Source organism: Acomys russatus, chromosome 6 (assembly GCF_903995435.1).
Source record: "Acomys russatus chromosome 6, mAcoRus1.1, whole genome shotgun sequence".
NCBI lineage: Eukaryota > Metazoa > Chordata > Mammalia > Rodentia > Muridae > Acomys > Acomys russatus.
In genome coordinates, this window is record NC_067142.1 from 38,051,128 (window position 1) to 38,123,044 (window position 71,917).

Sequence of the window (71,917 nt, forward strand, 5' to 3'; positions counted from 1 at the left end):
TAGGGAGAAATAATTTGATTGGTGGGTAGCTGCTCCTCCTGAGAACCTCTTGCAGGCTCCCAGCCACACTGGCAGGAACACTGCCTTAGAATCTTCATGAGCAACTTGAATGACTCTAATGTGGATGGATAAATCTAACTAAAAAAAATAAGGTACATGGTATCACCTCTAAATCTTAAATATGTATTTTCAATGGCTGGAAACTATGATAAAAACCGTGAAATATCAGAGCTGAAAGAAGCATTGATGTGGTTAAGTTTTTATCTTTCAGAGGAAGAAATGAATACTAAATAAGGCCAGAAAAACAACAGAAGCCATCTCGCTAATTAAAGCGTCAGACTTGAAGTCGTCTCATTGGTGGGTTATAAAGTACTAGGATCTTTACGCATATGGGGTATTTTTAGTGCTTCCGTTATTTTCTTAATATTTACTTTTACTTACATGTTGTGCATCTGTGTGAGTGAAGGGTATGAGTGGACAGGTCTCTTCAGAGGCGAGAAAGGGGCATTGAGTCCTCTGGAGCTGCAGTTACAGGTAACTGTGGATCGCCTGATCGGGTGCTGGGAACCAAACTGAGCCCTCTGTGGGAGTAGTACCCTCCCTTACCTGCTGAGCCATCTTTCATTCTTCTCACCCGCACAGTTATTCTTCTCACCATCCAGACCAACAAGAAAATGAAACCATGCCAAATGTTAAACGATTTCTCTACAGCCTCCGAGAACTCATAACTTTTTTTTTTCTCCTCAATCCATGCCATTTCCCCCACTGGGCCACTGGCATATATCTGACCTTAAAAGAGAACATCTTAGAAGTCCAAATGGCAGGGAACCTTAAATGCTGAGAGAATAAAGCAAGAGAAATAGCTTCTTAAAGACATAGTCTCTGAGAATACTGCTCGTGGCTTTGAGCAGGCAGCCATGTGCAGCACTCCAGGCCAAGCTTCCAACAGTAGGAGAATGACCTCTTGCCTTGTGACTGTCTTAGTTCCCCACCCCCCACCCAAGACTGCTACAATATTTTAATAAAGCATTTATATTTTGCAGCTGATTAATAATTTATTCAGTACATGTGACACAACAAGCAAAAGGAAAAGAACAGAGATACTTTCCTAATAAAATACTTAAAAATACTTGGTTAATTAATGGCATACACCTGTCTCACCATCTCCAGTTACACAACTGGTTACACAACGTTTTAAAAAATGAAAACCTCATGCAAAAAGAGTTGTTGTCTTTATACTAGTGGCTTTCAAATTAAATACCTGGATGTCCTGCTTATCAATGTATATCGCATAAAATGGTTACATTAAATATTTAGATAAAACATTAAGAGCCAGTTTTTGAATGGCTGCTCTACCTCAAACTTAGTAAGTCGACTTTCATTTATACCTTAAAAATTATATATTATGTAGGTATAAAAAGTTTTTAAGACTTTCCAAATTAATTTCTTAAAGCCTTCTAAATTTTATTTTCAAACACCACTGTAATTTCTGTAACAACTATCCCCTATGTACATCTAGTTAGTTACCTTTTAAAATTGCTGTGAAGAGATGCCATGTCCAAAGCAATTTATAGGACAAAAAGTTTATAGAGACTTATAGTTCCAAAGGGTTACAGCCCACGACCATCATGGCAGGGAGAATGGCAGCAAGCAGGCAGGCATCATGGGACCAGTAGCTGAGAGCTTTTGTCTATCTCATCCACAAGCACAAAGCAGAGAAGGAAGTAACAGGGAATGGCATGGGACTTTGAAACCACCACTGCCAGTGACACACTTCCTCCAGCAAGGCCACACCTCCTAACCCGCCCCAAACAGTTCCACCAATGAGGAACCAAGTACTCAAACTTATAACCCTATGAGGCCATTTTCATTCAAACCATCACAGTGGTATACTGTATTATGCTATAGTTTACAGTCATTATAAACAATAATTACACAGTGGGTGGATATTTATGATACAATCATAAAATATATGAATAAACATAAAATTATAAGTTTCAGATAATCATGATGTGGCAACAATACTGTATCTCTGTGTAGCTGTTCTGGAGAGATATCTTCCCCAGTCTCACTATCCTATGGATTTGACCCAAAAAAAAAATAAAGAATTCAAGACAGCAGCTACCTCACAGCATTGCTTCATACCGAGTCTGCCCTCACCTCAAATATCTCAGTGGATTTTTTTCCCAAGATGCTCTTGCTCCTATGTGATAACCCCTCCTTTTTTTCTCTTTATTTTCCCTCCTTCCACCAACTCAGAGCCTAAGAGGCTCCAGGCTGCTTCACAGAACATCCACAGAGGTCATAGAGAGAGCTGAGGAAGAGGAGGGTCAGGGTTCCCCACTGTTTCTCTCCCACATCAGTCGGGGAAGGTTTTTCTTATGTATGAGAATATGGCAATGTTTCATATGCTGGGCACATTCCATGGTAAAGCATTTCAGTATCACCGCCATAGCTCATATCTGAGAGGGGGGTTCTTTGAGTCTACATGAAGTTGTACATTTTCTTCCTCCAATATTTTATTTCATAGGTTCAAATCAGCATTCACATAGCTAGTGCCATTTCTATTCTGATTTTTGCCATCATTGCATTTTTTTGTCCCTCCCAGCTTTCTGCCATCTGCAGGAGTGGGTGACTCTCTTGACAGCTCTGTCCTCAAACTAATTCAGTAATAAAAGCATTGAAAAATATTCAGTCCTTGAGCAAGCCCCTAGACACCTCCTACAGGTGTATTAATTAATTAATTAGCACTTTGGGATTGACTGCCCAACTCAGTTATCAGCCGACAGAACTACTCACATTGACCCTCTTACCTTGAGCCTAAAACTGAGATGTGAACATGTCTGGCAAAACGGACGAGCCTGATGAGAGCAAGCTTTCAGGAGTCAGTTGTCTGAAAATTTCAGCCTGAGGGTCTGAACTAGTGTTCTTCTTGCTGTCACCAGAAACAAGTCAAAGGAGGAAGACCTTAGCTTGGCTCACAGTTGGAGAGGAGACAGCGCTCATGGAGGGGAAGCACACAGCAGGCAAGTCTGTGGAGAAGAAGTGGGCAGGAATTCTCACCTCCTTTCTCGTCATAACAGGAAGCAGAGAGTGGTCAGCATGTGGGACCCACCTATAAAGCACAGTAACCTACTTCCCCAGAGAAGACCCTTCTCCTGAAGGTTCCAGAATCTTACAAACAGCACAGACCACCAGGACCCAAGTGTTGAAATGCACAAAGCTGTGTAGGACATTTCGCATTCAAACCCCAACAGGAATGACAAAAGGCATGGTACACAGATGGCTGGCAGAAAAACGCTGGACACAGATGTGAGAACAACAGCTTTCCTTTTCCACAGCCTCTTATTGCTACCAAAAAAAGCCATATTCTTAGGTTTCATATATTCTCTTCTGTGAAAAAGTTCACCAAGCAAGGTTTCTTGCCTTAAAAAAAAAAAAAAAAAAAAAAAAAACAGAATTTGAGAGTGAGAATTTTAAAATATTCCCATCTGCAAGCATGGTTATATTTTAAAAGTTCACCTGTCTAAAAAAAAATGCTTCTGAGCCTCTTATTTTAAAGTTCATTCCCTGTTCATTAATCCCCACAGCTGGCAACATCCTCACATATTTATCTAAAGGTCATATTTATTCAATTAATGTAGAAATGACCAATTATATTGGTCACCATGTATCTCAAAGAGGTCATGCTTAATAAGGACTATTAGCATCCATTTGGTGGAGGAAATTAATGCCTGTTTCCTAATGTGAATAATGCAAAATCAACAGCAATCCCTGGAAAACAATGGGTTTTATAAGCGAGGAGCTGCAGCAGGGGTGGGGAGGGGCCCAGCAGGCACCTGGCCAAGCACAGTGGTTCTCAGCTAAGATGGCACAGCCTGCAGAAGCAGTACAAAAGACTTCACAGCTATGCTTGCATGCATTAAAATTTGATGCCCAAAATTGGTCAGTGTGTAAAATTTATTTTTTTTCTGTGTTAAATACTGATATGCCCATACTGTTGGTTTGAGGTTGCATGGTCTCAGCTAACATTTGCTCCAAGTTGGGGGCGGGTCAAATGTAGTTATCATTAATCAATCTTGATACCAAGAAACATTTATACTTACTGAAATGTGAAACTCTGCCTTATGAATATACAGGAAAGTCAACTTGAGGAAACCCAAAAATCTTACTCAAGCCAATGCTCATGAATGAAAGACAGAGATGCCAACAGATAGCTATTAAACTCCTATGCCATTGATGGAAAGCACGGTGACTCAGTAGTACTAAACGTCTTGTCACCATTTGTGTTTGGGTGGAAAGGGTTGCTTTTTTTTTTTTTAAGACAAGATTTCTGTTTATCCCTGGCTATCCAGGAATTCACTCTATAGACCAGGTTTGCCTTGAACTCATAGCGATCCACCCGCCTCTACCACCTGAGTGCTGGGATTAAAGCATGTGCCACCACTTCCTGGCAAAATGGTTGGCCTTGAACTTGTGATTCTCCTGCCTTCACCTCCTTCGGCAAATCCTACTGGCGTGCACCACCACAACTGGCTCTTGTCACCATTTACGACTTAAAATGTTTGTCTGAGTCTTTTTTAATTTTTTCCAATGTTCCTTCAAAAGCTCTATCTATGGAGGTAAGAATCAAGAAGTAACAGGTAATATATCTTTTAAGATTTAAGACAGTGAGATCCTGCCTCTTCTGTAAGGACACCAGGACTAGCCATTGAAGAGTGATAATGCCATTGTATATTTTACATAGGACAAAATGGCAAGCACCCTTACTTTCCATCCATGAACAATGAAGCACATGCCAGTATTAGAGACATCATGCAGGAGAAAAAGAACACATCTTCTGTCACAAAAAAGCTCTTGAGCTAGGGATGTAGCCCAGTTAGCACAGTGCTTGTCTAGCATGCCTGAGGCCCCGAGTTCGAGTCCCAGGACCACATAAAACTAGGTGTCCTGGTGCACAGCTGCAATCCAAGGCAGAAGGATCAGAAGTTCAAGTTACCCTTAACCACCTAGCAAGTTCAGGGTCAGCCTGAGGCAGGAGGATCATGAGTTCTGTTGGGCTACATAGTGAGTTCCGGCCATCTGGGCTAGACCAGAGGAACCGGACAAAGAAAGAGGGGGAGGGGGAGAAGAGAATTTGTAAGATATATTTAGTTCTGTGGAAAAGTAAAGTGTTTCATACCTGGAGAAGATCGTGTGTGTAAGGACAGGACTAAGAATCAACATGATATGATGTGAAGAAAGAGCTAGTGCTGGGAAGAGACGAGACGTACAATGAGCAGGAAAGGCAAGATGGTAAGAAAGCAAGAACCGTGAGGGCCTCAGGAAGGGCCTTCTGCTTAATGATACCTACAAAGGCAAGGAGTCACCAGGGAAAGACCAAGCAGTTAAATCGATCTACCTAACGTCAGAGCACCCCATTTTATGAAAACAAACGTTATTAAAGCCAAGTGAGGAGAGAGGCTTTTAGAGTGGGGATTTGAAACCCCTATTCTCGTCAACAGACAGATCACTCAAACAAAAAATAATAACAAAATATCAGGACTGAGCTCTACTGTGGATGTAATGGAATTAACAGGCGTTCACAGGGTGTTCTGGTCAGCATCTATGGAGTACCCAAGCCTTTATCACAGCAGAGTCCCCAGAATAAACAATTAGGCTACAAACTACCCTTAACAAGCTCTGACGTCATATTCTGTCTTTTCTGATCACAATGGAAGGACAATAAAAGAAACTATAGAAAGCACACAAATAAATAAGACCACAGCATGCTTTTTAATGAAAAGGTGAATCATTGAAGAAGTCAGAAAAATATTTTTTTTTTCTCAAAGCAGATGAAAAGGGAGAAACAACATAACAAAGACTTAGGGACAAAAAAAAAAATCAGTAGTGGGATGAAGATTAAAATAATGCCTCATTTAGCGTCTCATAGCAGAAAAATAAAAAGAATGGGCCGAAGAGATGGCTCTGTGGTTGAGGGCAGATACTGCTGCCCTTCCAGAGGACCTGAAATTTGTTCTGTTTCCAACATAAAAGTCAAGCAGCTTACAACCAACTGCCTCTAACTCCAGCTCCAGGGAGATCAGATGCCTTTAGCCTCCTGCAGTACCTACACTCATGTGTATATACACATAAATAAATAAATAAATAAATAAATAAATAAATAAATAAATAAATATGTTTAAAAGAAAAAGGGAAAAATATTTCAAATAAATAACCTAACAATGTATCTTGAGGAATTAGAAAAGGAAGAATAACCCAAACATTAAATTAGAAGGTGATAAATAATAACCATCGGAGCAGAAATAAACAAATGAGAGCCCCCCAAAAGATGAAACCATACAGAATATTAACAAATAAAAGAGCTGACTCTTTGAAAGCACAAAATGAACTAACTTAACTAAACCACACACACACAAAAAAAAGACAAAATGCCCAAATAAACAATCAGAAATTTTTTAAAAAGAAAAGACAAGACGTTAAAATAAATACCACAAAAATAAGAAAGAATCATTAGGGATTGTTTTGGACAAACATATGCTAACAAATAAACGAGTTGCAAGTAATTCAATCGAATCCATCATAAAAATTGTCTAAGGAAAAGCTCAACGCCAGCCAGCATCTTTGCTGAAATGTTACCAAACTTTTAAACGCTTGAGGTACTACTCAATGTTTTTACTACAGCACCAAGCCAAGGGAAGGAAGAGACTACAAGTGGGAACAGGGAAATAAACTGTTACGATTTGCTAGTGATACAGTTCTAATATAGAAAAAAAAAAAACTAAAGGCTGAACCAAAAGACCATTAAAACCAAAAAATTCAGGAACAATACAAAATAAATACACAAAAATCATAGCTTTTCTATACAATAATGAATTTACTAAGAAGTCTTAAGAGCAATCTCGTTCACAATAGCTAACAAAAAACTTACAACTAAATAACTAAGCACACATTTAACTGAGGAGGTAAAGAAACTCCAGAAAGAAAAATTGTACATGTTGACTAAATAAACTGAGGAAGATGCTCAGACACAGTAAACCAACATGAGCCTTACCAAGTGAGGGGTACCACACCACAAAACTGCTAGAAGGAAATGGCCCACAGTGAGCAGGCATCCTCCCGAACGAGGAAAGCATTGGCCAACTCTCCTGACAGTGTGTGTGTGTGTGTGTGTGTGTGTGTGTGTGTGTGTGTGTGTGTGTGTGTGTCTTTGTTTAGGTTCTTATTACAGTGGCAAACACTGTGACCAAAACCAAATTGGTGCCGGAGGACATCATTTGGCTTACCTGTCTACAGTGCAGACCATTTCGGTGGGAAGTCAGGCAGGAACTCAAGGCAGGAAACCACAGGCAGAGCTGAATCAGAGACCAGGGAGAAACGCTGCCCTCTGGCTTGATTGGTTTGTTCTCTGCGCACTTGTGTGCCTGCGTGAATGTGTAGTGTGGTGTGTGTTTGAGACAGAGTCTCACTACGTAGACCTAGCTGTCCTTATACGTAGGCCAGGCTGGCCTCAGAGTCACAGACATCCTCCAGCCTCTGCCTCCTCAGCTCTGGGGTTAGATGCATGTGTTACCACACCCAGCACAGCTTGCTTACATATATACACCAGGGCCAGCTGCTGCTCTAAATGGGTTAGGCCCTTCCACAGCAATCATTAATCAAGAAAACGCCCCACAGGGATGCACCATGTGCCAATCTTCTCGAGGCCTTTCTCAAATTAGGTTTCCCTCCTACAGATGAACGTGATTTATATAAAGTTGACCAAAGAAGGAGGTGGAGACAGTTCACATCCAGACTATGTATGGAACTGAACAACATAACAAAAACATGAGCTCAACATAAATTGGAAAATAATTTGAATAGACGTGTCTCGAAGTGTCTGGTAAACACGTGTAAATGACCAGCATCATTAGCTATTGAGGAAATGCAAATTAAGACTAAACGTGAGACTATCTCAACTCAGTTAGAATGACTATTAGCAAAAAAATAAATAAGTGACAGGTGTTGGTCAGGATTTAGGAAAGCAAAATTCTTATACATGGTTGGTAGGAGTGCAAATCAGTACAGCTTTTATGGAGAAATGCGGAACTTTAAAATAATAAGATTAGAACTACATACGGTCCAGCTTTTCCACTCCTGGGTAAAGAAGGACCACAAGAGAGCGTAATATTCGCGCTGTGCACAGTGAGAGAGGTAGGGACGAGAACCCAGGTCTGATTCTCCAACGCTCAGAGTCTTCTTCATAGAGTCTGCTGCAAGCAGAAGCAGAAATAACCCTGGCCCAACTCGGCAGTGCTCGGCAATAGGAGCCTTAAAACCTGGGGCACACTCCCAGGAGGCATGCCTCTAACCTGAAGCTTCCCCAAGCAGTAGGCTTTAACTTCCTAATTCAAGCAGCCCTTCTCTTTCATTGTATTGTGTACTTGCCTTTGTTGGAATACGAACTAATTGTTAATTGGCTATTGGCTTGTGCTATTTCGGTTATACGTAGATTTCAGAACGCTTTCCTGGTTTTCAGATAACCAAGTGAAGCTCCTTCTCAGTCCCTTGTCGAAGAGGCTCACCGCCTCGTGGATTACATGACGCTGCATCATTTCTTAAAGTATTCAACATCACTTACATATCACCTGTTGGGAACCTCTAGCCATTGGTTTTGCTCTCGTGAAGGATCAGAATGTGGGAATATGGCGCAGCGCAGTTATCGGAGCAAACCATCCAGCTTCAAAAGGACAAAGTCTTCCCAGCAGCTGGAGAAAGCTGAGCCCTGGCGAGTGAGGTGGTGAGAGGTGCTGCATCCTGCATGGCTACAGGAACTGGCCTAACTTGGGCCATGAGGGAATGAAGAAATGGCAAACACACGGACGCACGGATAAAGCTGGCATCGGGTAGCCTAGGCATCCCAGAATCTCAGTGTGTTTGCTATATACAGCTGAATAGGGAGAGAGACATGGTTATTCCATACAGCTGAATAAGGGGGTGGGGCTGTTACCTACGGAGGAACAGTGCTAGTATATACAGCCGGAGCCCGGAAAGCAGGTATAGCTCATCTAGGGTGAGGAACACCCTTGGAGGCCAGTAGTCTTCGGCTGCAAACACCTGGAGGGAGAAAGCTGTGATGATCTTTTTTTTTTTCCACACACAAAGTTAACATTCCCATTCAGACCAATGACAGCATTGCCATCCCTCTGAGCCTCACTGAGGGAAGGGTTTGCTGCTCTCATGGGGCTAAGGGCTACAACTGTGCTGATATCAAACAAGACGCACTCACTCAAGACTTCCCTTGCACCCTACGAAGAGGAATGGCCACACACAGGTGGAATACGACCTAGGTCAGGGATATTGGATAAAGAGCCAATAGGATCTGATAAGTGGGTGACAAGGAATGGTTTTAAACGGAAAAGGAGGAAGAGAATGTTATGGAGAAATCGCCTGTTCCTACTCTGGGTGGTTACTGGAAACTTCAGAAATGCTACTAACAGAAATGAAAACATCCAGATATTTTCTGAAGAAAAAGCATGGACTGAATTTCACCTGTGCTGCCCTTCAAGCAATAGCAGACATGCTAGATGGAAATGTCCCAAGAAATATATTTGGAGTCATTACCGAGAAGTTGAACCTTTAGGAAGGAACGTGTCTTCCAGGAACGCTCCTAGGCCTGACTGGTGGGCTGGCTCTGAGTCAGCAGAGCTGCAGGGGGGAGGCAGCAGGTGCAAGGCCTGCAGGGAAGTAGTTCTCAAGAGAAGCAAGGCATGGGGGTAGAAAATCTGGCACAGGAGATACTGTAAATAAATACAGGGAAAATGCTGTAAGGACAGATCTGAAGAAGGCAGTTTCTTTTATTTTAAGTATATTTTATTAATTTATTCATATTACATCTCAATTGTTATCCCATCCCTTATATCCTCCCATTTCTCCCTCCCTCCCATTTTCCCCTTACTCCCCTCCCCTATGACTGTGACTGAGGCAGTTTTCATAGCACAATAGGAAGAGAAGCTAAAAGTGAGATCAAAGACCTTAGGAGAAAATGATGGTGATGGATGTGCTGGATAAAGGCTGTAAAAAGCTCTATGAAGTAATAACCATCTCTGTTTTGCAATAATCATAATCTTTCCAAATGGAATGCAGTCTTCAGCAACACTTCAGAGCAATAAATAAGACGGACTTGTATTAGCCATAATACTGCAATGGCATTGCTTTATCAACAATGAAAGACTATATCTACAGAGACTAAACAGAAACGTTTTTATTAATTTATTTATTCACTTTACATCCCAGTCATAGCCCCCTCCCTCTTCTCCTCCCACTTCCACCCTCCCTTCTGCTTTCCCCTTCCCCTATTCCTCAGAAAAGGAGAGCCGAAGGAGCCCCCCTACCCACCCACCCAAGCTCATTACGGTGCATCAAGACTGAGCCCATCCTCTTTCCCTGTGGTCTGGCAAGGCAGTTGCATCAGGAGAAAGTATAGAAAAGCAGGCAACAGGGTCCATGTCAGAGACACCCCCACCACATGAAGCCTGCGCTGCCCATCGGCTACATCTGTGTAGAGCACCTGGGTCCAGTCCATGCATGGTTCGTGGTTGGTGCTTCAGACACCACAGGCCCCTCTGGTGCCTGGTTAGTTGGCTCTGTTGGTCTTCTTCTAGGTCCTTTTCTCCTTCCCCTTACTTTTCCATTAGACTCCCTATGCTTCACCCAGTGTTTGGCTGTGAGTCTCAACACCTGTTTTGAACAGCTGCTGGGTGGAGTCTGTCAGAGGACAACTCTGATAGGCCCCTATCTGCAACCTTAATAGTATCCTTAATAGTGGCAGGGGTTGGCTCTCTTCCATGCAGTGGGTCTTGGAATGACCAGGTATTAGTTGGGCATTTCCTCAATCTCTGCTCTATCTAAACAGAAAATTTTGACATCAATGCTTTTCCAAAGAAAACTAAGGTTGAGACTGTGGTTCAGTAGTAGAGCACTTGCCTAGTGTACCTGAGGCTAAGGGTTCACTCCCTGGCACACAACAAAACAGACTGTGACGGTGTCTAAACTAGAAACAATACACATCTATCTTTATGGTTTCTCTTTCAGTTTTTTCCCCTTCATTTATTTAATCATTTTAGAACCTGTTCCCAGCCCCCTCCTTTCTCTCCTCCCAGCCCCACCTTCATGTCCCCTCCTCCATTCCTCTCCTTCTTCTCAGAGAAAAGGAGGTCCCCAAGGAGTACCAACCCACCCTAGCCTCTTAAACCACAGCAAGACAAAACCTATCCTCTCCCATGGAGGTCTGACAAGGCCGCCCAGCTAGGGAAAAGGAATGAAAATACAGGCAACAGAGTCAGAGACAGCCCCTACTCCTATTATTAGGGGACCCACATGTTGACCAAGCTGCACATCGGCTACATCTGTGTAGGGGTCTAGGTCCAGCCCATGCATACTCTTTGCTTGGTGGTTCAGCCTCTTTGAGCCCCTATGATCCTTAGTTAGTTGACTCTGTTGGTCTTCTTGTAGAGTTCGTGTCCCCTCTGGGTCCCTCTATCCTTTCCCTAACTCTTCCACAAGACTCCCTGAGCTCCATCTAATGTTTGGCTGTGGGTCTCTGCATCTGTTTCAAACTGCTGCATGGAGCCTCTTAGAAGACAATTGTGCTAGGCTCCTGTCTGCCAGCATACATAGCAGAGTATCATTAATAGTGACAGGAGTTGGCTCTCTTCCAGGGGGTGGGTCTCAAGTCATTGGTTTGCCATTCCTTCAATCTCTGCTCTCTCTTTAGCTCTACATTTCTTGTAGCCAAGACAAATTTGGGGTGAAAGGTTTTGTGGGTGGGTTGGTGTCCCCCTCCCTCCACCAGAAGTCTCACCTGGCTACAGGAGGTGACTACTTCAGGATTCTTAACTCCAGCTGCTAGGAGTTTCAGTTATGGTCTACCCCAAACACTGCTGTAAGCCTTCCCTGTCTCAGAGATGCCCCACCCATCAATTTCCATTCTCTCTCGAAGTCTTCTCCCCCCACCTGATCCCATCCTTCTTAAACTCTCCACTCCCTCTCCTATCCAGTTTGATTTCTCTTTCAAGAAATGAGAGAAGGGAAAAACTTCAGCTCCACTGGTGTGTACTTACAGAGCAAGTGTGAGCTGTAGCTTCAGTCTTCAGGGCTACATACTTAAAACCTGCAACAGGAACGGACATAAGGCTGTACTTCCAGCACCCTGGCATCAAAAGTAGGAGGATCACATGACCAAGGCAATCCTCAGCTACATTCCAATTTTGAGGCCAGCTAGGAAAACATGAGATCCTGTCTCAGAAAGAGAGAGAGAGACAGAGGCAAAGGGGGAAATAAGGAGGGAAGACAGAAGGAAGGAAGGAAGGAAGGAAGGAAGGAAGGAAGGAAGGAAGGAAGGAAGGAAGGAATTTGAACCAGCCTAGTAAGATGTCTTTCAGCACACAGGATAATTCTTTGAGTTTATCCATATCCGAGCAAATAAATAAATATTAAATTCCAGCCCAGCCATACTGATTGGAGTGGCTTGAAGAAAGACACCCAAGCACATGCCGCAGGTGCTGCTACATTGGAGGTATGTGTGATGGAGAGATGGCAAAGATGGAGTACACAGTGGAGAGGTGAAAAAGAAAGCAAAGTGAAGCTGAAGGGTTTGTACACTGCAGAGAAAGTTGGAACTGGAGATTCAACAGTGGTGGGTCCTGCTGCAACTGAGGTCTGTGGCCTGAGTTACTTCCAAAGGCCACACAGATCTCCCTGGTCTGTACTGTCACTGAGCTGGCCCTGCCCCTCACATGGGCTATGAGGCAGCCCTGAGGGCACAAGCATGGTGGGAGGGCTCCTTAGTCGGCCTGCCATGGAGTGGCATGAGAGAGGGAAAGATGCCCACCCCTCACCCCCTTCTGGCCTCACGAGCTGGTCCTGGTGGAGAAGACCTGGATAAGCCATCCCTGGTGGCAGGAGAGCTGTCCCTGCCCCTTGCCAACTGTGGCTAGCAGGTGCAGTGCTGGAGAGCTCACCCTGGTGATGTGGGCACAGGAGAGCTGGCAGGCTGACCAACTCAGCTACCCCCTAGGTCCAGATCCAGTTCTTTGAGTTGGATCCATCCTAACATCTTCCCCATCTATGGGCTGCTGGAGTATGTGAAGGGGCCAGTTCTGCAGATCTCCATGACACAGGGCAACAACAGGACATCCAAAAGGAGTCCCCATGAAGACCCTGTATAGATAGTGTGGCAGAAGCCAGAGGCCTCAAACCAGGCCAATGGCTCATTGCAATAAACATTTACAAGTAAGGATGTGTGGACAAATGGGTACACTGTGTGACACACTGTGACACACTGCGGCTTTCAGGACAAGATGTGTGTGGTTTGTTTTTTTTTTTTTTTTTTATTCTATCTTTTTATTTTCTTTTGTGGGGAGAGGTTGCAAGTGCAAAGGGCAGATACGAAGGGACCTGGAGACGAGTGGGATTGCATACATGGGGAGAAATCCACAACAAATCAATAAAAAGGGTTCTTTTGTTTGTTTGTTTTTAAGGAAAGTCCACGTAAGAGTTAGATTGATGAAATATCCCAGTGTAAATGGGCAGCAGTGGCGCACGCCTATAATCCTAGCACTCTGGGATGCAGAGGCAGGTGGATCTCTGTGAGTTTGACTCCAGCCTGGTCTTCTACAAAGTGAGTCCAGGACAGCCAAGGCCACACAGAGAAATCCTGTCTTGAAAAACCAAAAAAAGGAAAAAGGAAAAAGAAAAAATATCCCAGTGTAAAATACTCAGAAGAGAAAGAAAAAATCTTACCAGTGTTCATATCAAGTGCCTAATAATCCATTGTGTGATCGATATTCATACTATTAAAAGTTGCATATACGTGAATTGCCTATTGGTTAGCCTCAAGGTCTAGCTCTCTTGTAAGACATGCACATTTAGCATGCCATAGTGAATATTTCTGGGTCTGAATGTGTGTGTGTGTGTGTGTGTGTGTGTGTGTGTGTGTGTGTGTGTACAAGTCAAATTTGTTTCACATTTAGTAATGAACGCAATGAAGTCTAAACACCTTAATATATCAATAATGCTAATTTTTAAATAAAAATATTCTCTTGGCATTGTAGTAGAACTTTTATCTCCGATGCCCTCCTTAATAGGTGAGGTCAATTAAACCATTCCTTCCAATAAATAATTCATTTTCTTGCTTATATTGAAATGCATATTTTGGCCAAATCCAGTTGAATATAATAGCCAGAGACATCAATTTCAGTAAAAATAAATGTTATAGCCAAGACGAAGGAAGGAAGGAACCTACACAGACCGAGAAAATTACTGTCACCAAATGTGTAAATGCAACACATCCACAATTTACTTAATGAAAAGTAGGCTTGTCACTGTACCTGAATCAAATAATTGTGATTATTTACCTGTTTCTTTTGCATTTAATTAACAACTGGTTTTAATAGGTGTTAGGAAGAAAATATTCAACAGATACACATACACACAACAGGCTAATACTGTTGAATTTAAGAGAAAAAAATCAAATTAATGATTAACCAGTACCACCGGAAATACAAACATATCTCCGTCATTGAAGTGTTCAAATGTGCATACAAAAAATAAGGCAACTTGATGATCATGTTTAGTAGAGTAAGCCATCCCAATTTTTGGTATAGACAAATGCCATCATTTAATTATTTACTTCACAACATTTTTGCAGCTCTTCAAAAATTGTCTACAGGCTCTAGTTCACTCAGGTAAAATGGTACGAGTATTACATTTAAAATAACTTCCCACTGTTTTACTCTTAAGAAACTATTGTTGCTTGCAGAATTCAAACAACTGAAATCCTGACATACCTCTGTGCTTTTCGAGAATCCAACTTCATAAAGGGCATTTACTCTATAGAATTAAAGTTTACTGAGTAACAAATCTAACATTGTCAAAAGCCTTGAATGTCAAAGCCAAAGCTGACAGCTCATCAGGGTTTTGCTACTTTGGAATAGGGAAAAAAAAAGAAATGAAAATGATAAAGTAAAGGCAATCTCACCTTTGAATTTCTACATTTTTTTCTATTTGTCATAAATAACAATTTAAATATCTTCAAATGTTAAGGTTTTCTGGCTCTATATAAAAGCATAAAAATAATTCTTTTATGCATGATATGAAACAACAGAGCCCAGAGTGTCTTAATTATTGCAAATTTTATTTCAAATTACCATAAAAGTTTACTCTTCAGAGTAACTTACGAGATCATGCATGGTGTAAACAGAAAAGTCCAAAAGAAAGAAACATTCCTGATGGCTATAACAAGTGAGCTGAAGGGACACGGAAACAGACACCAGAACTTTCTACCCAGGGCTAAAGCCTGCATCTTAGTCCTTGTGTGTTTCTTGACTTTTCAGTATAAGGAAAAATGTAATAAGGAGAAGCAAAGATGAACAATCCAGGAGAAACTTGCCAATGGGATACATGTTTGTCGTGGTTAACTTTTTTTTTATTACTGTTCACAGAGAAATGTAGCAAGCAGGAGATGGTGTCTGATTGAAACATCTATTTTGCAACATGATTAACAAGGAAATCAATCCTGGCAATCATAGTGCAGCTAACATCCTATTCAGAAAACTTCCTTAAGCATCATGCACAGTTCTGAACTTTTTCTTTTGCTACAAAATCCAGTAAAGTAAAGTGAAAATGTTCCCAGAAGGCATTAAAAAGAATACTTTAGCTTGGGACTTTATTTTGAAAATAAAGGAAACCATGTTCATTTGAAAAATACAAAGACAAAGTAGATATGACTAAAAAAATCACCTAAAGACCAAAAACAAAACCTAAAGAGATTAACCTCCAATTTTTTGACATGGCCTGTAAAGCAAAAAATTGTACATCCCAGATCTGTTGTTTTGTTGTTGTTTTTCATTTCAGTCTTCAGAATTGACTTCCCATTACTAGAAATAGAAAATATATTCACCCACAGGCCAATACAAACCTTCTCTACGTACACAGTTTTAAAGAAAACGCAACATTATTTCTTTAGTCCTGACTAAGTCCCAGTGCTTTTACTGTCCCCTGATGTCTGGTGACCACAAAGTATAAAAGGTGTTGAATCTCCTTGATGGTTCATACTCTTCCTACAAGTGGGACTACCGTGTCAGTAACACAGTTAAAAAGGAAATAACAAAACTCTCTCTGTTGGAAACATTTTGTTTTATAACAACAGCATTGTCTTGTGTTTCCTTAAATGCCTGAAATGATAGAATGCCATGTTTCCGTTCCAGGGCTTGCCACTCCTGATGCCTCACACCACAGTGTTCTTTGCAGATGTACTGCAATTAGAAACCTATCCTATCTTGTATGTAGCTTATAAAAGAGGCTTCAACTCTGGAAACTGTACAGCAAATTCCACTGGGATTCAGCTAAGTAAAGCTATTGACTTTTTAGGTAATGAAAATCACAAGAATTGTGTGCTTTGGTTTCTCTGTTATGAAGGTTTATCCTATTTGAAGTATCAAAAGCCTATGTACTATGTAAGTCAATATTACAGTGGTCTTCAACCAAAGTTCACAGATACTGTCGGCTGGAGTTTGTGTGCCTAGGAGCAGTTTGCCAGAAGTTAGCCTGGGCTAGGCACTGCAGAGGTAGACGCTCTGAAAGCTGGTGCCCTGCACCCATCTCAAATGTCCTCAGTCTTCTAGTCTACACCAGACAATAAATCTGCAGTTGCCCAGACTGAAGACTGCGGTACATCATAGGAAAGTGTGTTGGATCTTCCAACTCTGCTTCACGTGCCTTTTCCTCTTCCCGCTCACAAAATTAGTGTTCTTTCCCTCTCCTTTAAAAAAAAAAAATATGCCTGTTTCAAATTTGTATTATTTTTTTCAGATGTCTAATTTCAGCTACGCTCTTTCTCTCTTTGGTCTCTCCCACACTTCACATACCAGACAAATAGTTAAAAGTCTGCAAAACCAGGCAAACTTCCAAAGTATTTCAAAATGAAACTGCCCTCTAGGTGACAGAACAGAAAAAGAAGGCAAAGCTTTCAGTACCAAGATCTCAACGCTCTGGCTGCAAATGTGTTGGAAAATCCATTCAGATTGCTAACGCCATGGACAAGAGTTTGATGAGGCGTAAGCATCCATGGGATTGACAAAACCAGCATGATCCATGACCAAAGTAGTCCACTTGTCATGGTGCATTCTGGGTGCATTGTTAGGAAGCTGGTACCTATCCTTTAAACTCCTTTTTCCTTCTTTAGCATTCAGGAAGTGAGAGTGTTTGAGAAAACATTCAAAATTCTGAGAATAAATATAACTGAGATTTGTTTTAAATGTCTGTCATTCGTAAAACTTACATCCTTTATATGGGGTTTATTTGTATGTAATAAAAATTTCATAGGAATTTTTTCTGGAAAGTATTCTATATGCTAATTTGTTTAACATGTGCTTTGGCTATACAGCTGCATAAGAGTAGCTTTACAAAATTCTTTCTTCAAGTATTCCCTTTAATGGGGAAAGGAAACCTCATCCCTAAATATTTGCTCCTCTTTCTCATTGATCCTTTGTTTCTGATACCATGTGCAGCCTGAACTACACGAAGAACAGAATGTCAGCGTTCAGATTATATGCATAAACTTCAATAAATTCGCTCATTGCATAGTGAACATGTAAACTCACAGAGAATCTATAAACGTTACCCTAGAGTCTAAAAGAGGTTGCTGAAATTTTACATAATAACTTATTCTGATGTTCTATTTTTGTTATGATTTGGGCTCACTATTTGATTTTCATCCACGTGTCAACTAAATATAGTAAGTGAAAATAAGCCATAAAAAGTTAAAGTCAAAAAAAAAAAATAATCTCACCTCATTCTCTAGTCTGGATTTCTTTTTCCTGGGCACAACAAGCTGCAAGTGTACTGTAGTGCCTCTTTAAGATAGTGTTATAAATTAATTTCAACAATGTGTGCTTAACATAAAGTTAACTATGTTTGCATCAAATAAAATGTTTATTAATGAAAGCTATTTATCATACAGGAAACAGCAAAGTCATTGTTACAGAGGTGACAGATGCAAAAGTGCATGCAGAGCCTTCTGGTTAAAAAGGAAGTATAGACAATAATGCTAAAATTACTGAGTTTGATCCCTACTCTCTCATTAATGAGTAAAAGGTATTCTTTGAATTTACAATTGGAAAATGCCATTAACAGATAAGACTGATACACATTAGCAAGCAGATGAAATGGATGTTTTTGGATTTTATTTTACAGCTATTGTGCTTGACAAATGTGTGGAATTATTTCGATAATAATTTTCTCCAAATGTGGGGAGGGCATATTACTGCCAGGTTGCTCTGGTTTTAAACATGGTTTATCTCGCTCTCTTGTTAAACCACATGAGGCTAAGCCTTCATTTGTGTCAGACATCATAAAGAACAGAGGTTTTGCTACCATTCAATAAGTGACACTTAAGTCTCACTCTCTCTCTCTCTCTCTCTCTCTCTCTCTCTCTCTCTCTCTCTCTCTTTTGGTTCAATAAACTTTTAAATGTATGATTATCATAACCTAATAGTGTCTTTGTCTTCACTGCAGTGGATTTCCGATCAAACTTTTCCCCTTCTTTTAATACTTTAGGGAATTTTCAAACGTCGGGATGTTTGGCTGTAATGCCCCAAGATTTGTTCTCCCTGAAAAAAAATCATAGTGACAATTTATTAACTACAGAGCAACTTGGCTTTTAGGGGTCTGCAATTTCTATTTAGATTTACAAATATCCACTTGTGCTCAATAGACCTGCTATTAAATCTTAATCATCTTTAAGGTTTCTTTTCATGCAACTCTAGATATGCTCATTTATTTTTATTCTAAAAATTGAACTGAGTCAAATCAGTGGGGCATTACTTTTATTATAAACAAGAATATTTAAGGGTAACTCAAGACTGAATCACATTTTATATACAATGGTGTGTGCATTTAATATGAATCAGAATTTTGGAAACCTAAGAACTATTTGTTTGAATTCTTTTAATTGCACAGCTATTTCTTAGCTTTTACACATAGATATTGAAAACATACTAATACAAGTAAAACTTAAACAAAACTGATTGGAAATAAAACTCCTTAGATTCAAAATGGTTTATTCACACAAATTTAATAGGATATATCACAATTGTTTGGTCCATAAATATTTAGGGGAAATAGTTTCTATACAATGCATTTATCAATAAACAAAGAAACATGGACAATTTTGCTAGACCACTTACTGTACTATAAACACGAAGCTCAATATATAAGATTATTGAATTTATCAACTATATTTGAAAGAGTGCACAACTGCTTTCTATGACATGTTTGTCCCCTCTAACAGGATACACCATAAAAAGAGTCTCAGAAATAAGAGGTAAAACAGTACAAAACTAGTGAGGTGTCAAAAGGGCTTAAAACAGTTAATTTAACAAACAACACATATATCCTGATTTTTCACAAACTTACTTCCAAGTTATATCATAAGGCACATAGGAGAATTGAGTTATAATTAGTCTACTTAATAAAGTAGGTCTGTAGTACCATATATTGTTCTGTCAAAGAACAACCTTTATAAGTATCGATATTTTACCTGTAAAAGTGTGTTAATAAGATCTCAGCCTTACCAAGGTTGTTTGGTCTGGTTAGTGGTAAATGCCCAAAATGTAAGAGAAATATGAAAAGTCAAGATTTAAGCTCCATAGAAGATGACCACGCTTGCGAAATATATAATGGCGATCACACTTTTCTTCTGTTACAGTGTTAACTTCTCTTCCATCATCTTTTTTTTTTTAAAAATAAGCTACTTTCTGTGCTAATTTTCTAAAGACCCTGAGCAAAAGTTACAATAATGCACTTTAATGTGGGCAGTGAACTGTCGATATGTAACCACACATTTATACAGCCAGAAGGGCACCTTTAAATTCTATTAAATAGCCACTTCGACCACCAGAGGAGATTTAAGGGGTGCAAAAAAGTGGACAGCATGTGCAAAGTTATTCTTAACAGTTCAGTAAAGCAAGACATAGATCTTGACTTCTTTTTTTATTATTATTATTATTTTAGGAAATCCACAATCTAGTTGGTTTTCTTAACGACAACAGAAGCAGATAGATGAACATTCACCACTGCCCAGACCATTTAAGATTTCACCTTAAATTAAAAGAAAAAATGCTACTGTAAACTAGGAAATATATTCAGCTCTGCATCCACAAGGCTTCTGAGTTTATCTACTTTAAGAGTCATAACTTCACATCTGTAACGTTAAAAAGGTTTTATACATAAATCAACCCGTGACAAAATAAAATAAAGAAAACCCAAATAATTCCCATGGTTGGTATCCGTTAAGTAAGTTGGCTTTTTTTTAAAAATTAAGAAAAGAAACTATGTAGAATGCCAGATACAATATTATGGTACAGCTGAAGCCAATTAATTAAATTATGCCAATTATTTTTACTTCTTAAAAAATTATATTTTGCTTATTTCCATATCTCTAGGAAACACTCTTAAAGTAGAAAGAATAGCTTCAGAGGCTGGCTGAGTTTTCTTTTTTTCTTTCTTTTTAATGCTTTAGGAGGTCAAATAAATAGAATTTCATATTCTAAATGGAATTTTCACAGATACACAGGGAGTTTAAGTTTGTTTGTTCGTTTGTTTGTTTGGAAAACAGTAAAAAGCTGGGGGGCAGTTGTATAATCCTAACACCAGGAGAAGTTAGAATCCTGAGTTAGACTTCCCACCCAGTTAATCATTACTATTTAAAATTGATATTAACGTTTTTGTTTAATCATATCCCTCACTCAAATTAATAGTTCAAATTTAAAAAGCCAGGAATAATACATTTGTTTTTAAATTTTTAATATGAAATTTTCTAATTGCAATATTAAAAAAAAACTAATTGTCTGGTTCATTAATGACCTGATCACAGAAACAGGAATATAATTTGCCCATCATAACACCATTCTTTTTTTTTCCCCCCCTTCGAGATTCTGGAAATAAGTAACATACAATTTTAAGAGGCACTTATTAGAATGATTGAAAATCTCCCCTTACCAACTGAAAAAAAAAACTGATTAAAGAAAAAAGATCAAATACATCTTGTAGACAAAATACGTTCACTTAAAAGCGACAAGACTGTAAACTCTTAGCCAAGTGGTGTAGATGCTACACACCAAGCTGCTATTTTATTCCCCAAATATCTTGTGGGTTAGAAGAAGAAGGGAAAAAAAAGTCTTGTAAATAATAAAATAATATTAGAATAATAATAAAAGAGGAAGAATCCTTAAAAAAAAAAACCAATGTTAGAAAAGATTCGTTAAGGTAGTTTGTGAGGGGCTTCCGGATTCGTGGCTGTCCATGTTAGAGGTCACAGTTGTCACTACAGTGACAGTGGGATTGGTCAGGTCTGTTAAAGTGGTCGCAGTGCCGGGTGGAGTGAGAGCGCCGCTGTCTGCTGAGGGCGGGGCCGGAAGCGACGTGCCGTCAGCTTTATCAACACCCCCATTCTCCTGCCGCAAAAGGTTCCTTCTGAATTTGGCTCTTGCGTTTTGGAACCAAACCTGCAAACCAATCCCAATTGATTTCTTTATCGATTTTTTTTTTAAGTTTTTTTTCTCTCTTCCTTTTTTCTTTTTTCTTTTCTTTACTTTCTTTTTTTTTCTTTTCTTTCCTCTATTTCTGCTTTTAAGTAACTTTTTTTTCTACTTCTTTCAAAATAACTCTATATATTCCTGCATTAAATGTGCCACTTGGGATAACTGATGCTGGAGCAGAAATATCACAGAAACAAAGACACGAAGGCTAGGGGGAAAACACACCATCCCTCAAAAGAATAGGGAAAAACTGGGTCACTAAAAAATGTCTCAAAGTAGGAACTACTCACTTGAAGGGAATACCAGAGTTTAAGCTGTTCACTAGTCTGATGTCTGGCAAATGCTTACCAGATAGTCAAACTGTTCCCAGCCACAGACCCCAAACATCCAGAGAGACACATGAAGGCAGAAAAATGCCTGCTATTTGTCACCAAGGAGAGGGACATCACAGGTCGCTCACAGCAACCCTGTGTAATCGTATAATTCTTACCATGAGTCTGGGGGAAGCAATTCAGCACCAGGAAGAACTCGAGGTTTTTAACTACAGCTCGGTAAAAAGGGAAAATTCTTCCTCTAACCACTTGTTCAGATTATCAGCCTTACTTTGGACTGTTTCCGAGCTAGGAGCAGACCGTAATGTATGAATGGGCTGCTAAGAATTTGTGGACATGGGACAGCAGATACTTGGAAAATAGGACACTAAAGCCAGTGTGAATGAACATCTCTAATGGCAATGCTCGTTTAAATAAAGCCAATCCCATTTATACAGCAGTGAGTCCTTGGAGCCCACCTCTCCTTCTGTAGGGAGAATGTGAGTCCCGGATGCCTCCTTGAGTGCCTGCCAGGAAGCCCCTGTAGGAAGGTAACTAAGAAAGGAGACCACTAGGTAACAGAATAGGAAATAGCCACATCCGGGTGATTCGGGTGATTCGGGAAGAGAACTAGTCACTGTCAAGGGGAAGGGGGTAGATACGCACAAAGCCAATGATGGATGCGTCTTACCTGCAAAACTCTTTTGGTCAGGCCTGTTTTTTGAGCGAGCTGTTTGAGGTCCTTGGCATCTGGGTTGTGGTTGATGGCAAAGTAGGATTTCATGGTCCGGAGCTGGTGGTGCTTGAAGGAAGTTCGCATGCGTTTGGTCTTCTGCGAAGGTGGGTAAGGCTGCTGGTCCCGGTCCAAGTGGTCTGCCTCGTTCTCGTTACAACCTGTTGCAGAAACAATGAACAGACAACTGCTCAGTGGGAACTCCCACATTGGCTTAAGGGATGCAGGGTGTGTGTGGTGTGGTACGTCTGTCTTCATAAAGCACGAGGCTGTGAGCCCATTGGTGAGTGGTATTTAAACAAGAAGACAGTGGCTAGGCAGCTAACCTAGGCTATCTGGACACAGCTGGTTGACATAATAGGAAATATGAGCTTATGAGCTAAATCCTTTCCTCTGTTTGATGTTTAGTAGAAAAACCTCAGGGAAAGGTAGGAAGTAAGTGTAAGAACAACCTCAGAAAAAGAAAAAGAAAAAAGAAGAACCCCTTTTGTAATGGCTTATGTGGGTCTGCACCGAGGTGTCGAGATTCACACGGTTATGTTTTGTTTTGTTTTCACACACGGTTTCTTGAGACAACATTTTTGCTCCCTGTGTCTTGACTCCCAGGTACTGTGAGAAGGCCCTGCTCTTTATCATGGCGAACATGGCAAATGTACATTTCAGGTCTCAGGTTTCACATTACCTAACAGCATGCACACACGTGAGCGCATGCACACACACACACACACACACACACACACACACACACACACACATGAAGCTAAGGAATAATCTAAACCATGTTTTTATATTCATGGAGCTTTCCTCACCAGAAAAAAAAAGAACATAGTTGGAAAAATGAACAGACATGAGAAAAATGACATTTTTTAATGTCTTAGAGAACCATAAAAGCATTGTATTTGAAGGGTTTTAGCTACAACTGGCCAGCTTGGGTTGTGCCAGGAAGAAAACGCTTTTCCCTTGGAGTCATTCTAATAAATATTTCTGAAAAAAAAAAAAATGAGTACAGCCTTGTCATTCACTCAGGCCGGAAGCGTTCCCCACTGCGCGCTGAGACAGACTGTGGCTTTCTGTCCAGCTTGGTCCCCTGTCTTCTGGATGTGTGTGTGAATCTGGTCTAAGTGGAGCCACTGACTGGCCTGGCAGGAAAAGTGCAGAATCTTCTCTGCTCCTGGAAAACTCTCCTTGACACCCGGGCCAAAATACGTCAGACTTTAAAACCAGGGTGAAAGTCCTCATCCTCAGGATGCAAAAGTTCATCACACTTAAAGCCTTTACCTCGTTCTGCACAAGACATATGCCTACAGATGAAAACAGTTTACTAAATATTTACTGACTTACTCACCACTGAAAATTCAAGGACATAGCTGCCTTTGGTTTTTTAAACCCTTATTCAATATATTTATCTGATGCATTTTCACATCTGACCACCCTGTCTTTCCGTGCCTTATTTGAAAATCAAACTGATCAAGTCATTCTGAAGAAAAAGCTTAAGTCTTGAAAAAAAAAGTGAGACATCTTTTCATATAACCCCTCTCCTTCTGCTTTTAAAATGTTATCTGCCTGCTAGGCTCTGGTTAGAATTTCTTTCAGATGTAGCTAGCAAATCAGTATGTGTATATACACCTATGTACTCAGAAATCAGCATATTTACAGTTTTGCAGCCATCAACTGGGAAGTCTGCTTCATATAAAGCTCATCTGGTGAGAAACTATCTCAAAAATAATAAAATGAATTGTGAACTTCTGTGTGTCCTAAAACACAAAAATGGGGAGGGGGTCATGAGGAGCGCAGTCATGCAGAAGAGCGGGTAGGTGTTCGTGAGTTCTCTGAGAGAAAGACTGCCTCATAGTCTCCTTTGGATTCCCCAAGTCAAAAACAAGGCTATGGACTCAACAAGTGGGAAATTATAGGTGCATGTTAATACAAAGTCAAATCAAATTGAGATGGTGTTCAAACCAGATATACGCTGCCAGACTTTGAGCTTAGGCTGTTTAGGCTGCCCAGAATGGGAACACATACCCAGAGATAACAGAGAGAATGTATTTTACATTTTACCCTATTTTATCCCAGTGGGGATATGTCAACTTCAAATAATCTGCACAATTGCACTCTCAGATCCTCCAATGGATGAAACAGCATCTTGTGACTGTAAACTGAGCCATATTTCACAGCCAGATTACAAATATGCCTTCAGCAAATGGTCCAAGAGGTGCATTCCGGTCACTGGAGGCTTCTTCAAGTGAGATATCATGACCAGCCTGTGAGAGCAACTTTTCCTGAACAACACATCAACTGTGCCAAGAGCATCAACTTGATGTTTAAATAACGCACTTACTTATTCCACCTCTCCCAGGATAACATTTTCTAGGAATGAATATGATTCCCAACTTAGCTATCTAGCTATTCATCATTTGAAATGAATCTAAGGGAAAAAAATAATCAAAATAAGAGTTGAGGAAATTGCTTCTCTAACTTTGTACTTTCTGTTTGGTTTTGCTAATTGCAAACTCAGGATAGCATGTTTAATGCATTAGAAAGAATTACTGGGTTTGCTGCCACATACCAACTCAGTATGTAAGAACATGGCTCTCAGGTCTTTCTTACAATATATGATTTTCACGTGCCTATGTTTGTCCCTAAATCATGCAACTTGATAGAGAAATCTATTACTGCCACAAGAGAAGTCAGCTTATGCCAAATTGTTTGTGTTTAGTGACAAAAAGTTTTATGTAAATTACTGTGTTTCTCCCATTTCTAAGCTTTATGGCTATTTCCCCCTAAATTATAAGAGCAAATAGCTCTCTTTGAATTGCTTCAAATCTTCACCTGCAACTACACATCTGTTGTTAATGAAGTTAAGGAGAAGAGCTAAATGTTTTACATTTGGTTGCTTGGGAGATGGTCACCTATCTAAAATGAGTTTCTGCTCTGAGAGGTTCAGAACCTTCTGAGAATTAACTAATTCCTGGGAGACCACTAGGGGTCACTGCCAGGCTAATTTAACAATGTGAAATCTTGCACATTTAGAGGAGAAAAAGAAAACAAAACAAAACTCTAGAGGGAGGTTTTTGAGAAGTAGTAAAACTGCAGTTTCTTCGTTAATGGTCAGTTACAAGTAGGACCTACCTACCCTAGGCTGAATCCTTTCACCTCTGGAGGGCTTTATTGCAATCCAACATTTCAGATAAGCCATCTATGCTTCTTCCGAAAATATCAGCATGAAATTTTTGATTAGTATGTACAAAGAGGTAGGAACTAAACTACTGAACTCTCATTGGAAGGTGCTTACCCTGAGAAAGCACTGCTGTGTGCCAAGTTTCACAGGAGGTCTGACAGTCCCTGGGTCAGGAGCATGTTTTGTGTATGTGTGTGAAGGAAAAAGAAAACTCATTGTATGAATGTACTTGGATCTCATTAACGCTGTTCTCTATGAAGCTTTACGTTTCAACAGAAATGGCAATAGAAAATGCAGCAAATGCTAAAACCTTAAAAATGTAGGTGACTTGTATGTTTTATACTTTGATGTGTCTTAACCTTGCTGACTGACCCACACACCCCTGCTTCATAGCACTGCGTGGAAAGCTAACATTAGAATCACCAACACTTTCTGTAAAAGAAGGTGATTTGGGTTCGATTCCTTAAAACCGATTCTTGCAGATTCTCCTCATCTAATCTGAAAGAAGTGTGCACGATCTGCTCATGCCTCTGGCAACGTCCAGGAGAGGGAGTGCACATTAGGAAGTGTGGGCCACTTTCCTCTTCCAGGGACAGGACAATTTACTCAAAGACTGAGCAGCACTAAGGGGCAAACTATGAGTCTAAGCAGTTTTTTCCCCCTACTCCATTTGTCTTCAGAAAAGTAAAAACTAAGTGAAGCTAAATTCTATTATTCTGAAAGCTTCTCAGATCTGTCTAACATAAGAAGATCCAAGGCAAAACCAAATGTAGCTAATCGGATTAAATAAAACAAGCAAATAGCTGAGCCTGTTCCCAATGTGACTAGAAATCCACACCCCTCTGGATTTCACTGTGTGCAGATACCATTCTCTCCCTGCTAGTCCCCGCTACTATATAGTTCCTATACAACCCTCCCTCCTTTTCTCTTTCCCTTCTCTTCCCCTTCCCTCCTCCTCCTCTCCTTCTCTCCTTTCCAGTCACAGTAGAATAGGCAGGTCGTGGTGAGTAGCTGGAAATTCCAATGCCATCTTCTATTAACAAAGAACAATTAGTGTCCTGTCTGCCTGCCTTGTCTTGAGTACCACGCATCAAAGAATATGGACTGTGCACTGGATAACTGGGCCCTAGGCAAAACCCTGCCCCAGCCTAGCAGGGGCCCTGGGGCCAAGGTACAAGCAAGCAAAGCCGCTGAAGCATTTGTCCAATCCCTGAGCTGCCATTAGCCTCTTTGTTGGTCCCTTTCCCTTGGTCCAGCCACTGCCTAGGTGTGACCTCGCTAGAGACAGATGAGGCTTCCTTGGACTATGTACGTGTTCCCTTTCTCTCTGAGATGCTATCTCTTTGTGTCATCCCAGAATGGATTTCTCTACATTGGGAAGAGAATCCTGGAAAACAATCCCACATAAGCACGTTAGGAGCATCATCCTCTACGAGACACCTGAGAACTGAGGAGTCAGAGAAGGACTCTCAGTTCAGATGTTCATAGTGTCTGTGACCTGGGCCAGATAGCCTGAGCTATACAAGTCACATGGCAACACCAGACACTGAAAGCTGGAAGATGCTAAGAAATAGATACCCATTGGGCCACTTCCAGTAGCCCAAGTGCCCTGTGTGCTGAGTTCCCAAATAGGTGTGGCTCAAAGCATGGAAAATCAAAGCAGTCAAATTCCTTTGGCTCCCCAAAACCAGTCGGGACTTTTCTAGAACCCCCTTGTCCCTCTGTGCTTACTCTGAGTAAAAGCTCAGGTCTTTAAGGTCTGCCCACATCCTGACCTTGAGGATGGTAGGTGGGGATAGGCTATGAACAATAAACCTCACTTGAGTGTGAGGCAGCTTGATAGCTAATAGCTGTATCCCCCAAAGCGAGGAAGTCTTTGGGAACTGTTGCCTGTACTTTGTTTTGGGTTGGGAGAAGGCTGGCAGTGGGGGAGAGCAGACAAACAGCCTGAGATAACCCTCAGCCATCCCAGTGGATTTGGCCAGGAGATTGGGCTGGTTATCTGAGGTCTAGATGACCAGCCATCTATCAGGCAGGGAGTGAAGAGGTTAGGTGAATACCAGAGGCTACAGAGGCACAGCTGGTCAGCTGTGCAAAGTGAGGCCCCTCACCCCCACCCTACAGTTGCTCTTTGCCAAGATCAGACATTCAGCTTTTCAATACCCTTGCCAACTATGTTGCTGATTAACTTTGGGCTGGTGACCACAGCCTCTGCCCCCTCTAGACAGAGTGGAGCTGGGCTCTGAAGTCTTTCTTTTCCCCCCATTAACTATTTAGGAAAACCTCCTCCAGGATCTATAATTTGGCTCCAACAAAGGAATTGCCCTGGGGCTGTTTTACTCCAACTGAGAGCCAGAAACTAATGGGCTCATTAACTAATAGGCAACAAGGATTTGGCTTTGCCTGTTTAGGGGAAGTCAGTTCAACCCCATGGTTATCCCTCCCCTGCTCCCCCACCCCCCAGCTTATGAACCAATAGCCCATCCTCTCTCTCCTCCATCCTGTCTGCTTCTTTCTCTTCCTAGGACTGAGAGGGGAGTGTGGTGAAAGCGAAGCACTGTCTTGGCCACCTGGTCATGGAGCGGAACCAGCACTGCCAAATTCTCCCCCAGCAGCGTGAGAACTGAGATGTTGGGGTGAGTATGGTTAGGGACCCACCTGAGTTGTAATTCACGATGTCCACTCCCAGAGCTGGGCTCTTCCGCTTCCGAGGCCGCCCCTTCTGCACTGTGCCTGTGCCATTGAAGTAAGGCAAGGCCAAGCCACCGCTCTTGGCCGCCAGCTCGGTGTAGCTCAGCTGAGGTGGATATTCCCCTTGCAAAAGGGTCTCGAAGTGTGCGCGGCAGTACACCAGGCTGTCCTTCATACCGAAATGGTCGCCCGTGGTCAAGGTCTTGTTGCAAGTGGAGCAAGTAAAGCAGCTTAAGTGATAGACAGAGTCTCGGGCACGCATGACCATCTCAGAGGCAGAAATGCCAAGGTGGCAGCGGGCACATCTCTGCACAGAGAACCTTCTGGAAGCAAAAAGGAGGGTCAGGGAGCCAGCTGGTATAAGGAAGACCTATCTCCCACTCGCAGCAGCACCCAGGCTTAGTCTCCAGGGGCCAAAGACTAACTTGGAAGTGCTAGCCTCGCCGAGGACCACTTTGGATATGAGCTTTATTTGCTCAGTGACCTACTCTGGTTCTGGTGACCCAAGACAAAAGCATCCTTACATTAAAGTCCGAAGAGCCAGGAACTAAGCTTCAATGTATTTTTTCTTTTTTAAGCCAACAAACAAAACTCTGAACTGGCCTACTTACAGCTCTTTTGAAAGAATATTAAATGGCAATGCAAAATGAAAATACGGGGTCTTATCAATGACCAAATAGTAACACTCCTGGCAATCCCAGAAAATGGTAATTCCACAAAAGAAAAGTTATTCTTTTAGCACCCTCCTGCTTTGGCTTATTGGAGAGCTAGGTCACATCCACATGCCCAAATCTCTCCCAACTTGCTGAGATATTTGTTGTTGTTTTTGTTTGCTTTGTTGATTTTTGTTGTTGTGGTTTTCATCAATCTGGGTATGCCTAGCCATTGGGGGGGGGGGGAGTGGTCTCTGACTTTTCATTGTCATTGACCTGGTTTCTGCTGCCTGGGCCAACAGTGGGGGAAGTTGACCAATTCATATTAAGGGAGACCAACAAAACAACACAGCAACAGCAACAACAAATCTTGTCTTAATCGCCTGAGACACGTACATTTCCTCTTCTTCCAGACTTCTCCAGCAGAGCGTTAAGAGCTGGTAACCCTGATGTAGCTCTCTACACCCTGGGATCCCTCTCGCCCACCATGACCAATGGAGTATGCACATATGTAATGACTTTCCCCTATCTCAGAAACAAAACAAACAAACAAAAAAAACTATACCCTGACCCGGCCCCCCCCCCAAAAAAAATGGGGACAGAGAGGTGACTCCGAATTCTCGCAGGTGGCTCTACTAGGTGTACGGATAAGAGGGGTATGTGAATGGGAGGGGGCGCGAGGGAGGGAGTACCTGTAGTAATCCTCCTTGCAGTAAATGCTACCGTCCTTGGCAAAGCAGGTGAGTTCAGACTCCAGGGCCAGCTTACATTCACAGCACTTCAGGCACCTAAGGTGCCACTGCTTGTCTACAGCCAGCAGATAGTACCTGTCTGAGATCTTGCCCCCGCAGCCGGCGCACAGAGCGGGCTTCTCCGGGCTCAGCGGAGGCATACCCTGTGAAACAAGCACGAGGCAAGGCTGAAGGGGGCTCCAGGGCCGTTGTCACACAACCCGGGTCCGCTTTGGCAGAACGAATCCCTAGCGCAGAAGGCAGCGCGTCGATGCCAGGGGCCACAGCACACAAAAGCAAAAGTGGAGGAAACAGTTGCCATCTCTCTCTTTTTAACAACTAGTTCCCTTCCTTAGCCTCCCGATCCTCCTGGCCCCGTGATCCTAAAAGTATCTTGACAACTTGGGCTTGCTTAGAGCCTAGTGAATGTTTTAATACGCGGCCCAGAAGCAGATCAACTAGGGCTAAAAATTTGTGACTTTCAAACAATACACAAGATAAAACAACAGAAACTATTAGTGAAAATAGAACGAATTCTCAAATACACGGGTTTTTTACATAAACAATTCTATTTTTATAGGCGGAATAATTGGCCGGCATTATTGTAATTCAGACGTGCTTAGCAGATCTTGCTGTTCTCTTAGTTCAAGGCCGTCGCCCTGACCCTGGTAAGGAAGAAAAGTGTCTGTCCTGAAGGAAGCATTCTTTTCTGTACACTCGCTCTTTTCTCTAGCCGGTATAAACTGCACAAATATTTCTCTTGAAATTTCGGTTCAAAAACTAAGATCCAGGTTCCAAATGAGGCTAGCCAAGGCGGCAAAATTCACTCTGAGGCTCCCAGTCGAATTTGGGCGTTGCTTTTTTTTTTTTTTTTTTTTTTTTTTTTAATAAAACAGCCACGAAAGATGAAAAGAAGTTCATCGCTGCTGTACCCTTTCTTTCCTCAGACTAGCAGAAATAATCCGGGCTTCCCCGACTACGTTTTGGCCTCATGGGAAGGTTAAGTTTCGCCCTTTACTCGGATTCTCACCAAATTAATGGTGCAAATGGCGATAGTGGGCTATTTATCGAGACCCAAAACCTCGCTGACTGGCTAGAGCTGTCTTTGGTCAGTTTGAGCTGTGGTCTCCGCTGTGATACCAAGGGTCTACACATCACTGTTCATCCGGAATCATTTCCCGCAGACTTCCGTAGTTTTCTTTCTCCAGTCCGTAAGTGGAAAGAGGAAATGCTTAGGTTACTAGTAATTTCACGAAGAACATAACTGCCATTACGAATAGTAACAGCGGACGCAGTTGATTGCTTCTCTTAGGATTGTAGAGTACGTGTTATTTATTGCTTTTAGACTAGGGGCAGCTCCTTCTTATTTTTATTTGATTTCTCGCTACACACGACACCCGCCGGGTACGGAAGAGAAACACAATTTTGTCACCAGGGTAGCTGAGCGGGCACGTCATAGCCCCTTACAATCTCTGTTTTCGGGTGCTGAACTACAAGTGGGAAACGGACCAGCGCGTCAGGGTCCGAAGGTCTGGTCTTCCATCCCAAAGACTGGGGGGGTCTCATGGTTCCTTGTCCCAGACGCCAAGTTCGCAAGCGCCCCCCTAGTACCTGCATCAAGGTCTGCCCGCAGCGCAGCGCAGCGGATTCCACCGAGGTGCCGGAGACTGAAGTTTGGGGCTGGAAAGGAGCACGCCGGCTCCTTCCAAGGCCCCCTGCCCTGCCGGCTGGCGATCAGCTACTATACAAAGGCTTGGGAACCCAGGACTGCGGCAAGCAAGACACCTCGATTCGGAAGGGAACCTCGCCTAGCAAGAACACCTCAGGAGAAAACCTAGAGAGCATTTCTAGACAGACGTCCCTAGGACCCTCCATCCCCAACCTGAGCTGCCGGGAGACTAACAGTAATCCCTTGCGCTACGCCAGGGCCAGTCCTTACCGCGTCGCGGCCGTTGAGCTGAGTGCCTTTGGCCAAGCGGGCCTCGGTCTTGGATCTGCGCTCCATCTCCTCCATGATACCTTGGATGTGGCCTCCGGAGATTCCGTGGAAGAGCATGGCTGGGGGGCGGAAAGGACAGGAATTGTTTTCGGCTCGGCACCCCACTATTTCCATAAACACACGCCTGGGGCTCTCAGTTCATTCGACTGAAGAAGCAAAAGTGACCGCACAGATCTGCGCGGTGGAGAAGCGTACTGTGCGTGGAGACAGGGACAAGAGAGAAAAGAAGAAAACGACAGACTACAGAATAGATCTACTTAAGAAGGAAAAGATCCGGGCCAAAAAAAAAAAAAAAAAAAAAAAGTCGACGAGGAAAGTGGGAGGGGGATGGTTGTCCAGCGTTTCCCAGAAGGAGATGTGCAGAAAACAAACAAACGCGGACGGAAGGAAAAGCAGGCGAATCTTACTGCAGTGAGAGATCAAGTTACTAATGAAAAACAACTGCCGCTAGGTGGGGAGGGGGGGGAACGACAAAATGTAAGAAAGAAAGGAAAATAGTTTTAAACACAAAGAAAGAAAACGAAGTGCTATATTCAGCGGTCCCTGGCTGCCTGCAAGTTCCCAGTGCCTGTAGGTTGAGTTGGGGACTGCTCCTGCCAGAGCTGTGTCCAATTTGTTAAGAGACTAAAGCCAGCCCATTTTTGATAATTTAGTAGGAGGAGTCCTCTCCCTGGAGCTGCCAGGGATTTTTATTCAGACAACAAAGACCTGTCATACCTCCTCTCAACCCCCTGGTGATGGGCAAGCAGGGACAAACATTACAAAGGGGTGGGGGACTGGGGAGGGGAGGCAGAAGGAGTCCTTTACCCCCACCCCACACGCGCGCCTGCACACACACACACACACACACACACACACACACACTCAAGAACACATCCTTCCAACAGTTCTCAACAGTCTTGTTTTAAAGGGGTAAAGGAGCTCCTATTGTCCGCGTCCTGCACTCAGCGGGAGGCAGGGACAGCCTAAGTTGATCCTAGTTCACCCGACCCCCAGACGGGGTTGCACAGAAGAAGCTGCAAACCTTGAGTTTTCTTCTCGTCCACAAACTTTTTTTAAAAAAATACCCAGTTTACAAAGCTGTCACCAGAAATTTATTAAAAAAAAAAAAAAAAAAAACCCGCAGACTTTGAAGCACTCCGCGGAAATGGAGCTTTTAATTCGTGCCGCATTCCCTCCCGTCCCTTCTTTCTCAACTCACTTTTTAAAAGTACTCTCCTGACAGTGGTCTGCTCGCCTCACCTCCCTGGCAAGCGCCACCAGGCTCTGAGGCGTTCTCCAAAATGAAAAGGGGTGTAGGGAACCTACTATTTTTGGGTTGCTCTTTTACCTAATTCTAGATTGACGGTAAACTATTGGAGAATCTAGAGTCCCGTTTGGAATTTGTCGACTTGAGCTGGGTGAGCTGGGGATCGGACCTGGGTAGGGCCAGGCATTGCCGCTTGCATTCAGCACACTTCGGAGAGTGTGAAAGAGGCTCCGGGTGGAGGCGGGGAGGTGAGAACTAACCGGCAGGATGGCAGACTGCTCCTCACAAGAGATGGCATTGTTCTGTCGCCCACTGTTCTCGTTAGCCGGGCCCTTCTCCTCCCTCTGGACCCATTAAAGTGTGTCCACAATACTCTGATAGTGTGGGTTCACCGAAACAGCTAGAAAAGTGATAGGATCACCGTAGCTTGAGAAGGGGCGGCAGAAACTTAATCCGAAGAAGAAAGCCTAGCCGCCCACCACCACCACCACCACCCTCCGCCCCTTTCTTCTAGTCGCCAGCCTCTGTTTCCCCACTATTCGACCGCCTTGCAGAAGAACAGCGTGGCTTCTGTCTAGACACCCAGAGCGGCAGCCCCCGCAGCAGGCCGACTTCCATCCACCCAGGCAGTTCCACGTGGAATTTTAGCCCAATCTGAAAGGAAGGTTGAGAAGAAACTGGGAAAAGAGAGCAGTAGTGGAAAGAAAGAAAGGACTGAATAAAATAAGAGAGCGGGGGACTTTGGAAGGAGGGAGGGCAAAAAGAGACTTGAAAGGGGAAGGAAGGAAGTAAAAGAGGAAGGAAGCCAAGGGGTAGGAAAGCCAAGAAGGAGGAAACAACCCTTGGAGCAGCAGTCTAACTTCCTGTCCCAAAGTTTCTATTTCTGAGGCTCCTGGAGTCCTCTCTTCCATGAAACGCAAGCCTCCTCTGTTTCCTCATGCCCCCCCCCCAGGGTCAAAAATAATGTTATTTGCAGACTGGTTGCTTTTAAGGTCCTCTGGGTGCCAGAATACAGCTCATAAAACACAATTTCACACACACAAAAATGAAGCCAATCAAGAGGACTAAGTTGGAGAAACGTGCGCCTCCCCCCCATTTTGGCAGCCCTACCTGACAGCAGGATGGCTATTTACTGTAAGTAATGTAATTAGTCCCTTTGGATGCAAATCAACGAGCTCATCAAACCCACGTGCACACCAAGGGCTCCAAGGAGTGGCTGGGGCAGGGGTCCTTTCAGGGACAGCAGCAAGTCCTCTCACAAAGGGGCAGACTGCCTTGATACAAGGCAGCAGTCACACTGACTCACAGCCCAAGGAGGAGGAGAGAGAGGTAGGATCTACCCAAAGAACCAGTCAATTAGCCCAAGAAAGCTAGAAGCAAGTAAATACAGGACTGTGGTACTGCTCTACCTAGTTTCGCCCCTAAACCTTTCCCACTTTCAAATAGAAATGCTCCGCTGTTGGATTTTGGTCTGTCCATCAAGAATAGAAGAAGAAGAAGAAGAAGGAGAAGGAGAAGAAGAAGAAGAAGGAGAAGGAGAAGGAGAAGGAGAAGGAGAAGGAGGAGAAGAAGGAGAAGAAGAAAGAAAGTCATAGCTTTAGGAAGAGTGTCTAGGAAAGCCAAACCCAAATATCTTGTAAGCCTGCATTCATTCATTCATTCAATCCACTTTCTCTACACATATCATTAAATCATTCATGAGGACAGGCACAGGAGAGCATCTCCGGCAATCAGCCTCCTAGCTGAAAGCTAGCTAGAACTGTTCTTTATTATAAAACTCAGGCTATAAGTTTCAGGGCCTATGGGCACTGGCCACCTCTATAAAGAAGCCAAACTGCCAAGAATTTTCTTGCTCTGAGAGTGCAGGAAGTCTTTGGAAAGGTGGAAATGGGGGCAGGGGTCTGGTGGAGTTTGAGAGGTCCTAGTTAGCTCTGGGGGAAACAGCTCCTCAGAGCTCTAGCCCACCCTCCTCTCACAGTTCCTCAAAAAGAAGCCCTAAAGTAGTAGAGGGGTGAAATGGCCTAAGAACTAGATGTGTCACAGGGAATATACTAAGCTTTTGTCTAGGGGCCCACCTCACTTCCTCTCACTCAAAGGACTCTCAGTGGCTTAAAAAGAGAAAGATCCAGGGAGCTTAGCCAGATTAAAAAACAAACAAACAAGCAAACACACTCCTTTTAGCCAGGAAGACTGTTTCTCTTTCTCCCAGCTTCCAGCTGAACAGCTGGCACATATTCCAGGAAAGTTAGAATACTAGCAAGTTCAGTTCCAGAGGCTAAGACCTCACCTCCATCAACAGGACAGGTGCATGGTATGGGAGCTGTCTGGCAGGCATTCCCAGCAGCATCTGGAGTCTTCTTTCCAAACCCAAAGTATTTAATGATAGGTAGTGGGGCAGGTCCCTGGCCTAGAACTGCCCCTCTCCCAGCAAAGGCAATCTACTGTGCTCTTTTCTGTTCTGTGGCTAAAATCGGTAGGGTTATTGTTACAACTTTCAACAGAGTGCGAGTCTGAATTCTGATGAGACGGAGAAGATTTTAGATTTCGAGTACCAGATTATAGCGTTGTCCAGAAGGCAGAGGACACTGAAAGGCCATTGTTTGGGCTCAGGCAGTCTCACCTGGGGAAAGGTCCCTGGCTTAGTAGGCTCCTGACGGGGGCGGGGGCTAGGAGAGGAAAGGTAGAGGCGCCCTGGACTGCTCCAATAAATAACTGCATGGCTTTTGGCTTCAGAGAGAAAAATGACCCAGCAAATAAATGCTCATGTTGACCATTTTGGTGACCATGATCCAATGCTTGTATGTTTGCCCATTAGAAAGTTAGAATTCCTTCCCTTCAGACCCTAAGAATACTAATGATTGGAATGATGAAGAAACTGTCTAGATTCTGGCATGTGGAGGTATCTCAACAGCCAAGAAAAATCAGAGGTCTTATGAAGCTAGGAGCCCTGCTTTCATTGGTGGCTCTGTCAGGTCTTGGATGACAAGGCTGCCCGGCGTTAGAGGTGAGCAAATGGCCCACAAGTGCCCACAGCTTTCTCTGGACAGCCTAGACAATTCCTCCTAAGAGAAAACCTTCCCCCAAATGATGCTGGCAGGTCCAGTCTGCTTCTGCTTCAGAGAGCACCTTAGATTCAGTACAACGAGTAAAGCTTTCCTCAAGACAAATGGAAGTGAGCCTTCAGAGTTGTAGCTGTTGGAGTTGGGGGGCCTAGGAGGCGGCACCCCACTGCCACACCCGCACTGTTGCCGGCTGCTCTCTGGGTCTGTGGACTATGTAGGGTTGGAGGGGGAGAGGATGTTTTACACGCTGGTAGTACAGGAACATCTGCCTCCACAAAGGCCCATATCAACTGCTTACTATCGTCAAACCTGTGTTCTTGACTCTTGCCCTACCCCCATCCTCAACAGGGCTACCACCTAGTCTAGAATATTGTGCTTCGGAAACTTGAAGGCCTTTTACTGGAAGCTTGTGGTGCCGGTGGCCCTCAGAGGCCCCCAAGTAAACAGTAAAGTCTACGCAGCACAATGGATTAGAGACAACACAAACAAAAATATGTGTAAGATACGTTGCCATTCAAGCCCTTATAAGGTACTTGCTTCCGCGGGAGCCCCGCTGAGGGTCACAAGTCCCTCCTGCCTGTGCTTTCTGAATGCCCAGTGACACTCGGACCTGCCCAGAGCCCAGACCCCTAGACTTCAAGAAGAGCCAAGCACGCGCAGGGCCAGAGGGGAGGGGTGGGGTGGGGGTGTGTTCCGGGAAATCCTGAGGCTAAATCTTTTCTAGCCTCACAAGCGTAGCTTAATTTTAATACAAATATTCAACGAAGGCGGGCTAGATCACATATAGGGACACACACACACATACGCCACAACACACTCTCTCTCTCTCTCTCTCTCTTACGCTCTTACCTGGAACACACCACGCGGGCCCAAGAAAAATACTGAGGAACCTGGCGCGAACTCACCTGCCTCTAGGGTGGTACCGTTCAGCATTCTTACTGCAAGAGGGGTGCGTCCCACAGCGGTTGTGCTGTCAGAAAAAGAAAACCTGCTGTGTCAGCTAGACATTACAGCCCCAAGAACCTTCTCCCCTTGGTGGAGCTGGTCTCAACCTTTTGTCTGCTGAGAATTGGGGACCTCCGCGGTTATGGCCAAGCTTAGCTTTCCTTCCAGAGTTCCAGAGACTCCCCGGGCTCGACGCGCCCCCACCCCGACCCCGGGATAGGAAAGCACTCCCCACTACGAGGGACCAAACAGGATGTTACCTTAATGTCCCGGTGTCAGATGATCCTCTCAAGAATTTGATTCTTGGAGATGTGGTGGCTAGAGGTGGCGGTCAGAGGTGCTGGCCGGCCAGTCCCCACGTATCTATTAATCAAATAAATAAGCCAGCGAATGAACTGGAGTGCGCTCTCTCTCTCTCTCTCTCCTTTCCTCTCCTCTCCTCCCTCCCCTTCCTTCCCTCTCCCCTTTCTTCTTCCCCTCCCTCCTTTCTTCCCTCCCTCCTTTCTTCCCTCCCCCTTCCTTCTCTCTTCCTCTCTTCCCCTCTATCCCAAGTATTGACCTGAATCTCTCACCTCTGACCTTCAGCCTCCTCCACCTGTCTTTTATTTTCTGTTTATGCTTTCTCAAATCGGAAAAGGCGGGGGTGGGGGTAGCAGAGGGCTCAGCCTCTGGCCAGTGCCCCCGACACCAGTTCTGAGGCCACGCTCAGCCCTGCAAGCCTCTCAATAATCCGAGGAGGTGTTAATGGAAGACTTGGAGGCAAGGGAACCTCATAAAGCCAGAAGCATCCCGAGGCTTGGGCGCAGCGAGGGTGGAGGGGTGGGGAGATGGGAGCTGGAGCCCTCGCAATGCGCGCCCTGGGCTTCCGGACCCCTAGCCTGCCATTGCCTGCCTGAAGATGGTACCTAAAAAATGCTGCCGCTAGCTGGTGCCTGCTGCATAGACAGTGAATGAGTGGTAGCTCTTGGGGAAACTGGGCTAAGCTATTGATTGCTTACACCATCCCCGCCTTCCTCCCTATCCTTCGCTCAGCATCGATGCTCCGAAGCCGGGCACTGGAAACCCTGCAAGTTGGAGCGTTCTGCACTGCCTTTGTGACTGATCCAAGATGGGGCCCAAGACACCTGTCTCTTTTGGGTCCCTACTAAAGAGCAAAGGCTGAGATTAACCTTCTAGAAGGAAACCTGCGCTCAGCCCGGAGTAGACAGCTATTGCAGGGATGCTTTGGGACCCGGGACCGGCGAGGACCCTGTTACCTGGTCTCAGGCTCTGCTAGGACTGCGTAGACCCGGGTTCCCTCGAGTGACTGGGAAGTGCAGAAGAATCAGAAGCCAGACCTATGGCCAATTATTTACTCCCCACTCCCCACCCAGTGCGCCCCTTGCAGTCGGGGGTGGGGAGGCGGGGGATTAGGCTGGGCTCCCGCGCCAGTAGGGACAGAGGTGTGAGCGGAGAGATTGGCAGCTCCGGAACGCCGGTCAGCGCCGGCGCCTCCCTCCCCCACCCGTCTGCTCCCCAAAGCCCGTGCGTTCTTAGAGGCCCCTTGACTTGGCACGGGCCAAAGTCTGGAAGGGCTGAAGGCATTTGTGTGCCTCGAAGCCACCGGCAGGGAATTATGCGGGTGTGGAAACCAGCCAGTTCCACAAGCTCTCCACAGTTTGGGGGCTTTAAGGGACAGCCCAGGAATGGCAAATCCCAGCCCCCCTCCCACGCGTGCTCACTCTGCGCACCCCACACTGCAGAACGTCTCCCTGGGGACTACGCCTCGGGTTCTACTAGCCTTAGTGAACTAGTCCCTTTAGCCAACCCGCATTTGCCAGGCTCACCCGATCTATTTAGCTAATTTTTTCTATTGTACCCTCCTGGAGGAGGACGAGACTCTGGCATTCAGCTTTTATGCTTACCTTTAACTAGGAACTCTTAGCTGTTCTGGAGTTCTATGCGGCATCTTTTAACTTCTTTGGGTAACGGTTTCAGGTATTTGATAAGGATATATGGGCGCGCGCGCTCACACACACACACACACACACACACACACACACACACACACACACACACACACACACCAGAGAGGGAGGGGAGAGCTTCCCCCCTTTGAAAGGACAGAATCATTTTGGAATCCGAAGTACATTTTAACTATTGTAGGAGAGTGAAAAAGTAACACGGAGCTTTTAACTCTCCACCAGTGACAGATGCCAGCTCACAAGCTTCAGCCATCAGTGGAAGGTAGAGAAGATGAAGTGGCTGAAACAGACGAGGAGTGAAGGGCAGTGAGGAGGGGGCAAGGTTCCTTTTGGGCTGACCTGGAGCCCTGAGGCTTCTAACAGCTGGGGAACCCATGTAGCAACTGTCATTCATCGGGTAGGTAGAGGGCATCCTTCCCTAATCTTGTCTGGAGGTGAATCAAAGCCCTGCCAATTTTTGATGTTAGGACTTTGTTGAGCAAAGGACTTTGGGGGGAAAAAACCACCTTTGGAGAGGGACACTTTGCTGAAAGAAAGACCCTTGGTGGAGCCAGTGAAAACTTCAGGATCTCATCTGTTGTAAACACTGTATTTGGAACTTCGAATTTTACTTGAAAAGATACAATTCTCCCTTTTCACGACCTCCTTAATCAGGGGGGACAGTGCAGCCCCTGAAGAGAGAGAAGTGTGCATTACACAGCTAGGGAGGGTCTTCTCCCACCTGAAAGAAGAATGCAGCCTCAGAAATCAATCTGCACCCCTGTGCTAGTAACCTTAGTTTCCGCCGGGTCATTTTGTGTTAGAAACAATCCCAAAATCAGTCTCTCTTGATTTATTGTGCCCTGGGGCAGAAGGAGTCTCCAGAAACCTTGAGCGTGGAGCTACAGCAGAGTTGATTTATATGAGGACATTACAACTTTTGAACATCTCCATGTGTTTGTATCTATGCACCTAATACGAGACCCCAGTTTTTACTTTACAATGTGTGAAAACAATATAGCTTAGACCCTCTTGCAACAAAGTCCATTTATGTGGCAATATTGTGTTTACTGTGGGAGCACCTGCCCTGCTGCCACCGTTATATCATTATACCGTTTGTTCAGAAGAATCCAAGCCCTCCCAATTTTTGATGTTAGGACTGTATTGAGCAAAAGACTTCACAAATGCCTTTGGAGTGAGGGTACTTTGCTGAAACCAAGACCCTTGGTGCAGCCAAGGTGGATCTCTCCAGAACCACAGCTTACCTCTACTCATGGTATCAGGCACAGGCAAGAATAAATGCCTACTCTTCCTTCCTCCCTGACCCAGCAGCTACTGAGCTTCAAGTTGAGATCCCAAGAATTGCCAACTTCAATGATGGCTAGGCTTTCTATTTGATGTTTTTGGTTGGGTGGGTTGGTGGGTGGCGTTGTTTGTTGGTTGGTTGGTTGGTTTGGTTTGGCTTTGAAGGAATATGTACTATGGAAAGGAAGAGCAACCCTGGGGGGGGGGGTCCCTTCCATCCATAAAAGAGTCTGTTTCTAAACATTCCCTCGAGTAGGATTCTTTTTCAAAATAATCTCCCCTTCTCTAGATTCTTCAGGAGAATCTCTTTAGACTGTATTTCTTCCTCTTTCATAGGGCTACAGAAGAAAACAGCATCCATCCTCTCCCTAGAAAACCATCTGGTTAATCTTCAGTTTTAGCACAAGCAAACAACAACAAAAAGAAAACAGAAAAGAAAGGTAGATTTTCTGAAAAGATTAACTGCATTCACAGTCACAATCTCTCCCTTCCTAAGAATAACTTGCAGTTATGAATGACCATACCAGGACCAATATGGTAACGTTTTAATCCAAGGAATCTGCAGGCACCTTACATGCATCCCAGAGGGGCTTCTTGGAGTACCAGAGTTAGATGACCTGAAGAACTGAGCCATCAACATGGCCAACAGGTTTTGGATGCAATTTAATAGCCAGCATGAAAAACAACAAAGTAGTAATTAAAGACAACACGAACTACTAGGTTTCTTTTCACATATTTTACAGCTAAGAACTTTATTTTAGAATGAATAGTAGCACTGAAACCTTTTTTTTTTTTTTTTTGCCTAAGATCTGAACATCTCTGAGTGGTCCAAGCCTGAGGGTCAGCTCTGGGCAGCAGTTACTGGCAAACTCTCTTTCACTGGCAGACAACGGGCCTCCTGGTGGCTGCTGTCTTGCAGGACAGGCAGAGAAGGTGTGAAAAGAACAATTCCTGGGAGATCTAGTATCTCTGGAGGCTGGGCTCTTACAGGGAAACACTACAGTGGATAAAATGAACACAGAGCAAGAATGATGAGTTTAAAGGCAGATTTGCCTGGGTGGTGTCAAAAGAAAAGAAGGAAAACTGGAAAGGGGGGGGGGATGAGGAGAAATGGTCTAAGGGAGGCATGTGTAATGCTCTGAGACCCGTGCCAGAATGATACAAAGTTTACACTGAAAGAACAGACAGATGATGGGAGAACCTCTTGCTGCAGGATGGCATTTCCCGGATGCATATGCTGCCCTACCTGGTACTGTATCCAGCTCCTTAAGTTGAAGATATAAATAAAATAAAGAATGCGCTTGGTGTTTGCCAGCAGCTTTCCTTGCACTGATAAGAAAGCAATGAGAGGGCTGGAGAGATGGCTCAGTGGTTAAGAGCACTGTCTGCTCTTCCAGAGGTCCTGAGTTCAATTCCCAGCAACCACATGGTTGCTTACAACCATCTATAATGAGATATGGTGCCCTCTTCTGGTGTACATGCAAACAGAACACTGGATACATAATAAATTAATAAATTTTTAAAAAAAGAAGAAAGAAGGAAAGAAAGAAAGGAAGAAAGAAAGAAAGAAATGGCAGAAGCAAAGCTAAGGAAAACCTGAATCTGCTCCTGCGACCTGGCAGCTACTTTCCTGTAATAGGAAAGCCATTATTTCCTTCTTCAACATATGCGTGTGGTCATGCAGCAAAGAGGAAGGAAGATAATGTGCATTTTATGGATGTTCTCTTGAATATGTATACTTAATATTAAATCACTGCTCAAATATTCATAACAGATAAGAATTCCAGATCAGGGCTTGATCTCCAAAACACAAGTTCAGTGTGACAGCACAGGTGGGAAGGCACCATCAAACGTAAAAATAGGAGTTGAACTGCTTCTGCTTTGATGGATCTTTCACATTGACTTGGCCATATGGACACTGAAAAAGAAAGACAATAAACTATTACGAAATTATTTAACACTCGTTGTGGGAAAGCACCTTTCTCGTGGTGGAAAGATGGGGCTGTTGGCAATATTTAGGTCACTTGAATGATCCCTGGGGCTAAAGAGCACAATGGGACGCTTGGGTGAGTGGCCCTAATTAGGATCCAGGAGCCATTTCCTAGGTCTATCCTTCTAACCTCAAAAATTTTACTATCAAGCCCCCATTCTTACAAAACCTGTGGCTGCTACAATTACACAAAGCTCTCATGCATTTCATTAGAAACAGTTCATGGCATAGGTAGGAGCATCCATAAAAGTGAAGACTGACTTTTAAAACACTGTCTACAGCTCCTAAGTACATCTGGTGCCTAGTCTTTAATTAGAACAGTCCCTAGAAGTAGGCTAGGGAAAGGAAATGGCATCTTCTTGCAGGAAAAACATACAAAGTGTTCTGTAAGCAGGTGTCATCTGCTTAGAATCTCAACCCAATAACAATGTACCTCAGAGGTGTGCATGTCGTCCCATAGAAAGAAAATCTGATTTGTTCTTTACTCGGAATAGAGGGAGGAATAAATAGGTCGTTCGCTTTGATCATTAAACACAGTCCTATATCTCTTGATGTAAGCATACTCACACCTACAGCACTAACTTTGGAGTAATCTAGTCTCACAGTTACTTTAAACACAGACTAGAAAAAAGCAGAGGAAGAAATGTGGAGAAGAGGGGGCGGGTAGGGGAGAGAGAGAGAGAGAGACAGACAGACAGACAGACAGACACAGAAAGATGGAGAGAGATAGGGGGTGGGGGAGAATATGACTAGAGGAAAGTACTGGAGCCCCAGTACTGGAGATCTGCATGCCTAGGGAAAGGGGATTGTGAAGCTGGGACTAGAACAGATGTGGAGGAAGAAGTCCTATCATTTGAAGGAGGTCTACCTCTCAACGCTGGCAAATTTGTTTCTTAATGTAGCAGTATTTCTAGGGTCTGGTCTGCAACATTTTTGTTTGTTTGTTTTCCTGCCCTCTGTGCTTACCTAGTGAATACAGCTTCTTTCAGACCTCATGAAAGCTTTCCCTGGCAGTAAAGAGCTCCCCTGAATTTCAAGTCTTAGCATTTGGAGGAGCTGATGCTTGCAGTGAAATGTTACAAAATTCCATTAACTTTAAAGGTCCTGTGTTGGTACTAACAGCTTCATTGTCCTTTGCTAAAACAGCTTGTGAAAAGCACACTCTAGGTCTTACTTAGCTTTTTTATTTGACTTGTTGTTCAAATAATAGGTATTTATGAAGTTACAGAAGCTCAGCAAACTGCTGGGGTAATTCGAGAATTGTTACTCACGTGTCTGCAGGCAGAACCACAGCAGGCACCTCTCTGCAAGTGGGCCAGCTTTGTGAAAACCACATAGCCAGTAGCTGGATCCACATAGCTTAGCTGGCCAGCCTGAAGAATAATGAAACAATGCATTAATCTTCGTTAATGTTCGTCATATCTCCCTAGTAATATTTGTAGTACAAAAGTACTGTAAAAAATATAAATAAATAAATAAAAGAACAACATTAAATTTCTTTCCCAGTAATTGAAGTGGCATTTGCAATTATGGAGCGAAAGCATTTCAACATTATATACCATCTAGCTGTATGTGATTAAAGAGGGAAACATACAGTTTGAGTAAAATGAGAAGTTGATGGAAAAACAAGAACTCCTCTGTACCCAATCACTATGTAGGCACTGCTCTGAGATTTTTTTCACTCCGCCTCTAGGTACCAAGCTTCATAACAGATGATTTAGATGAGTTTAAGAGCTTAAGAGACTGGAAATGAACTGCACTCAGAAGTCGCAGTTACAATTTCAGTACTTACAATATGCGGACAATGATTTAAACGCACAGAAAAGGTGCTAATCAAAGCCAAACAGCCCTCACAGAAAAGCATTGCCTTTCTATTGAAACTATTGAACACTTTCTATACCTTCATGATGTGTTGCACCACTGCGAACTCCACACTGTTCTCCTGTCCCCTCCCTCAGCAGTGTTGCTAGTTCTAGCCTTAACTGAAAACGTATTGTTTTGCCACATTAACACTCACTTGTTTAACAAGCTTGATCAAAAGCAGCTTCCATTATACCCCCTTCAAATGCCAGGGAAGCATTTTCAGCCTATATACAATTGTGATTTTATAAATAAAGCCTTAAGCTGGGAGTGGTGGTGCATGCCTGTAGTCCCAGCAGTTGGGAGGCAGAGGTAGGTGGATTTCTGTGAGTTCAAGGCCAGCCTGGTCTACAAAGAGAGTTCCAGGATAGCCAGGGCTGTTACACAGAGAAACTCTTGTCTTGAAAACCTAAAAGAAAGAAAGCAAGCCTCCAAAGCACTTTGTGTGATGTCATTTCTCCCATGGACTTGTATCACTTTAGTGCTGTTGCTCAGCCTCCAGACTTTATTGGGGAACTACCATGGGGTATTTATATAACACTTTCACCATTAAAAACAAAGTGTATCACTCTTGCATATAGACTTTGATTAAAACATGCATGAAGGCAGAAGGTCTTCTGGAATACATTCCCCGCCCCCCTTTTTTTTTAAATGAAACAGGGTCTCACTGTATGACCTTGCCTGGCCTGAAAGTCACTATGTAGTCTAGGCTGGTCACAAGATCACATAACCTGCCTGCTTTTGCCTCCTTTCTGTTGGAATGAAAGGCATGCACCAGTACTACCAGCTATGGCATACATTTTTAATTTTTTTTGAAACAGGGTTTTTCTGTGTCCTGGACTCACTTTGTAGACCAGGCTGGCCTCGAACTCACAGAGATCCACCTGACTCTGTCTCCACCACACCCCGCTGGCATACGTTTTAAAAATTAGACACAAACAACTCCAGCTGCTCAGTGTTGTTTTTAGTGACATCACTCATTAGGGCTGACCGTTAGGAGAACTCATTTTGATTCAAGTCTCAGTCCACTCTAAGGCATTCATACACTGATAGGTCAGGGCAGTAAGAATCCAGCAAGTCCCATGCTGGTCTCAGGCGCCTCCCAAATTGTTAGAATGACCCACTGTCAAGATCTCACTTCTTTTTTTTTTTCCCCCTCTTCTCCCCTCCCCACAAAAGTCAGGTTTGAAGATTTGGAGGGCAAATAAACAAAACACTGCCAAGTCTTTAGTAGTCTTCACCTTTCTCAGCTTCTGTGTGTTTTCTGGTGACAGCTGTCTGGCAACCTGGAAGCCTAACAGGTTGCTCCCGCGCATGTGCTCGCCAGTTCTCCATGTGGATGGTGCAGCTCAGAGCCTGCAGACTGCCTATACACACTCAAGTGTGTCCTCTTTAAATGAGCCTCAGATGTTGACGGCAATAAAGATGAGGCAAGTGTACTGACAGTTTGACTGGAGACCAAGATGTCCACTGATGCACAAGTGCAGCAGCAGCAGCAGGAAAAAGGTAAGAGGACTTTTGGGGGTTTGCTTGTGGTCTCCTGAACAGTCATCTAGCCTGTGAAACCCACATTGATGACAACGTTGTGAGTTCCCAGTGGAAGTAAGTCCCCTTTTCCCCCATGGTGACGGGACCAGTCATTGCATGCCACTGTTGTTTGCTCTAAAATTTATGAGGCTTCAAGCTTTTATGCACCATATCTGTATGGTGACTTGGTGGAAACAAACGGCATGTGCTGTATATGAAATAAGAGCAAAAGCAATAATGGTCCAGTGCTGCCAATAATCTCTTGGCGAATCTTTATTGACTTTCTGTACAGGAAAGGGTCAGGTAGTGGATTCTCAGGACTTTCTACTTTCAGGGGAGAGAGCGGCAACCTTAGGAAATGTTCAAGGTTTTCCTCTTCACCTCTGTGGCTCAAGCCAAACCAAAAACTACTCAGCAGTCTTATCAAGTACTAGCTAAACACAGAGCTTAATATACAGGTTTATTACAAATCGCTTTTTATATCATTATAGAACTTAACATATAAGCAATGCTATCTTCAAACTCTTGTGGGCTAAGATGTCAGGAAACTGAAGTGAGATAAGGTTAGATATTGGTGGTGACAAGCAACTGTCAAATCCATAAACCAGAAGAAAAGGTTAATGCCTAGGGGAAAAAAAAAAAATGCAAACTTGCCTGACTGCAATTTCCTCTGCTCACTTGGACTGGAGGCAAAGGATGAGAGGAAAGCGTCTGTCTTATGTTTTCATTATTAAAGTCACTGGATGGCAGACTGCTCAAGTTATCATTGCACAGGCAACATGTCTGTACAACATACTTTTCCTGTAATGCTCAGTTCTCCCACCGTTCCTTAACACCCCATTTCCCGACCCAATAAACTCACACTGGAGGGCGCGCGCACACACACACACACACACAAACCCCGGAGACAAGCTCTTGGCTGGGACACAGATCAGAAACCGAAGTCCTAATCTGAGGGAACCCAAAAGTGCGGTGTGATTTCTCGCACGACCCTCCCAGCGGACTTACAAAGGCCTACCCGCCCTAGGCCAGAGGTTCGCACCCCAGCCGGGGGACCGCCTGTAGGTCCGGGGGCCGGATACGCGCAGGCGCAGAGGCCGCGGGGCAAGCTGGAGCGGGCCTCACCGCGCAGGCGGCCCAGTGCAGCTCGGCGATGCGCCTCTCAGCCGCGGTTAACTCTTGGCTCGCCGGAAGCCTCGGCTCCCCTTCGGGCGTTCCCCGGGAGCCAGACGCGGAGCTGCAGCGTGTTCCCTTGGAAGCCAAGCGGAGGGTCGAGCTGAGCTGCGGTCGGAAGCTTTCGGCCCAAGGCGGTGGCCTCCCAAGCCTTACTCTTGCCAGCGCCAGGACCCCGCGGGCAGCCATGGCGTCGCCGCGGTGGGAGGCGGAGCTGGGGGAGGGGCGGGGCCAGGCCTAGGGGGCGGGGCGGAGAGGGGAGGCGGAGCACTGGTCAGGGAAGGAGGTCTGGGTCTCCAGCTTCCTCTACCTGCCCACTCTGCGGGGGGGAAAAAAAAGCACCTGAAGACTGGAAGAAGATGCCTTCTCGGTTCTTAAATTCTCTGATGTTTTTCTTCTAAAGTAGAGGGCGAGTGTTTTAATTTCGCGTCAGGCTAGATCATATTCAGCATCATCACACTTATTTAAAAAAAAAAAAGAAAGAAAGCACGTTCAGTCTGTATTTAGAAAAGGTTGCTTGTTTGCTGCTTACACGTGAGAGGAATAAAGCTGGAAGCACAAGCTTGGTGACTGAGTTCATTGTCACACTCTCGAATGAAAATCAAGGAAAAGCCTCACATAAGTTTCCACAAAATCAAATCTAAAATCCTGTCTGAAACAGTGACATCAAAACTACGAAGTTAATTAGAGGCAATTAGCATATGCATTTCATGTGTTCATTAAATTAACACCACCCTCAGGCCTGGACCCAACAGCCTGAATTTCAAGAGAAGGGGTGTTGTTGAGTGGTTTTGTTAGTGCTCTTCAGTATAAAGAATAAATGGCAGGAGTGGGTCCTTGACAACAAAACTGGGTTAGTTGGACAGAAGAAAGGTGTCTAATAGTGTCTTAAGTTGTTCAGTTTCTTTTTACAGTATGTACATTTACCATGCAACCCTGAAATCACAATTTGGTCTTCTTAATCACAGATTGAAACAACTCTATTGCCATATTGTAAATCTCAATGAATTAATAAATTGGAGTCCTGTGTTCAAAAATTCCTTTATATTGGAGTAATAAATTTGAGATTTGCAGTGTCCTGTGCTCTGCGAGACCCTAAGGGAACTGGAAGTGTGGGACCAAAGTAAATGCAACCAAAAAGAGTATCGTTAAACATGAGAAGCTAAGTGTAAGTCAGGTTCCCGCTTCGTCACTAACCAACAGCTCAAAATTAAATTTATCAGCTCAGATGTATTGCACCGAGATCTAAAACTGAGGCTCAAGATGCCAACAGCTCAAATGGTGGATAACACATTTTACGGAAATGGAAAAGACCAGGTTGACATAGAAGCTGCAAAGAGCCATCAAGTCTGTGAGGAGAAACCGTTACATGATCATTCTCATTCAGAAGAGAGAAGTGACTGAAAAATGGCTGAGCAACAGGAGATCTTTGTAGAAACATAATGGCTCCTCCTATTGACCGCGAAGTTTACACAAATGTACATCTGTGAAGACAGCAGAGAAGTATACGTACAGTATTCTAATATCACGTTTCTGGTTTTCATATCACAGTTCATGAAGGATGTAAGCATTGGAGGAAACTGGATGGAGGGAATATATAGGCCCTCTGTATGTTTACAACTCATGAACCCAAAATTATTTAAGATTCAGAACAGTAATAATTAGATTTTAAAAAATGGCTTTCCAGGTTACTGAACACACAGGAGCTTTCTTCATTGTCTCCTTCCTTCCCAGTTTTAGCAGTCACCTTGATGCAGGTATGGTGGCACATACCTGTAATCCTACTGTTCAGGCATGAAGATCATGAGTATGTGGCTAGCCTGGGCTACATACTGAGAGTTCCAGACATAACTGTTGTGGCCAGCCTGGCCTACAAACTGAGTCCCAGCCATAATAATATCCAGTCTAAGAAAAAGAAAGGCACACAAGCTGCGGCTGCTCTTTGTAGTGGTCACCTGCTATACTGCTGGCATTCTTACAGATGCAGCTTTAAAATATAATCAAAGTTGAAAATTTCTCACTACTAACAATTCCTAAGTCTTTGGGCAGCTTAATTATGGCATCATTTAGATACTGAGTAAATACCGGTCTACAAGTTTTATTTGATCTCCTGTCTCATATCAAATTACCTGTCCTTGTGTCTCCTGTTTTGAAAGGCCCCTGCTGGGACTGACTTTCAGCACATTCCTGTGTGTGTCCTTTTCTTTTTAGAGTCTCACCATCCACAGCAGCCAAAACTTTATGAGAGTGAGAACATCAAGTCCAACCTCAGACAAGGAGAAGGATCGCTATGGACGCATAGGTTTGAATACTTGGTCCCCAGGTGGTGGAACTATTTGGGAAAGACTAGGAGGTGTAGTCTTGTGGGAGGAGGTGTGCCACTAGAGGTGAGCTTTGAGGTTTAAGAAGTCCACTTCTTTCCTATTTCGCTTCCTCTTTCTCTCTGCTCCTCAAGCTTATGAATCAGATGTGAACTCCAAGCTACTCCTCCAGGATCTGCCTGCCTGCCTGCCTCCTGCTGTGCTCTGCACCATAATGACTATAGAATATAACTTTCTGAAATTGCGAGCCACCATATCAAATGTGTTCATTCATAAGATGCCTTGGCCATTGTGTTTTGTAATGGTTCTAGAAAAGTAGGTGAAATCTTTATTTTATTAGAAAGCTATTAAAGTTGGATTTTCAAGTAGCACAATAATAGGTAGATGCAGGCTTAGACTTTTCAAACCCTACTTTATTTAGGGTTCTTAAGCACTTCAATCTCACTTCTAACCCACCAACCAGAGGAAAGAGAGAAAGAACATTAATAGAGAAAAAGGATTTGTGGACCTGTTTAGATGTAGTTCCTTGGGCTAATTCTGCTCTGCATTATCAGGGTACCAGCAGTCCAGTCCAATAGCCAATACCAAACAGTAGTAGGAATCCATAGCAGTGGCACCATGCATCAGTCCACTGAATCAGCGTGAGCCAGCGGAAGCAGCCAGAGTCAACCAGAGTAGCACCAGAAGTTCTCTGGAACATTTCTCTCTGTGAAGTGAAGCCCAGGGAAGCCCAGCAAAGACCAGTGAAGGCCAGGGAAGAGGTTCACAGGGTAGCAGTGTAGCAATGCAAAAAGCATTGTCCCGCAGTCCGTAGTTACATTTATATTCCTTCTTACCATCACGTGCCGTCTCATGTGACTGCTCCCAGCCACACATCATAGGCCCTCTCCCAAGACATCGTCTAGAAAAACACCACGTGACACAACTGAGTCTTTGAAGAAACTAGAAACTTCCACTTCAGATAGATTTCATAACTCTTCCTCAAAATTTGGATGTTTATGGTGGCTTAAACATGTTCATCATGTTTAAAGGTAGGTTTCAGGGAAATGCATTCCCCTAGAATTCATTTATGTTAATTTTAAAATAGGGATGTTAGGACTTTGGGTTGCAAGGTTACACACACTCATATACATAAAGCTATACACACACATATATACATATCCACATGCATATACATACATGCATATGTATGTATGTACATACATGCATACATACACCATAAAACTTAGTCTGATTAGAAGAAAAGCACTACTTTTATTCTATCTTGAAAGATAACTGGATTTAGCATTTGATGAACTGACCAAAGCTTGGCTTTCTCCATTTTCTACCTCAGTGCTAATTCACTTTCTACAGTCTGGTTGAAAACACATTGTGGGTGTCACAGATTCTCATTCTTGTCTTTTAAAGAAAAACAGATCTTGCAATGAAGCTTGGGAGAAGCTTCCTGCCTCGTAGCAGTCACAGCAGTGTGAGAAATAAATATCCTTGCTTTGGGTTTCCATAATGTCTTTCAAATGGTTTTCCTTATTAGTTATTCCTTCCCATGTCCCCTCTTGTATCCTCCTCTCTCATCCCTGTCCCTATTTTATATGACAGGAATCTAAATAGAATCACCAAGTAGCAGGGAGAGCAATAACCCAACTAGACATCTTATGCTACCAAATAAAAACTCCAGTGCCACGCACGCATGGATTGCATCTTGTTGGACAGTTGTCAAAGGGGGTGCTATGAAACCCTCCAAACATTACAGGCTACTTATAGGGCTATTGGTCACTCTCCTGATGGTAAGGTCCCTTTGCTGAAGATGAAACTCAGCTTCACCCCCACTAACTGGTGTTCATAGTACTGAAGAGTACTCTGCACACTACCATAGGAGAACGATAAGCATCAGTGTGTCTAAGGTACAAGCCCTGCAACATACAACAGCAACCTGCCTGCAAGATGTACTGGTACAAGAGTAGCAGAGAAGTTATGGGAGAAACCAACCACTCTCTGATTGAATTTAAGGCAAACTCCATGAGATGGAACCCATCCCTGACGCCGCTAAAGTGGTCCAAGCCCTGAAACTACATAGATCATAACATTAGGGGTAGGGAGGAACATTGTACTATTATTTTCCTAAAGGAGCATAATAATAAAATGCCTACTAATAAAGTACTGCTATCCCTGTAGATCAGTGCTTTGCTTAACCCACACAGGGGAGCTTCTTCTTGCAGTGGTTAGAAATTTACACAGAGGCCCACAACTGGACACCGTGAAGAGAGTGAGAGACTTTGCAACACCCAACCCTAAAAGGGATGTCTTTATCAAACCTCTTCCATCACGACTCGAGGATTGCAAGGCAGTGGTGGCACATGCCTTTTAATCTCATCACTCAGGAGGTAAAGCAAACAGATCTCTGAGTTTGAGGACAGCCTGGTCTACAGAGTGAATTCCAGGATGGAATAGAGAAACCCTGCCTCAAAAAACAAAAACATAAACATAAACAAACAAACAAAAAACCCAAAATGACTCAAGAATATGCAGAAGTGGAGGCAGAAGGATTGTATAAGCCAGATAAAAAGGATTGCTCCAAGGAAGCAGTGTCTTTCAGACACAACAGACTGATGCACATGTGAACTCACAGAGACTATGTCAGCATGCACAAGGCTGACACAGGTTCAGGCCAGATGGAATCCGGAACTGAGACGGGAAAGGAGACATGGGATCCCATCCCCTAACCAAGAAGCTATCTGCAACTGATACTTGTTGTCAAAGGGAAAACCTGGTTTTTCTTTTGCTTTGTAGAGTCACTGGGTATATCAACCATACTCCAGGGTATACTTCATGTCCAGGAGTAGTTGATCAGTACAAAATGGACTCAATGGTATTTTTGTGGACTTTTTCTTTTGTTTCGGATTTTTCTCAAAAAAGATCTCATTAGACTTTAACCTGTCTGTTTGGATTTTTGTTTTTGTGTGTGGGGGTTTTGTTTCTTGTGCTTTTGTTTTGAGAGAGAAAAGGGAGCATAAAGTTGTGTAGACAGGGAGGTAGAGAGGAGTTGGGAAACATTATATGTTATATATTATATATATGTATATATATACATATATATATATATATATATATATATATATATATATATATATATATATATATATATAATCCTTGCTTCATAAAAAGATCACTGGGCCTCCAAGTATAGAGAGTGAGGCAGTTTACAACTTTTCAAAGTCTGGCATCAGCCCAGAAGGGCAGGAGTGCAGAGGACAGGGACAGCTTTAAACCACAACAAAAGCAAAGCCCTTTCCTTCCTCACCTCTCTGGCCCACTCAGATGGGACAGTCTTGCTGGTCATCTATGTCCTGCCCTCCCTCCTTTCACTTAACTTTGACTTTTTCCTCAGGAAAACACTCCACTTGGGCTTCATCTCTACGTTTCACACCTTCTGGTTTTTAGGGTTATCAGATATGTGACCTTGTAGGCAAGCTAGGCTATTAGTACTTTTGTATTCTACACTTTTACTTTTCGAGGGTGGAAAGTTTAGCAGAGTTTGGGTGGGTAAGATGTAGTGAGACCATCAGACTTCAGTAAGAGTCTAACTTTTTTTGGCTTGAGGCACCTCTGAAAATGGACCACTGGATTTTATTTCTTACAATCAGCAACATGTTCATTCTTGATTCAGTCTTATAAAAGCAGGTGACACTTAATTCAAGCAGGGTTAATCTGCACTTGTCTGTGAACAACCCACCCATCCCTGTCTCAAAATGGACTTTATTAATGTTGAGGGCACAATTAACAAATAACTACTATAGTGTGGTTTCTGAAAGCAAAATAAATTAATCTGTCCACCCAGAGATTTTAGTGTTTAAATTTTCATGTAAAAAGTATGTAGTTTACTACGAATAAAGTTTATATGCAAAATAACATATCAGGCCAGCCTGGACTACAGATCAAGTTCTAGGACAGCCAGAGCTGTTACACAGAGAAACCCTGTCTTGAAAAACCAAGTAACTACGATCAATTCTCAAATTCATATGGAGAAATAAAAAACCCAGAATAGCAAAAACAATCCTATACAATAAAAGATCCTCCAAAGGAATCTCCATACCTGATTTCAAGCTGTACTACAGAGCAACAGTAATAAAAACAGCATGGTACTGGCAAAGCAATAGGCTGGTGGATCAATGGAATCGAATTGAAGACCCAGAGATGAATCCACACACATTTGCTCACTTGATTTTTGACAAAGAAGCCAAATCTACTCAATGGAAAAATGATAGCATCTTCAACAAATGGTGCTGGTCTAACTGGATGTCTACATGTAGAAAAATGCAATTAGACTCTTATTTGTCACCATGCACAAAACTCAAGTCCAAGTGGATTAAAGACCTCAACTTAAAACCAGAGACATTAATTCAGTTAGAGGAAAAAGTGGGGAAGAGCCTGGGACACATAGGCACAGGAAACAACTTCCTGAACAGTACACCAACAGCCCAGGCCTTAATGTCAACAGTTAATAAATGGGACCTCATGAGGCTGAGAAGTTTCTGTAAGGCAGGAGACACTGTCAGTAGAACTAAGCGACAGCCTACAGACTGGGAAAAGATCTTCACCAACCCTTCATCTGACAAAGGTTTAATATCCAAAATATATAAAGAACTCAAGAAATTAAACACCACCAAACCAAATAACCCAATTGCGAAATGGGGCTTGGAACTTAACAGAGAATTCTCAGCTGAGGAATATCAACTGGCCGAGAAACACTTAAAGAAATGCTCGTCCTCGTTAGTCATCAGAGAAATGCAAATCAAAACGACACTGAGATTCCATCTTACACCTTTCAGAATGGCTAAGATCAAAAACTCAAATGACACCACATGCTGGCGAGGATGTGGAGAAAGAGGAACACTCCTTCATTGCTGGTGGGAATGCAAACTAGTACAACCACTTTGGAAAGCTATCTGGTGCTTTCTCAGAAAAATGGGAATAGGGCTTCCTCAAGACCCAGCTATCCCACTCCTTGGAATATACCCAGAAAATGCCCTATCACACAACAGGGACATATGCTCAACCATGTTCATAGCTGCTTTATACATAATAGCCAGAACATGGAAACAGCCTACATGTCCCTCAGTAGAAGAATGGACTAAGAAACTGTGGTACATTTACACTATGAAATACTACTAAGCTATTAAAAACAAGGAATTCCTGAAATTTGTGGACAAATGGATTGATCTAGAAATTATTATAATGAGTGAGTTCACCCAGAAGCAAAAAGAGACAAATGGTATATACTCACTTATATCAAAACACTAGTCCAAGGGATATGTATCATGAAAAACTTTACTTACCAAGAAAGTGGGTCAGAGGAGAGAACATCCTATTGAGACTTTAGGTGAGAGTAACATGGAAGAATAAGGAAATAGTAGGACCCACAGGGTCCTGGAAACCTACAAGAAGAACTTTATGACAGGCAGATCTGGGTCCTGGGGTCCTCCTCAAACTAAGGCACCAGCCAAGGAGAATATAGGCAGTAAGCTTCGAACCCCTACCAAGACCTAGCCGACGACCATGATATTCTCCACCGTTGAGTGGAGAGTGAGATCTGACTCTCACATGAACTCTGGTGCCCTTTTCTGACCACGTCCCCTGGATGGGGAGACCTGGCGGCACTCAGGGGAAGGATAGCTAGTTACCAAGAAGAGACTCGATATTCTAAGAGCATATATAGGGGGAGGAGGTCTCCCTCAATCACAGACATAGGGAAGGGGAGAAGGGGGGAAGTGGGAGGGAGAGAAGAATGGGAGGAAACAGGGGAAGGGCTAACAATCGAGATGTAATATGAATAAATTAATAAAATGGAAAAAAGAAAAACCAAGTAACAACAACAACAACAACAACAACAACAATAATAATAATAATAATAATAATAATAATAATAATAAATTGTTTCTTTGGTTCACCCTGGTTGTCCTTCCTTGACACCTCACAATTATACATGCCCTTTTAGTTTTTTGCATTGTATCCTCAAAATACTACAAAGAATAGAGAACATGTCTTTTCCATCTTTTCATCTCTGCATGCTTTTGTGCATATAATACTATGAAACACAGAAATGATTAGAAAACTTGTAACTGCATAAATACATCATTGTTTGTCTTTCTCCTACACCCTTGTCAGAAATGCCACCTGGAGTTGTGTCTATATATGATATTACATGTTTGTACAAATACATATTACTTGTAAATAAATGTTATTTTAAAACCAGAGTAAAATGATAGACTAAATCCGAAATCTTAATAAATAGGCAGGTTATTTTTAGTGACCGTGCACATGCATACCTTAATGTGGATCTGCTGTGAGGCCCTAAATTGCTGCCTCCTCAAGAGATTTTTTTTTTAATTGTGAATTTATTGAACTGTGAGTGGACAGTTAGTGCTGGGGCCACAGAGCCAACAACACACTTCTTGTCCACATACTGCCTCTTATTTTCATTTATTTTGGATGCTGATTCATATGCTCGGCGTTTTTCAAAAAGCTGGACGGTGCGTTATGACACGTCATCCTACATGCAGATGCGTCTTCACTGTCAGTTCCTATGAGTGAGAGCAAATGCTACATGTCCCTGCGGTTGCCTGTGGGGGACCTTTTATCTTTTTTTTCTTTTTTCTCATGTAAGCAGACATTGAGTAGTACACACTGTTTCACAGAACTGGTCTTAGAAAATCCTTCAGGGAATTTCAACTCTTTCTATTTGCAAGCTCTACTGACTTCCCAGTGGCCGCTACTCCACCAGCATATCCCATGACTGGAGCACTGCTGTGCTTGACTCTCATCCTTCTGTTGGCTTCTTGTTATCCTGGGACAAGTGTAGATGGGCCACATAACACAAAGGAATCTAACCATTTCGCCTCCCTGTCTCCTCCTCTCACTTGATTGTCGTAACTAAGAGCAGTCTAGCATCTGACCCCATTGCCTGCTTCAAGTCTCTCAAACGACTTGACTGGTCAATTCAGTACACTCATGTGGTACCTATGACTAGAGATGCTGAACTCTTTTTGTTTGTTTTGTTTTGTTTTTGTTTTTCGAGACAGGGTTTCTCTGTGTAGTCTTGGCTGTCCTGGACTCACTTTGTAGTCCAGGCTGGCCTCGAACTCACAGCGATCCACCTGCCTCTGCCTCCGGAGTGCTGGGATTAAAAGCGTGCGCCGCCGCCACCCAGGGACAAGATCCTGAACTCTTTACACACGCTCCCATCCGGATCATCACCAGGCGCTGCCAATTTTGTTTGCATGACATCTTTACACTTGTATTTCCTCAGGACCCAGTCTGTGCCTGCTCTGGTAGCTTCTCTGAGAGCTCACTTTGTTGATGGTTTCCAGCCTTTTCTGCAGCATGCTCCCTCAGTGCTCCCCTAATAGCTAAAGCACAGCTACATTTGCACTCTCTTCTTATATTGTTTTGTTTATGAGATTTTTCTTTTCCTGCCCCTTTAACTGTTGGGCCTTTAATGGTAAAGATGGTCTTAACTTATTTATTTGCTTGTTTGTTTTTAATCTGTAGTGGCACACACACATATAAGAAATGCTGAAAAAGAGTGGGATAGATTGAAGAACAACCTGGCCTAGTGAACGGAAGAGTAAATAACAGTGACGTCCAGTGGCAAATCATATCATCAAGGCGTGGTGTGGCTGTGTTTTCTCCTGATATGTTACAGTTAAGAAGTCAGCTTTGGGCTTGCCCAACACATCAGCTTTTCTTGGGCTATTGCTCTGAGACATAGTATACTAAAATAATGAAGTAGCTGTGATTTTATTTGGCAATCTCTTTAGTAAGTTTCCTTGAAACAGTCATTGAATTAATGGAGAGTGCAGTGTGTTGCTGCATTCCAGATGAAGTAAGTACGTGTTGACAGTGACGCGAAGAAGCCCTGTTAACCCTGGACAATCATTCCAATTATAAACCCCATGCACACAGTCACTGTCACATGGCCTATCCACACTAATTACTTCTAGCCCTTTCGGTATGCAAGCATTCGAAATGAAACCCACCACTGGGTCTATTCAGTAGGAAAAGTGGAATCTCCCAAAAGAGCATTGCTAAATTAAAAAAAAAAAAAAAAATATATATATATATATATATATATATAAATATAAAACAATCGTTTTATTAAAAGACATGGATTTGATTAGTGCTTTTAAAGTGTGTGGATAGTACAGTCTTACAGGCTTTCCCGCATAACAACACATTTTGTAAGAGGCGTCTTGGGCTAAGTCCGTAAACGCAGCATACAAATCAGAGAGCTTTCCCTGCACTCTCGCTGCTGCCTGAGGGGGAGAGCATGGCCACTGTTCCATGACTGGAATGAAAGGCACATTGAGTTTCAGGTCAAATATCCATGACATTGACATATACGACTGGCCTACTGAGTATGATACATGCTAATATCTTCCCAGTGGTGGGTAGGCATGATACGCCTCAGTGAACAGCACAGCACGTGCAACCCCTTTAGGTTTTCCACAGGTGTAAAGCTGACGCAGCTTCCAAAGCTGTGCAGTGTGAGTCCAGTTCTGCAGTTAGGTTATAATTTAGGCATCCTTGTCTCCCATCTAAGTACATCCCAGGCCTGAGCCTGCTTAGCTTCCCAGGGCTGACGAGATCCGGTGTGTTCAGGTGGTATGGCTGTAGACAGTATGGTCATATTTTGTATAATTTATTCAAGATGAAGTCCACATTAGTTACACTGTCTGATCATATTTCACTCACTTATTTACTTTAAAAGATTTATATATTTTAATGTCATGTGTATGAGTGGTGTTTTACTGTACATATGTATGTGTGCCATGTGTGTGCTTGAAGAGGGCATCAGACTCCCTGGACCTGGAGTTACAGACAGTTGTGAATGGCCATCAGGGTGCTGAGAACTGAACTCAGATTCTCTGCAAGAGCAGTGGGTGCTCTTAACCACCGAGTTATCTCTCCAGCCTCTCTTTATTTATTTTGAGACAAAGTCTCCCTCTTGTAGTGACCTTGAACTCTCAATATAGTTAGAAATGACCTTGAACACTTGTCTCCACCTCCCAAGCTAGGATTACAGGCAAGTATCACCATATTAGATTTAATGCAGTACTAGAGGTCAGACCCAGAGCTTTATGTATCCAGGCAAGCCCTGTACCATCATCCCCAGCTCCAATGATATTTCATTATGGTACACTTTGGGCAGCATCCTTATGAACTAAATTGTTTCCATTACTTTATGGGACCAATAACAAAAGAAAACCCAGAGCTTTATGACTGATGGGCCATTATAAAGTATGCGCTGTATCTACCCCATGAGTTCTGAAACTGTGGACTATTTTAATGTAGTCGTGTAATGTCATCTACCAGATCTAAATTCCATAGTTGATAGTGAGGGTATGTACACTCTGCCTACAATTTTATTCTGTACTTAAGGACAGTGAATAAGTTGTATGTGGTGGCGCATGCCCTTAATTCCCTTCACTCTGAGGCAGAGGCCGGCAAACGTCTCTAGCCTGGTCTACATAGTGAAGCACTGGCCAGTCAAGGCTGCAAAGTGAGACTCTGTCTCAAAAAACAAACAAACAAACAAATGCAGTGATGAAGCCATAAGCCCAAGAGTAAATAAATTCTTCAGCGGTCGCAGCATGACATGTGGAAAAGGCAACATTGAAGTCTTGAAGACCTAGAATTGACTTGTAACCTATGTACCTACATTCTCAACTTATGAGAAGGAGATCATGAAAACCCTCTGTTGAGAATTCTCTGACACAATGGAATGTTATTCAGCTATTAAAAACAAGGCAAGCCTGAAATTTGCAGGTAACGGATGGAACTAGAAAAGATCATCCTGAGTGAGGTAACCCAGACCCAGAAAGGCACACATGGTATACACTCATTTATAAGTAGATTTTAGTCCAACATAGATGTCTTCTGAAAGACTCTACCCATTGGGGGATCAGGACAGAAACTAGGACTCACTGTCAGACTCTGGGAGAAGGGCTGGGAGTTGTATGAAAGAGTTGGGGGAATGGAAGGATGAGAGCAGGAGGCGGGGGACCTAGACCCTTGGTTCAGATGTAGCTGATGGATGGACAGCTCATTCCCCACATGGGGAAGGGGGCAGAGTGGGGACTGCTTCTGACAGGAACTCTGGTACCCAAGATTTGATCATTGCCTTTTGGCAGAGAGGCCTTGTGGGAACACAAGGAAGGGGATGCAGGCTATCCAGATGGTACCTGATAGGCTGTGTTAAGATGGTGGAGAGGACTCCACCTGTGAGAGTTCTAGGGGAGGGGAATAGAGCAGAAGAGGGAGGGAGGTGGGAACAGGAAGACAGGAGCAAGGGGATTACAATCGAGGTCTATGTGGATAAATTGTAATGTATAAAATAAAATAATAATCAAAATGCCTATACTCTGTCAGACAAACTAAGAACCTAGCAGTCTACGTGCCATTGCTTAGATTCATTCTACTAGCCTATAGGTTTTCAATAAACTCAAACAAATAGTAACTGTCAAAAAAAAAAAAGTTCTTATCCCTACACATTCAAGTGTTTCACCTGTGTTTCTCTGGCAGTTGCAATTTTTTAGATATCACCTTATGAGCTTTGATTTACTTAACTGATTTTCAAGATGAAAGCTATGGATCTGGTTTTATCTTTAAGCAGGTAGATAATCCAGTTTGCCCGTCGCCATTTGTTGAAGAGGCTTCTGTCACTGCAACTGTGTGGGGCTGTCCTACATGCTAGTCCAATGATCTACAGGTCTGTGTTTGTGCAAGTAGTGTGCTGCTTTTGCTGCTATGGCTCTAGAGTGAAATTTGAGACCAGGTATTGTGATTTCTCTAATATTACCACTTCTGCTTAGGTTACTTTACGTATCTGCGGCCTTTTGTGTTTCCATATAAATTTTAGGATTATTTGTCCTGTAATGCAATTAAAATCTTGATGAGGACTGTGACAAAAATCCGTAGGTTGCTTTTGATAACATAGCCATTGTTACAATGTTAATCCTGCCAACATAACCCTAGATGTCTTTGGAACTCACTACATAGACCCAGATGGCCTTGACATCACAGAGATTCGCCTGCCTGTGCTTATCTAGGGCTGGGGTTAAAGGTGTGCAACACTAGTCGGCCTCATTTCTGCTAATTCTTGATAATGAAGGCCTTTTCATCTTCTGCTCTGTTTGTGTGTGTCTGTGTCTATGTGTCTCTGTGTGTGTGTGTTTAATTCTTTGATAGACTTCATAGATATATACATTGAATTCAGCATTTTGTCCCCAATACTGTCTCTCATCCACCAATTTTCTCTCCCAATGAAACTCTTTTTCTTGCTAACAATCGCCCTCCTACTTTGATGTCTTTTAAATTTTTAATTAACTCATTAATTAATTAATTTAGAAACTGGATGGTCTAGTGATGTCTTTTAAAGTTCTAAGTTTGACCTACTAGGTTTAAACAAAGTTACTTTATGAGCATGAATTGGAGGTTATTTTCTCATATGTAGGCAATTTATTAGTGACTACATCACTGAGAAAAATGACAGTCCCTCCTTCTTGCTTTATGCTTTACAAAATAATTTGTCATACATCCAATCTAACTATCAAATTCCACTTCCTTCTTTATAATATTTCCCCCTCTTAAAATTTTGTTGCTATACAACACTGCTCAGTCTGTTATCTTTTCATGTCTGTATTATGACAAATGCTTCCTAAATAAAAATTACTGCTTCTCATCTCTTCTTTCTTTAGTTCGTATTTAACACTGTTATCAAATTAACAGTAGTTACATGGCATGACTCACCTATTAGATATACACATATATACTATATATTTTTTTAATGTTTTAAGTTTTTAATATTCTTTTTAAATTAGTTGTCACTATGTATCCCAGTGCGGTCTGGGATTCATGGCAATCCTTATGTTCTGGCCTCCCAAGTACCAAGAGTTTATGTACAAGGCACCACTCAATTTAATTCACAAACCATTTTCATCATTTTCTGTTTCAAAAATCCTCAGTGTTGCTACTTTCCATGTACGGTAAAATATGAACTCATTAGCTAGGCATTCACAATGCTCCCACACTTTGACCCCTGCAAAACCTTTCCAATCTTTTGTCCTGTTCCTCTCTAGATCAAGTACTCGGTTGCAGTCAGACTAGCCTCCCCAATCTCCTCTAAATTATCCATGCTGCAGACAGGCTGTTCTGTTTCCCAAACAGTGATTCCCCTCCCTGCTCCCCAATTGTATTTCATTGTCCATCCCTCCTCCACGTGTCCCTGAGGTAGATACAGCCAAGTCTTAAGTCAATTTTGGAAACTCCATGTTTCTGGCTGTTGATAGATTTATGCAAACTCATGACCAGTGACCATGAGAGGCAGCTCTATCTGGAGCCCACTGGTGAAGCGTTTCTTATTTCTCTATGAGTTAACAAGGACTTTCCATTTGGATATAGTCCTGTGAATATCCTTTAAAGCACCCACTTACCAAACGTCTCCCTAGCTAAATAACACTGTATTTAAAAAAAAAAAACACACACACACACAAACACAGATGAACCTGCCAAAAGCAGGAGAAATCTGGGCACCTACACCTAAAAACTGAACCAAATATCAGAGTCTGTGTTTGTCTCTGGCTGTCCAGGAGTAACCTGACTATCTTGATGACCATGATAGTTAGGTTTTTTGGACTGAATGAAGCCAGGACATAGGGCATGCCTCTTCCCAGGTGAATAGTTTCGATTAACATCTTTTGTGAAGCCAAGTCATTCAGAGAGCTCTACCCTTAATCAGAGCTTGGCCACTTACCTTAACCTTGTCATGGCCCAATCCTTGGCAAGAGGGCAAATTATAAAGTAAATCTCCTTCTCAGGAGTAGGAAGGGCAGAAATTTGCCTATCTGTGTTTGCATTGTCCTGAACATGGACAAAGAGGGCCGTGCTTACAAATAAGCTTTAGGTTAAAAATCATGTATTTCCATGAACAACCAAATTAGGATAATAGGCTGGTGGAATCCTTCTTAGGTTGCAGGAGAGATGTGAAAATAAGTAAGTTCTTTCCACAGAATGTATAAACTTTACTTTTTAATCACATAAAATTAATACAATAACAGCATGGCTGAAGATAAATCCATATTCCACAAATAAAGCACACAAGGAATCCAAGCCTCATGGACCACAAACAAACAACAAATAACTACAGATAGCAAAACAGCAGCTAACCTCCAAAAGTGACTGGATGGGCAATCTGATAGAGAGCGGTTCTTAGAATCATCTGTCATGAAAACATCCACGATGTTCAAGTTCATCATACAGAGAGCTGTGCAGAATCTGCCTACACTTAGCATTCTATTTTGTCATCTCTAAATCATACAATGTGCGTAACGTGTGAGTCACTACTACACTGCATTGTTTTGGGAAAGACATGAAAACGTTTCAGTAAGTGTTCATCATAAATGCATCTTGAAAATATTTTTGTGTGCATATATGTGGGTACATATCCATGTGTGTGGAGATCAGAAGTCAACCTTACATGTTCCTCTGGGGCTTTTCACCTTTAATTTTAATTCTGACCTCAAAGTCACTGATTAGGCTAAGCTCGATGGCCAGGGAGTTCCAGGGATCTTCCCATCTCTGCTTCCTCCATGCTGGGCTTAGGAGCACATGGCACAAGGCCTGGCTCTCCCTCCTGCTTTTTGAGGTTGGAAGACAGGTTCTTATTCTTGCAAGTACTTCCCTGACTGAACCATCTTTCCAGCCACAACAAATGCTTTGATCAGTGTTTGGACGTGAGGAACCACATCTATTGCTTCTTCTAACTTTCAACTAAAGTCATTTCTGCTTGCATATGTAAATGATGTTACCAGTCAGTCAGGGTTCTTTATGTACTTTGTCTTATTAGTCTTATTAGTTTATTCTTTGACAATTTCACACACACACACACACACACACACACACACACACACACGCACACGCACACGCACACGCACACACACACACACACACATACAAACACACACACCACATTCTAGTTACACTCATCCCTTTACCATTTCTGAACCGCCTCTGTCCCATTTCCCAAAGTCCCTACTCCGTTTTCCTGCCTTCTTGTTTCTTTTTTCATGGGCATGGGTTTCAAACTATCCACTGCAGCATGAGTAACTCACTAATGCCTATGTTATTGAAGACAAGATAGTCATTAACTCCCCTGTTTAGTTATACAAGTTACACAGCATTTTTCTAACCTCTATTTTATTTTCCTAAGGAAAAGGGGGAAAGTAAGAATTATCTTACTCACTTACAGATCTGTAACAATATTATTTTTCTATTTAAAAAAAGTTTCAAGTGCTCCCTTATTTGGTGTTATGACTGGGTCTCCAAAGGCTCTCAGTAACTATGCTTGAAAGTGGGCAAGTTATTCCCACTTGCCACTTAAAAATCAAATTATCAAAAAAAAAGTGAAGTTCTTATAGCTTCTATTTATTGTATACATATTTGGTATAAGAACTCTCCTGATTGCTTGCTTTGAGAAACATAAAACATGCTAATCACATCTCTATGAAAGGCACAAATTGGATTGATAAGCCCAGTGAATGGTGTTCTTGGTCCATGTGGAGAACAAGACTCTCCCAGGTGACTGATGACAAAGAAACATGAAAGCACGTTTTCTTTTGGAATTTAATTTTTAGGGACCTGGATGAACCTTTCCTGGAACTTCAGTGTGGTCTGCTACTCTTCCCACTCAACAAGTCTTCCTCTTTTCTATCTTTCTACACATATTAGATGTGGGTGTATGTTCAGATTCAACATAGAACTTCATACATGCTAAGAAAATGCTGCATCACAGAGCTATTCTCATGCCCAACATCCCACATGTCTAAACCCATCCAACCTATCATGAGTAGTACTCAGGAAACAGGTTATAAGGAGGAGATATAGTTTGGTTTGGTTTGGTTTGGTTTTCAGACAGGTTTTCTATATCTAACCCTGGTTGGCCTGGAACTCATTAATTGTGTAGAACAGGAGGGCCTTGAACTTGATGCAATCCTTCTGCCTCCCGAGTACTGAGATTACACCTATGTTCCACCATGCACTACTCAAGATGGAGATTTGTGATTGGCCTACTCACTATCAAGCCATAAAGAGAATGTCATTCTAGTTGTGGGTTGGTGAAACATAGGAGGTCCAATGTGGTAGCCTAGTTCATTAATGTTTCATTAGCAGTCACCTAGGAAGCCATCTCGGCAGAAAAGGATGCCTCTCTGGAGTGGGAACTCTATTGGAGATATGAGGGAAAGGCTTACAGACAGTAGATTTAGCGATTGCTGAACTGCAGAAAGAAAATGAGAACCGAAGGGCAATTAACAGCTGCCTAAAGGCTATAAGGGTAAGCCACAAAGGGTTCAGAGCAGCTTACAAAGAGAGTTGTCTCACATAGTGGACCGACAGGCATACATGAGGAAGACATTGCAAGTCTATTAGAATGTGTGTCCAGAGAGGTCTGGTCCTAAATCAGTCAAGGTGGCAAAATCTGGAACCTTATAATGTATGGTTAGAAAATATGAGTGTCCTTCAGACCTTATAGATGGCCATGAAATCTCAGAGCTTACAACAGTGACCTACCTTTGCTTAACAAGCACTGTCAAACTTTCTGCTGTGTACTTTAGAAAACCCTCCCCACAAAGAAACAGGTGCCTCCCTCAGGAACCACGTGCAAGTCTTTCCTGGATGGTTAAATCCCAGTGAAACCCTGAGTATAACCTGGTAAAACAGCAGGTACTACTTACTCAACAGGATGCACAAATTATGGCTGCCAGCTGTGGTAGGGGGTTTGGCAGCTGCATGCTTTAATCTCAGCAGAGCTAAGAGGTCTATGAGCTTGAGGCCAGCCATATTGATTTCCAAGCATGAAGCCTTGAGGACTCATATAAAAGCCAGGCATTGGTGGTATGTGTCTATTACTTAAAACTCTAAATTAATAAAACTGTACATCCCCTGTGAATGAAAACATTTCTAGCACCCCTTTGCAAAGCCTCTAAAACGTAGGCAGTAATATAGTAATAATAAGTATTTTAGACTTTAATGTCTCTGTTTCTTTCTTTCTTTTGAGGGATGGGGGTTGGCTTTTGGTTTTTGGAGACTGAATTTCTGTGTAGCCTTGGCTATTTTGGACTCACTTTGTAGACCAGGCGGGCCTGAAACTCACAGGGATCTTCCTGTCTCTGCCTCCCCAAGTGCTGGGATCACAGGCATGTGCTACTGAGCCTGGATAAACTCTCTGTTTCAAATACTGGACTTTATAGTGGTGATATAAAAGCAGATACAAGAGAGATAGATTAGTCCGCTCTAGCCTTGTTGCTACATCTGGCACATCTACCCAATGAAGCTTGCGATGCCTACAGTAGTCTATAGCTGTTCTCTAGATTTTAAAAGAGCCAGCCATGATAGAGTGGTAGAGGAAGTGATCCCTTGGGTTTTTAACAATGGCATTGATCTGCACCATGAAGCCTCAGATGTAATAATGTCCTGGCTAACACTTCTGTAGCAAGCACAGTACTTGCAAAGGTTTGTACTTGACCTTCATTCACTATAGTAACTGCTCTTATGCCACAGGTAAGGCAGTTCCTCAGAATATTGAGACTGCATCTACCTCAAAATCAGCTATACCACTCTTGGCCATATACCCAGGGGGCTTTTTAATCCTACCACAAGGACACTTGCTCAAATATGTTCATAGCAGCTTTACACATAATAACCAGAAACTGGAAACAATGTAGATGTCCCTCAACCAAAGAATGGATAAAGAAAGTGTTGTACGTTTACACCGTGGAGGTGGAGTATCACTCAGTGGCTTAAAAGAAAAAGACATCATGAAATATGCAATCAAGTGTATACAATTAGAAAGGATCATCCTAAGTGAGGTAACTCAGACTCAGAAAGACAAATGTAGTATGTATTTACGTATATGTGGATATTAGTTGTTAAGTAAATGACAACCAAACTACAAACCACAGACCCAGAGAGGTTAGATAAAGAAGAGAACTTTAGTAGAAACCATGAATCTCCCTGCGGAGGGGATAGAATAGACTATGGGTTGACTGGGGCCAGGTGGGGATGGAATGGAAGAGATTAGGTGAGGGTGAGAGAGACTGAGGGAGAAGGTATGGGGAGAGACAGCTTGAATTGGAAGGCATTTTAGGGGCAGTGTGGAAATCTAGTGCAATGAAAACTTCCTGGAATCTATGAGGGTGACCCTAGATATGACTCCTGATAATGGGGAACATGGAGTCTGAACTGGCCATCGTTTGTAGCCAGGCAAGGCTTTCAGTGCTGGGAATGGGTTACATTTGGTTAAGTTGTTGGCCAAGGGGGGGTCCCATCGAGATCCCTAAACAACCCAGGCAGATGCTAGGACAGAAGCTTCCTCTCTAAAAAGTGACAGAGGGGCTCTGTTGCCGAGGACAACTTCCACGCAACTCATTGAACATAGAGAGACCGAGCTGGTGTGGGCTTGGAGCCTTCACCACTGTGTTCTAGTCTCTTTTGTGCAAGAAGGCATTCTGCACGGTATAGAAAAAGAAACACGACATCAACCCAGCCACAAAACCCTCCACCTACAACCTGTCCTACCTGCAAGATGTGCTGGGGCAATGGTGGGGCAGAACTTATGGAAGTGGCCAGCCAATGTTTGCTTTAACTTGAAACTCAAGCCAGGAGAGGGAGCCCATGCCCTACACTGTTTGCAATCTGGAGGGCCAGGAACCAGAGGCAGGACAGCCCAAAGACCTCAGGTAGAGCCAACTAGCCAAGCAAGCAAACAAAATGATTCCTAATGGTATTCTGCTATACACATAGATCAGTGCCTAGTCCGGCTATCAATAGAGAGGCTTCCTCTGGCAAGAAATAGGAGCCACTGAAGAGACCCACACCCAGCCATTATGTAGGAAGAAAGAGCTAAAGTCTAAACGGAAGGATTCCATCAAGTCCCTTCCTTTGTGGCGTTTGATGTGATCCCATTGATCAATGTGTCTATTTTTATGACAATATCTTGCAGGGGTTTGGTCTTGCTTGTTTTGTTTTTCTTTTTTGTTTGGTTTGGTTTTAGTATTGCTCTGTAGTACAGCTTGAAATCAGGAATGATGACACCTTTGAGAGTTCTTTCATTGTTTGGGATACTTTTAGCTATCTTGGTTTTGTTGTTGTTGTTGTTTTTGTTTTGTTTTGTTTTTTATACACGAAGTTGAGTATTGTTCTTTCAAGATCTGTAAATTTCAATTGCATTGAAATTGTGGTGGGAAGTGGGTTGAATCTGTAGACTGCTTTTGGTAGAACAGCCCTTCTTATTCTGTTGATCCTGTTTATCTATGAGCATGAGACATCTTTCTATCTTTTGATATCTTCTTCAACTTCTTTCTTCAAAGACTTGGATGTTTTGTCATACAAGTTTTTAATTTGCTTGGGTAGGTTACCCCAAGATATTTTATATCTGCAAGTAACGATTCTTTGACTTCTTCCTTTCCAATTTGTATCCCCTCAATCTCCTGCAGCTAAACCTTCAAGTACTATATTAACTATACATGAGAGAGTGACAGCCTTGTCTTATTCCTGATTTTAGTGGGATTGCTCTGAGTCTCTCTCCATTTAATTTGATGTTGGCTATAGGCTTTTGTAAATTGCATTCATCATGTTTAAGTATGTTCCTTGTATCCCTACTGTCTGCAAGACTTTTATTATGAAAGGTTGTTTGATATTGTTAAAGGGTTTTCTTCATCTAATAAGATGATCATGTGGGCTTTTATTTTTTTCAGTTAGTTTATATGGTGAACTGACTGAATTCTGTATGTTGGCATGTCCCTGGATCTCTGGGATGAAATCTACTTTATTGTGGTGGATAGTCTTTTGGATGTATTCTTAGATTTGGTTTGTGAGTATTTATTGAGTATTTTTGCATCTATGTTCATAAGGGAAAATGGTCTGTAATTCTCTTTCTGTGTTGAATTTTATGTCATATATATATATATATATATATATATATATATATTGTATAAATGCATGCCTGGTACCCAAGGGAGTCAGAAGAGGGTTTTGGGTTCCCCTAGGACTGGAGTTTTAGATGGTTGTGAGCCACAATATAGGTTCTGGGACTTGAACCCAGGTGCTCTGGAAGAGCAATCAATGCTTTTATGCACTGAGACATATTTTCTAGCTCCTTTGTTGAATCTTTGTGTGGTTTTGGTGTCAGGATAACTGTGGCTTCATAAAACTAACTGTGCAATGTTCCTTCTATTTCTATTTTGTGGAATAATTTGAGTAGTATTGGCATTAGCTCTTCTTTGAATGGTAGAATTTTGTCCTAAAACTGTCTGGCCCTGGGCTGGTTTTTGTTGGGAGACTTTTAATGACTACTTCTATATCCTTAGGAGTTATATGTTGCAGTATATGGTCCAGTATGGTCTAATAATGTTTATTATTAGGCCTATAATTATTATTACAGCAATATTTCTGAACCTGCTAGCAATTAATCAAGACACCGATACCTGTTATATTTTAAAATAGCCTTATTTTACCTGGGATAGGGCAGATATTAATCCCCTAAACTATTTCCCATAGTAGAGCAGGTATGTGATACCTATCCCAATCCCATGCCATTTGCTTCTCATAATTTCTATCAAGCTACCTCCCATCCATAATCCCAAATACTTGCTAATGTTCTTCATCTGGCCAAGTCTCCATCCACGTCGGCCATGTACTTCTTCTCCTCCAGCTAAACCATGGTGCAGCCTTCTTCTTTTCTTCTCCTCCAGTCTCTCCTCTTCCCAAGATTGTCTCTCTCCCCAAGCCCTGAAACCTTAGCCACACCTATCCCATTTGTCCTGCCCAAGTGTGATGGCCTTTTATTGGTCAAACAGGTTAGGCTCTTAGGCAAAGTACAGGTGAAGCAGAGACAGCGAGCAGTAGTTAGCATCAAAATACATCAGACCAACCTCCAGCAGTTATAGGTCTGTTATCTTGTTTATCTGATCTTGAGTTAATTTGGTAGGTGGTATCTATCAAGAAAATTATCCATTCTCTTTGATTTTCCAATTCTGTGGAGTTCAGGTTTTTAAAGTATAATCTAATGATTCTCTGGATTTCCTCAGTGTCTGTTGTTATGTCCTCCTTTTTGTTTCTGATTTTGTTAATTTGGATATTCTCTCTTTGTCTTTTAGTTAGCTTATTGATTTTCTCAAAGAACCAACTTGTTTAATTAATTCTTTGTATTGTTCTCTTTGTTTCTATTGTAGTTCAGCTCTCAGTTTGACTATTTCTTATTGTCTACTCCTCTTAAGTGTGCTTACTTCTTTTTTTTCTAGAGCTTTCATATGTGCTTTTAAGTTGCTAATATGAGATATCTACATTTTTTTTTAAATGTAACACTTAGTGCTATGAACTTTCCTCTTAGCACCAGTTTCATTGTGTCCCACAAGTTTGAGTATATTGTACATTCATTTTCATGAATTTTAGGAAATCTTTTATTTCTTTCTTACTTCAGCCTTGACCATCCAGTAGAAGGTTGTTCAGTTTGCATGAGTTTATAGGCTGTCTGTTGTTTCTGATTTTGAAATTCAGCTTTAATCCATGGTGATCTGATAGAATACAGGAGCTATTTCAACTTTCTTGTATTTGGTATCTGTTGAGACTTTGTTTATGACCAAGTATGTAGTCAATTTAGAGAAAGTTCCGTGAGGTGATGAGAAAGCAGTATATTCTTTTTTGTGTTTGGATGAAATGTTCTGTGAATATCTGTTAGGTCCATTTGGTTTATAACATCTGTTGCTCCATCATTTTTTTCATTTAGTTTTTGGCTAGATGACTTGTCCATTGGGGAGAGTAGGGTATTGAAGTCTCCCACCCTCAATGTGTGGGAATCAACATGTGATGTAAACTTTAGTAATGTTTTATTCACAAACGTGGGTGCCCTTGAATTTGGAGCATAGATATTAGGAATTCAGATGATGTCTTGGTGGAGTTTTCATTGGATTAATATGAAGTGTCTTTCCATGTCTCTTTTGACTGATTTTCGTTGGGTATCTATTTTATTAGATATCAGGATAGCTACACCAGGTTGTTTCTTAGGTCCATTAGCTTGGAAAATATTTTCCTAGCCCTTTATTCTGAGGTAATGTCTATCTTTGATGTTGATGTGTGTTTCTTGATTGCAACAGAAAAATGGATTTTATTTTCACATCCATTCTATTAGTCTGTGTCTTTTCATTGGGGAATTGAGTTCATTGATATTGAGAAATTCCAATGACCAACGATTGTTAATTCTTGGTTTGATGATGGTGGTGGTGGTGGTGGTGATGGAGTGTGTCTCTGTGTGTATGTGTGTTTCCCTTGTTTTGGTTTTGCTGGTATGAGATTATCTTTTTCCTGTGGTTTCTTTGGTGTGGTTAACCTCCTTGGCTTGGAATTTTCCTTCTAGTACCTTCTATATGGTTGGATTTGTGGGTAGATATTATTTAAGTTTGATTTTTTTTTTCATGAAATATCATGTTTTCTCCATCCAGGGTGATTGAAAGTTTTTCTGGATATAGTAGTCTGGGCTGGCGTCTGTGGTCTCTTATAACCTGCAACACATCTGTACAGGCCCTTCTGGCTTTTAATATCTCCGTTGAGAAGTCAGATGTAATTCTAATCGGTTGATTTTTCTATGTTACTTGCTCTCTCTCTCTCCCTTGCAGATTTTAATATTATTTCTTTGTTTTTTATGTTTAGTGTTTTGATTATTATGTGGAAAGGGGGATTTCTCTTATGGGTCAACCTATTTGGTGTTCTGTAAGCTTTATAGATAGGAAAATTTTCATCTATGATTTTTTGAAAATATTTTTTGGGCTTTTGAGCTGGGTGGGATTCTTCTCTTTCTGTTATTCTTAGGTATGACCTTTTAATAGTCCCAGATTTCCTGAATGTTTTGTCTCAGAAATTCTTTAGATTTAACATTTTTTTGACCAATATATCCATTTTTCCTATTGTATCTTCAATGTCTGAAATTCTCTCTTCCATCTCTTGTATTCTGCTGGTGGTGCTTGTGTTTGTAGCCCTGTTTGCTTAGCTAAATTTTCTATCTTCAGAATCCCCTAAGTTTGTGTTTTCTTTATTACTTCTATTTCCATTTTTAAGTCTTGAACTATTTTATTCATTTTCTTCAACTGCGTGTTTTTTTCTTGGCTTTCTTTAAGAGATTTATTCCTATTGTTTGGTTGTGTTTTCCTGTCTTCTTTTAAGGGATTTATTCGTTTTCTTTTTAAGGACCTCAATCATCTTCATAAAGTTGATTTTTCGGTCTTTTTCTTGTGCTTCAGCTGTGTTGTAATATTTGTGGCTGGTGGTAGTAGGCTAGCTGGCCTCTGGTGTGACATATCACCTTGTTGTTGATTCTGCTCTTACACTGACATCTATGCATCTGGGTTTGGGGTGATTATAGGTCTAGGTGCTAATTTCTGTCTTTGTTGGATGGATGTTTTGTTCCTTGATTTCTGCTTCCTCTCTGGTCTTCTGCTCTGTGTGGCCTGTGGATGAGCAGGGGTTTTCTGCCCAAGCAAGTTGCTGGACTTCTTCTGTTGGCCAGTTTGGACTCTGGTTGGGACAGATTGAATGGAGTACTGAGAAAGTTAAAGAGTTGGGGAC

General features: G+C 42.5%; 2 protein-coding genes across 6 annotated transcripts; both read right to left on the reverse strand.

The window, feature by feature from the left end:
• Positions 1-17,819: 17,819 nt before the first annotated feature.
• On the reverse strand, positions 17,820-37,253 carry Lhx9 (LIM homeobox 9). 5 transcript variants are annotated; one of them, XM_051147511.1, is made up of 6 exons: positions 37,091-37,253; positions 31,815-31,933; positions 29,837-30,039; positions 28,459-28,814; positions 22,581-22,783; positions 17,820-18,650 (listed from the first exon to the last, which is right to left on the reverse strand). In XM_051147511.1, exons 1-6 carry the CDS (start codon positions 37,116-37,118, stop codon positions 18,594-18,596), a joined length of 966 nt encoding a protein of 321 aa, XP_051003468.1. In that variant the 5' UTR covers positions 37,119-37,253; the 3' UTR covers positions 17,820-18,593. The 5 variants fall into 5 exon arrangements, with proteins under 5 accessions (XP_051003468.1, XP_051003467.1, XP_051003465.1 ...); XM_051147509.1 differs by lacking the exon at positions 17,820-18,650 and adding an exon at positions 21,016-21,545; XM_051147510.1 differs by lacking the exon at positions 37,091-37,253 and having other exon boundaries at positions 31,815-32,121.
• Positions 37,254-42,189: 4,936 nt separating this feature from the next.
• Positions 42,190-47,117, reverse strand: C6H1orf53 (chromosome 6 C1orf53 homolog). Its single transcript, XM_051147514.1, has 3 exons — positions 46,881-47,117; positions 43,640-43,741; positions 42,190-42,296 (listed from the first exon to the last, which is right to left on the reverse strand). Exons 1-3 carry the CDS (start codon positions 47,115-47,117, stop codon positions 42,225-42,227), a joined length of 411 nt encoding a protein of 136 aa, XP_051003471.1. The 3' UTR covers positions 42,190-42,224.
• Positions 47,118-71,917: the final 24,800 nt, after the last annotated feature.

Coding starts and splice junctions, on each gene's coding strand:
- Lhx9 (XM_051147507.1), bottom strand. CDS start 31,988: ATGGAAATAGTGGGGTGCCGAGCCGAAAACAATTCCTGTCCTTTCCGC. Junction 30,040..31,814: donor AGCTCAACGGCCGCGACGCG/GTAAGGACTGGC, acceptor CTTGTTTCACAG/GGTATGCCTCCGCTGAGCCC. Junction 28,815..29,836: donor TGCAAGGAGGATTACTACAG/GTACTCCCTCCC, acceptor TTTTGCTTCCAG/AAGGTTCTCTGTGCAGAGAT.
- C6H1orf53 (XM_051147514.1), bottom strand. CDS start 47,117: ATGGCTGCCCGCGGGGTCCTGGCGCTGGCAAGAGTAAGGCTTGGGAGG. Junction 43,742..46,880: donor TGCACTGGGCCGCCTGCGCG/GTGAGGCCCGCT, acceptor ATTATTCTTCAG/GCTGGCCAGCTAAGCTATGT. Junction 42,297..43,639: donor GTGGTTCTGCCTGCAGACAC/GTGAGTAACAAT, acceptor TTTCTTTTTCAG/TGTCCATATGGCCAAGTCAA.